Genomic DNA, 72,089 nt, shown 5'->3' with positions numbered 1-72,089 from the left:
GTCTAACTATTTCCACCATAACTCTCAAAATACTTGGAGTTTTCATCTCCGTTTCTTCCGTTTTCAGCTACACTTTCGACTCCTTCGTAATGGAACGAATTTCAATGAATTCCGAGTTGAATTGAGTGAGTTGTGGTCATTAAATCGGAGGTAGGTCAGTAAACTGCTAGGCGAAAGCGCGAGTCTAACTATTTCCATCGTAACTCTTAAAATACTTGGAGTTTTTCGTCTCCGTTTCTTTCGTTTTCAGCTACTCTTCGACATCTTCCAAATGGCATGAATTTGAATAAATTCCGAGTCGAATTGAGTGACTTATGGTGAATGAATCGGAAGCAGGTCTGTAAACTGCTAGACCAAAGCGCGAGTCTAACTATTTCCATCATAACTCTTAAGATACTTGGAATTTTTCATCTCTGTTTCTTTCGTTTTCAACTACACTTCCACACCTTCAAAATGGCATGAATTTGAATCAATTCCGAGTTAAATTGAGTAAGTTATGGTCAATCAATTGCAGGTTGGTCTGTAAACTGCTAGACCAAAGTGCGAGTCTAACTATTTCCACCATAACTCTCACAATACTTGGCTTTTTTCATCTCTGTTTCTTCCGTTTTAAACTACAGTTCGAGTCCTTCGAAATGGAACAAATTTCAATGAATTCCGAGTTGAATTGAGTGAGTTATGGTCATTGACTCGGAGGTATGTCTGTAAACTGCTAGGCGAAAGCGCGAGTCTAACTATGTCCATCATAACTCTTAAATTACTTGGAGTTTTTCATCTCCATTTCCAACTACACTTCGACATCTTCGCAATGCCATGAAGTTGATTCAATTCTGAGTTGAATTGAGTGAGTTATGGTCAATCAATCGGAGGTAGGTCTGTAAACTCGTAGACCAAAGTGCGAGTCTAACTATTTCCACCATAACTCTCAAAATACTTGGCTTTTTGCATTCCCGTTTCTTCCGTTATAAACTACACTTCGACTCCTTCGAAATGGAACAAATTTCAATGAAATCCGAGTTGAATTTAGTGACTTATGGTCATTCAATCGGAGGTAGGTCTGTAAAGTGCTAGGCGAAAACACGAGTCTAACTATTTCCACCATAACTCTCAAAATACTTGGAGTTTTCATCTCCGTTTCTTCCGTTTTCAGCTACACTTTCGACTCCTTCGTAATGGAACGAATTTCAATGAATTCCGAGTTGAATTGAGTGGGTTATGGTCATTCAATCGGAGGTAGGTCAGTAAACTGCTAGGCGAAAGCGCGAGTCTAACTATTTCCATCGTAACTCTTAAAATACTTGGAGTTTTTCATCTCCGTTTCTTATGTTTTCAACTACACTTCGACATCTTCGAAACGGCATGAATTTGACTAAATTCCGAGTTGAATTGACAGAGTTATGGTCAATCAATCGGAGGTAGGTCTGTAAACTGCTACACTAAAGTGCGAGTCTAACTATTTCCATCATAACTCCCGAAATACTCGGCTTTTTTAACCTCCGTTTCTTTCTTTTTAAACTACACTTCTACTCATTCGAAATGGAACAAATTTCAATTAATTCCGGGTTGAATTGAGTGAGTTATGGTCATTCAATCGGAGATAGGTCTGTAAACTGCTAGGCGAAAGGGCGAGTCTAACTATTTCCGTCATAACTCTTAAAATACTTGGAGTTTTTCATCTCCGTTTCTAATGTTTTCAACTACACTTCGACATCTTCGAAATGGCATGAATTTGACTCAATTCCAAGTTGAATTGACTGAGTTATGGTCAATCAACCGGACGTAGGTCTATAAACTGCTAGACCAAAGCGCGAGTCTAACTATTTCCGTCATAACTCTCAAAATACTAGGACTTTTTCATCTCTGTTTCTTCCGTTTTAGATTACACTTCGACTCCTTCGAAATGGAATAAATTTCAATGAATTCCGGGTTGAATTGAGTGAGTTATAGTCATTCAATCGGAGGTATGTCTGCAAACTGCTAGACCAAAGCGGGAATCTAACTATTTCCATCATAACTCTCAAAATACAAGTAGTTTTTCATCTCTCTTTCTTCCGTTTTAAACTACACTTCGACTACTTCGAAATGCAACAAATTTCATTGAATTACATGTTCAATTGAGTGAGTTGTGGTCATTAAATCGGAGGTAGGTCTGTAAACTGCTAGGCGAAAGCGCGAGTCTAACTATTTCTATCATAACTCTTAAAATACTTGGAGTTTTTCATCTCCGTTTCTTTCGTTTTCAGCTACTCTTCGACATCTTCCAAATGGCATGAATTTGAATAAATTCCGAGTCGAATTGAGTGACTTATGGTCAATGAATCGGAAGCAGGTCTGTAAACTGCTAGACCAAAGCGCGAGTCTAACTATTTCCATCATAACTCTTAAGATACTTGGAATTTTTCATCTCTGTTTCTTTCGTTTTCAACTACACCTCCACACCTTCAAAATGGCATGAATTTGAATCAATTCCGAGTTAAATTGAGTAAGTTATGGTCAATCAATTGCAGGTTGGTCTGTAAACTGCTAGACCAAAGTGCGAGTGTAACTATTTCCACCATAACTCTCAGAATACTTGCTTTTTTCATCTCCGTTTCTTCCGTTTTAAACTACAGTTCGAGTCCTTCGAAATGGAACAAATTTCAATGAATTCCGAGTTGAATTGAGTGAGTTATGGTCATTGACTCGGAGGTAGGTCTGTAAACTGCTAGGCGAAAGCGCGAGTCTAACTATGTCCATCATAACTCTTAAATTACTTGGAGTTTTTCATCTCCATTTCCAACTACACTTCGACATCTTCGCAATGCTATGAATTTGATTCAATTCTGAGTTGAATTGAGTGAGTTATAGTCAATCAATCGGAGGTAGGTCTGTAAACTACTAGACCAAAGTGCGAGTCTAACTATTTCCACCATAACTCTCAAAATACTTGGCTTTTTGCATCTCCGTTTCTTCCGTTATAAACTACACTTCGACTCCTTCGAAATGGAACAAATTTCAATGAAATCCGAGTTGAATTTAGTGAATTATGGTCATTCAATCGGAGGTAGGTCTGTAAACTGCTAGGCGAAAACACGAGTCTAACTATTTCCACCATAACTCTCAAAATACTTGGAGTTTTCATCTCCGTTTCTTATGTTTTCAGCTACACTTTCGACTCCTTCGTAATGGAACGAATTTCAATGAATTCCGAGTTGAATTGAGTGGGTTATGGTCATTCAATCGGAGGTAGGTCAGTAAACTGCTAGGCGAAAGCGCGAGTCTAACTATTTCCATCGTAACTCTTAAAATACTTGGAGTTTTTCATCTTCGTTTCTTATGTTTTCAACTACACTTCGACATCTTCGAAACGGCATGAATTTGACTAAATTCCGAGTTGAATTGACAGAGTTATGTCAATCAATCGGAGGTAGGTCTGTAAACTGCTACACTAAAGTGCGAGTCTAACTATTTCCATCATAACTCCCGAAATACTTGGCTTTTTTAACCTCCGTTTCTTTCTTTTTAAACTACACTTCTACTCATTCGAAATGGAACAAATTTCAATTAATTCCGGGTTGAATTGAGTGAGTTATGGTCATTCAATCGGAGATAGGTCTGTAAACTGCTAGGCGAAAGGGCGAGTCTAACTATTTCCGTCATAACTCTTAAAATACTTGGAGTTTTTCATCTCCGTTTCTAATGTTTTCAACTACACTTCGACATCTTCGAAATGGCATGAATTTGACTCAATTCCGAGTTGAATTGACTGAGTTATGGTCAATCAACCGGACGTAGGTCTATAAACTGCTAGACCAAAGCGCGAGTCTAACTATTTCCGTCATAACTCTCAAAATACTAGGACTTTTTCATCTCTGTTTCTTCCGTTTTAGACTACACTTCGACTCCTTAGAAATGGAATAAATTTCAATGAATTCCGGGTTGAATTGAGTGAGTTATGGTCATTCAATCGGAGGTATGTCTGCAAACTGCTAGACCAAAGCGCGAATCTAACTATTTCCATCATAACTCTCAAAATACAAGTAGTTTTTCATCTCCGTTTCTTCCGTTTTAAACTACACTTCGACTACTTCGAAATGCAACAAACTTCATTGAATTACATGTTCAATTGAGTGAGTTGTGGTCATTAAATCGGAGGTAGGTCTGTAAACTGCTAGGCGAAAGCGCGAGTCTAACTATTTCTATCATAACTCTTAAAATACTTGGAGTTTTTCGTCTCCGTTTCTTTCGTTTTCAGCTACTCTTCGACATCTTCCAAATGGCATGAATTTGAATAAATTCCGAGTCGAATTGAGTGACTTATGGTGAATGAATCGGAAGCAGGTCTGTAAACTGCTAGACCAAAGCGCGAGTCTAACTATTTCCATCATAACTCTTAAGATACTTGGAATTTTTCATCTCTGTTTCTTTCGTTTTCAACTACACCTCCACACCTTCAAAATGGCATGAATTTGAATCAATTCCGAGTTAAATTGAGTAAGTTATGGTCAATCAATTGCAGGTTGGTCTGTAAACTGCTAGACCAAAGTGCGAGTGTAACTATTTCCACCATAACTCTCAGAATACTTGCTTTTTTCATCTCCGTTTCTTCCGTTTTAAACTACAGTTCGAGTCCTTCGAAATGGAACAAATTTCAATGAATTCCGAGTTGAATTGAGTGAGTTATGGTCATTGACTCGGAGGTAGGTCTGTAAACTGCTAGGCGAAAGCGCGAGTCTAACTATGTCCATCATAACTCTTAAATTACTTGGAGTTTTTCATCTCCATTTCCAACTACACTTCGACATCTTCGAAACGGCATGAATTTGACTAAATTCCGAGTTGAATTGACTGAGTTATGGTCAATCAATCGGAGGTAGGTCTGTAAACTACTAGACCAAAGTGCGAGTCTAACTATTTCCACCATAACTCTCAAAATACTTGGCTTTTTGCATCTCCGTTTCTTCTGTTTTAAACTACACTTCGACTCCTTCGAAATGGAACAAAGTTCAATGAATTCCGAGTTGAATTTTAGTGACTTATGGTCATTCAATCGGAGGTAGGTCTGTAAACTGCTAGGCGAAAACGCGAGTCTAACTATTTCCACCAAAACTCTCAAAATACTTGGAGTTTTCATCTCCGTTTCTTCCGTTTTCAGCTACACTTTCGACTCCTTCGTAATGGAACGAATTTCAATGAATTCCGAGTTGAATTGAGTGAGTTGTGGTCATTAAATCGGAGGTAGGTCAGTAAACTGCTAGGCGAAAGCGCGAGTCTAACTATTTCCATCGTAACTCTTAAAATACTTGGAGTTTTTCGTCTCCGTTTCTTTCGTTTTCAGCTACTCTTCGACATCTTCCAAATGGCATGAATTTGAATAAATTCCGAGTCGAATTGAGTGACTTATGGTGAATGAATCGGAAGCAGGTCTGTAAACTGCTAGACCAAAGCGCGAGTCTAACTATTTCCATCATAACTCTTAAGATACTTGGAATTTTTCATCTCTGTTTCTTTCGTTTTCAACTACACTTCCACACCTTCAAAATGGCATGAATTTGAATCAATTCCGAGTTAAATTGAGTAAGTTATGGTCAATCAATTGCAGGTTGGTCTGTAAACTGCTAGACCAAAGTGCGAGTCTAACTATTTCCACCATAACTCTCACAATACTTGGCTTTTTTCATCTCTGTTTCTTCCGTTTTAAACTACAGTTCGAGTCCTTCGAAATGGAACAAATTTCAATGAATTCCGAGTTGAATTGAGTGAGTTATGGTCATTGACTCGGAGGTATGTCTGTAAACTGCTAGGCGAAAGCGCGAGTCTAACTATGTCCATCATAACTCTTAAATTACTTGGAGTTTTTCATCTCCATTTCCAACTACACTTCGACATCTTCGCAATGCCATGAAGTTGATTCAATTCTGAGTTGAATTGAGTGAGTTATGGTCAATCAATCGGAGGTAGGTCTGTAAACTCGTAGACCAAAGTGCGAGTCTAACTATTTCCACCATAACTCTCAAAATACTTGGCTTTTTGCATTCCCGTTTCTTCCGTTATAAACTACACTTCGACTCCTTCGAAATGGAACAAATTTTAATGAAATCCGAGTTGAATTTAGTGACTTATGGTCATTCAATCGGAGGTAGGTCTGTAAAGTGCTAGGCGAAAACACGAGTCTAACTATTTCCACCATAACTCTCAAAATACTTGGAGTTTTCATCTCCGTTTCTTCCGTTTTCAGCTACACTTTCGACTCCTTCGTAATGGAACGAATTTCAATGAATTCCGAGTTGAATTGAGTGGGTTATGGTCATTCAATCGGAGGTAGGTCAGTAAACTGCTAGGCGAAAGCGCGAGTCTAACTATTTCCATCGTAACTCTTAAAATACTTGGAGTTTTTCATCTCCGTTTCTTATGTTTTCAACTACACTTCGACATCTTCGAAACGGCATGAATTTGACTAAATTCCGAGTTGAATTGACAGAGTTATGGTCAATCAATCGGAGGTAGGTCTGTAAACTGCTACACTAAAGTGCGAGTCTAACTATTTCCATCATAACTCCCGAAATACTCGGCTTTTTTAACCTCCGTTTCTTTCTTTTTAAACTACACTTCTACTCATTCGAAATGGAACAAATTTCAATTAATTCCGGGTTGAATTGAGTGAGTTATGGTCATTCAATCGGAGATAGGTCTGTAAACTGCTAGGCGAAAGGGCGAGTCTAACTATTTCCGTCATAACTCTTAAAATACTTGGAGTTTTTCATCTCCGTTTCTAATGTTTTCAACTACACTTCGACATCTTCGAAATGGCATGAATTTGACTCAATTCCAAGTTGAATTGACTGAGTTATGGTCAATCAACCGGACGTAGGTCTATAAACTGCTAGACCAAAGCGCGAGTCTAACTATTTCCGTCATAACTCTCAAAATACTAGGACTTTTTCATCTCTGTTTCTTCCGTTTTAGATTACACTTCGACTCCTTCGAAATGGAATAAATTTCAATGAATTCCGGGTTGAATTGAGTGAGTTATAGTCATTCAATCGGAGGTATGTCTGCAAACTGCTAGACCAAAGCGCGAATCTAACTATTTCCATCATAACTCTCAAAATACAAGTAGTTTTTCATCTCTCTTTCTTCCGTTTTAAACTACACTTCGACTACTTCGAAATGCAACAAATTTCATTGAATTACATGTTCAATTGAGTGAGTTGTGGTCATTAAATCGGAGGTAGGTCTGTAAACTGCTAGGCGAAAGCGCGAGTCTAACTATTTCTATCATAACTCTTAAAATACTTGGAGTTTTTCATCTCCGTTTCTTTCGTTTTCAGCTACTCTTCGACATCTTCCAAATGGCATGAATTTGAATAAATTCCGAGTCGAATTGAGTGACTTATGGTCAATGAATCGGAAGCAGGTCTGTAAACTGCTAGACCAAAGCGCGAGTCTAACTATTTCCATCATAACTCTTAAGATACTTGGAATTTTTCATCTCTGTTTCTTTCGTTTTCAACTACACTTCCACACCTTCAAAATGGCATGAATTTGAATCAATTCCGAGTTAAATTGAGTAAGTTATGGTCAATCAATTGCAGGTTGGTCTGTAAACTGCTAGACCAAAGTGCGAGTGTAACTATTTCCACCATAACTCTCAGAATACTTGCTTTTTTCATCTCCGTTTCTTCCGTTTTAAACTACAGTTCGAGTCCTTCGAAATGGAACAAATTTCAATGAATTCCGAGTTGAATTGAGTGAGTTATGGTCATTGACTCGGAGGTAGGTCTGTAAACTGCTAGGCGAAAGCGCGAGTCTAACTATGTCCATCATAACTCTTAAATTACTTGGAGTTTTTCATCTCCATTTCCAACTACACTTCGACATCTTCGAAACGGCATGAATTTGACTAAATTCCGAGTTGAATTGACTGAGTTATGGTCAATCAATCGGAGGTAGGTCTGTAAACTACTAGACCAAAGTGCGAGTCTAACTATTTCCACCATAACTCTCAAAATACTTGGCTTTTTGCATCTCCGTTTCTTCTGTTTTAAACTACACTTCGACTCCTTCGAAATGGAACAAAGTTCAATGAATTCCGAGTTGAATTTTAGTGACTTATGGTCATTCAATCGGAGGTAGGTCTGTAAACTGCTAGGCGAAAACGCGAGTCTAACTATTTCCACCAAAACTCTCAAAATACTTGGAGTTTTCATCTCCGTTTCTTCCGTTTTCAGCTACACTTTCGACTCCTTCGTAATGGAACGAATTTCAATGAATTCCGAGTTGAATTGAGTGAGTTGTGGTCATTAAATCGGAGGTAGGTCAGTAAACTGCTAGGCGAAAGCGCGAGTCTAACTATTTCCATCGTAACTCTTAAAATACTTGGAGTTTTTCGTCTCCGTTTCTTTCGTTTTCAGCTACTCTTCGACATCTTCCAAATGGCATGAATTTGAATAAATTCCGAGTCGAATTGAGTGACTTATGGTGAATGAATCGGAAGCAGGTCTGTAAACTGCTAGACCAAAGCGCGAGTCTAACTATTTCCATCATAACTCTTAAGATACTTGGAATTTTTCATCTCTGTTTCTTTCGTTTTCAACTACAGTTCCTCACCTTCAAAATGGCATGAATTTGAATAAATTCCGAGTTAACTTGAGTAAGTTATGGTCAATCAATTGCAGGTTGGTCTGTAAACTGCTAGACCAAAGTGCGAGTCTAACTATTTCCACCATAACTCTCACAATACTTGGCTTTTTTCATCTCTGTTTCTTCCGTTTTAAACTACAGTTCGAGTCCTTCGAAATGGAACAAATTTCAATGAATTCCGAGTTGAATTGAGTGAGTTATGGTCATTGACTCGGAGGTATGTCTGTAAACTGCTAGGCGAAAGCGCGAGTCTAACTATGTCCATCATAACTCTTAAATTACTTGGAGTTTTTCATCTCCATTTCCAACTACACTTCGACATCTTCGCAATGCCATGAATTTGATTCAATTCTGAGTTGAATTGAGTGAGTTATGGTCAATCAATCGGAGGTAGGTCGGTAAACTCGTAGACCAAAGTGCGAGTCTAACTATTTCCACCATAACTCTCAAAATACTTGGCTTTTTGCATCCCCGTTTCTTCCGTTATAAACTACACTTCGACTCCTTCGAAATGGAACAAATTTCAATGAAATCCGAGTTGAATTTAGTGACTTATGGTCATTCAATCGGAGGTAGGTCTGTAAACTGCTAGGCGAAAACACGAGTCTAACTATTTCCACCATAACTCTCAAAATACTTGGAGTTTTCATCTCCGTTTCTTCCGTTTTCAGCTACACTTTCGACTCCTTCGTAATGGAACGAATTTCAATGAATTCCGAGTTGAATTGAGTGGGTTATGGTCATTCAATCGGAGGTAGGTCAGTAAACTGCTAGGCGAAAGCGCGAGTCTAACTATTTCCATCGTAACTCTTAAAATACTTGGAGTTTTTCGTCTCCGTTTCTTTCGTTTTCAGCTACTCTTCGACATCTTCCAAATGGCATGAATTTGAATAAATTCCGAGTCGAATTGAGTGACTTATGGTGAATGAATCGGAAGCAGGTCTGTAAACTGCTAGACCAAAGCGCGAGTCTAACTATTTCCATCATAACTCTTAAGATACTTGGAATTTTTCATCTCTGTTTCTTTCGTTTTCAACTACAGTTCCTCACCTTCAAAATGGCATGAATTTGAATAAATTCCGAGTTAAATTGAGTAAGTTATGGTCAATCAATTGCAGGTTGGTCTGTAAACTGCTAGACCAAAGTGCGAGTCTAACTATTTCCACCATAACTCTCACAATACTTGGCTTTTTTCATCTCTGTTTCTTCCGTTTTAAACTACAGTTCGAGTCCTTCGAAATGGAACAAATTTCAATGAATTCCGAGTTGAATTGAGTGAGTTATGGTCATTGACTCGGAGGTATGTCTGTAAACTGCTAGGCGAAAGCGCGAGTCTAACTATGTCCATCATAACTCTTAAATTACTTGGAGTTTTTCATCTCCATTCCCAACTACACTTCGACATCTTCGCAATGCCATGAATTTGATTCAATTCTGAGTCGAATTGAGTGAGTTATGGTCAATCAATCGGAGGTAGGTCGGTAAACTCGTAGACCAAAGTGCGAGTCTAACTATTTCCACCATAACTCTCAAAATACTTGGCTTTTTGCATCCCCGTTTCTTCCGTTATAAACTACACTTCGACTCCTTCGAAATGGAACAAATTTCAATGAAATCCGAGTTGAATTTAGTGACTTATGGTCATTCAATCGGAGGTAGGTCTGTAAAGTGCTAGGCGAAAACACGAGTCTAACTATTTCCACCATAACTCTCAAAATACTTGGAGTTTTCATCTCCGTTTCTTCCGTTTTCAGCTACACTTTCGACTCCTTCGTAATGGAACGAATTTCAATGAATTCCGAGTTGAATTGAGTGGGTTATGGTCATTCAATCGGAGGTAGGTCAGTAAACTGCTAGGCGAAAGCGCGAGTCTAACTATTTCCATCGTAACTCTTAAAATACTTGGAGTTTTTCATCTCCGTTTCTTATGTTTTCAACTACACTTCGACATCTTCGAAACGGCATGAATTTGACTAAATTCCGAGTTGAATTGACAGAGTTATGGTCAATCAATCGGAGGTAGGTCTGTAAACTGCTACACTAAAGTGCGAGTCTAACTATTTCCATCATAACTCCCGAAATACTCGGCTTTTTTAACCTCCGTTTCTTTCTTTTTAAACTACACTTCTACTCATTCGAAATGGAACAAATTTCAATTAATTCCAGGTTGAATTGAGTGAGTTATGGTCATTCAATCGGAGATAGGTCTGTAAACTGCTAGGCGAAAGGGCGAGTCTAACTATTTCCGTCATAACTCTTAAAATACTTGGAGTTTTTCATCTCCGTTTCTAATGTTTTCAACTACACTTCGACATCTTCGAAATGGCATGAATTTGACTCAATTCCAAGTTGAATTGACTGAGTTATGGTCAATCAACCGGACGTAGGTCTATAAACTGCTAGACCAAAGCGCGAGTCTAACTATTTCCGTCATAACTCTCAAAATACTAGGACTTTTTCATCTCTGTTTCTTCCGTTTTAGATTACACTTCGACTCCTTCGAAATGGAATAAATTTCAATGAATTCCGGGTTGAATTGAGTGAGTTATGGTCATTCAATCGGAGGTATGTCTGCAAACTGCTAGACCAAAGCGCGAATCTAACTATTTCCATCATAACTCTCAAAATACAAGTAGTTTTTCATCTCTCTTTCTTCCGTTTTAAACTATACTTCGACTACTTCGAAATGCAACAAATTTCATTGAATTACATGTTCAATTGAGTGAGTTGTGGTCATTAAATCGGAGGTAGGTCTGTAAACTGCTAGGCGAAAGCGCGAGTCTAACTATTTCTATCATAACTCTTAAAATACTTGGAGTTTTTCGTCTCCGTTTCTTTCGTTTTCAGCTACTCTTCGACATCTTCCAAATGGCATGAATTTGAATAAATTCCGAGTCGAATTGAGTGACTTATGGTCAATGAATCGGAAGCAGGTCTGTAAACTGCTAGACCAAAGCGCGAGTCTAACTATTTCCATCATAACTCTTAAGATACTTGGAATTTTTCATCTCTGTTTCTTTCGTTTTCAACTACAGTTCCTCACCTTCAAAATGGCATGAATTTGAATAAATTCCGAGTTAAATTGAGTAAGTTATGGTCAATCAATTGCAGGTTGGTCTGTAAACTGCTAGACCAAAGTGCGAGTCTAACTATTTCCACCATAACTCTCACAATACTTGGCTTTTTTCATCTCTGTTTCTTCCGTTTTAAACTACAGTTCGAGTCCTTCGAAATGGAACAAATTTCAATGAATTCCGAGTTGAATTGAGTGAGTTATGGTCATTGACTCGGAGGTATGTCTGTAAACTGCTAGGCGAAAGCGCGAGTCTAACTATGTCAATCATAACTCTTAAATTACTTGGAGTTTTTCATCTCCATTTCCAACTACACTTCGACATCTTCGAAACGGCATGAATTTGACTAAATTCCGAGTTGAATTGACTGAGTTATGGTCAATCAATCGGAGGTAGATCTGTAAACTACTAGACCAAAGTGCGAGTCTAACTATTTCCACCATAACTCTCAAAATACTTGGCTTTTTGCATCTCCGTTTCTTCCGTTATAAACTACACTTCGACTCCTTCGAAATGGAACAAATTTCAATGAAATCCGAGTTGAATTTAGTGACTTATGGTCATTCAATCGGAGGTAGGTCTGTAAACTGCTAGGCGAAAACGCGAGTCTAACTATTTCCACCATAACTCTCAAAATACTTGGAGTTTTCATCTCCGTTTCTTCCGTTTTCAGCTACACTTTCGACTCCTTCGTAATGGAACGAATTTCAATGAATTCCGAGTTGAATTGAGTGAGTTGTGGTCATTAAATCGGAGGTAGGTCAGTAAACTGCTAGGCGAAAGCGCGAGTCTAACTATTTCCATCGTAACTCTTAAAATACTTGGAGTTTTTCGTCTCCGTTTCTTTCGTTTTCAGCTACTCTTCGACATCTTCCAAATGGCATGAATTTGAATAAATTCCGAGTCGAATTGAGTGACTTATGGTGAATGAATCGGAAGCAGGTCTGTAAACTGCTAGACCAAAGCGCGAGTCTAACTATTTCCATCATAACTCTTAAGATACTTGGAATTTTTCATCTCTGTTTCTTTCGTTTTCAACTACAGTTCCTCACCTTCAAAATGGCATGAATTTGAATAAATTCCGAGTTAAATTGAGTAAGTTATGGTCAATCAATTGCAGGTTGGTCTGTAAACTGCTAGACCAAAGTGCGAGTCTAACTATTTCCACCATAACTCTCACAATACTTGGCTTTTTTCATCTCTGTTTCTTCCGTTTTAAACTACAGTTCGAGTCCTTCGAAATGGAACAAATTTCAATGAATTCCGAGTTGAATTGAGTGAGTTATGGTCATTGACTCGGAGGTATGTCTGTAAACTGCTAGGCGAAAGCGCGAGTCTAACTATGTCCATCATAACTCTTAAATTACTTGGAGTTTTTCATCTCCATTTCCAACTACACTTCGACATCTTCGCAATGCCATGAATTTGATTCAATTCTGAGTTGAATTGAGTGAGTTATGGTCAATCAATCGGAGGTAGGTCTGTAAACTCCTAGACCAAAGTGCGAGTCTAACTATTTCCACCATAACTCTCAAAATACTTGGCTTTTTGCATCTCCGTTTCTTCCGTTATAAACTACACTTCGACTCCTTCGAAATGGAACAAATTTCAATGAAATCCGAGTTGAATTTAGTGACTTATGGTCATTCAATCGGAGGTAGGTCTGTAAACTGCTAGGCAAAAACACGAGTCTAACTATTTCCACCATAACTCTCAAAATACTTGGAGTTTTCATCTCCGTTTCTTCCGTTATCAGCTACACTTTCGACTCCTTCGTAATGGAACGAATTTCAATGAATTCCGAGTTGAATTGAGTGGGTTATGGTCATTCAATCGGAGGTAGGTCAGTAAACTGCTAGGCAAAAGCGCGAGTCTAACTATTTCCATCGTAACTCTTAAAATACTTGGAGTTTTTCATCTCCGTTTCTTATGTTTTCAACTACACTTCGACATCTTCGAAACGGCATGAATTTGACTAAATTCCGAGTTGAATTGACAGAGTTATGGTCAATCAATCGGAGGTAGGTCAGTAAACTGCTACACTAAAGTGCGAGTCTAACTATTTCCATCATAACTCCCGAAATACTCGGCTTTTTTAACCTCCGTTTATTTCTTTTTAAACTACACTTCTACTCATTCGAAATGGAACAAATTTCAATTAATTCCGGGTTGAATTGAGTGAGTTATGGTCATTCAATCGGAGATAGGTCTGTAAACTGCTAGGCGAAAGGGCGAGTCTAACTATTTCCGTCATAACTCTTAAAATACTTGGAGTTTTTCATCTCCGTTTCTAATGTTTTCAACTACACTTCGACATCTTCGAAATGGCATGAATTTGACTCAATTCCGAGTTGAATTGACTGAGTTATGGTCAATCAACCGGACGTAGGTCTATAAACTGCTAGACCAAAGCGCGAGTCTAACTATTTCCGTCATAACTCTCAAAATACTAGGACTTTTTCATCTCTGTTTCTTCCGTTTTAAACTACACTTCGACTCCTTCGAATTGGAATAAATTTCAATGAATTCCGGGTTGAATTGAGTGAGTTATGGTCATTCAATCGGAGGTATGTCTGCAAACTGCTAGACCAAAGCGCGAATCTAACTATTTCCATCATAACTCTCAAAATACAAGTAGTTTTTCATCTCCGTTTCTTCCGTTTTAAACTACACTTCGACTACTTCGAAATGCAACAAATTTCATTGAATTACATGTTCAATTGAGTGAGTTGTGGTCATTAAATCGGAGGTAGGTCTGTAAACTGCTAGGCGAAAGCGCGAGTCTAACTATTTCTATCATAACTCTTAAAATACTTGGAGTTTTTCGTCTCCGTTTCTTTCGTTTTCAGCTACTCTTCGACATCTTCCAAATGGCATGAATTTGAATAAATTCCGAGTCGAATTGAGTGACTTATGGTGAATGAATCGGAAGCAGGTCTGTAAACTGCTAGACCAAAGCGCGAGTCTAACTATTTCCATCATAACTCTTAAGATACTTGGAATTTTTCATCTCTGTTTCTTTCGTTTTCAACTACACTTCCACACCTTCAAAATGGCATGAATTTGAATCAATTCCGAGTTAAATTTAGTAAGTTATGGTCAATCAATTGCAGGTTGGTCTGTAAACTGCTAGACCAAAGTGCGAGTCTAACTATTTCCACCATAACTCTCAAAATACTTGGCTTTTTTCATCTCCGTTTCTTCCGTTTTAAACTACAGTTCGAGTCCTTCGAAATGGAACAAATTTCAATGAATTCCGAGTTGAATTGAGTGAGTTCTGGTCATTGACTCGGAGGTATGTCTGTAAACTGCTAGGCGTAAGCGCGAGTCTAACTATGTCCATCATAACTCTTAAATTACTTGGAGTTTTTCATCTCCATTTCCAACTACACTTCGACATCTTCGCAATGCCATGAATTTGATTCAATTCTGAGTTGAATTGAGTGAGTTATGGTCAATCAATCGGAGGTAGGTCTGTAAACTCCTAGACCAAAGTGCGAGTCTACCTATTTCCACCATAACTCTCAAAATACTTGGCTTTTTGCATCTCCGTTTCTTCCGTTATAAACTATACTTCGACTCCTTCGAAATGGAACAAATTTCAATAAAATCCGAGTTGAATTTAGTGACTTATGGTCATTCAATCGGAGGTAGGTCTCTAAACTGCTAGGCAAAAACACGAGTCTAACTATTTCCACCATAAATCTCAAAATACTTGGAGTTTTCATCTCCGTTTCTTCCGTTTTCAGCTACACTTTCGACTCCTTCGTAATGGAACGAATTTCAATGAATTCCGAGTTGAATTGAGTGGGTTATGGTCATTCAATCGGAGGTAGGTCAGTAAACTGCTAGGCGAAAGCGCGAGTCTAACTATTTCCATCGTAACTCTTAAAATACTTGGAGTTTTTCATCTCCGTTTCTTATGTTTTCAACTACACTTCGACATCTTCGAAACGGCATGAATTTGACTAAATTCCGAGTTGAATTGACAGAGTTATGGTCAATCAATCGGAGGTAGGTCTGTAAACTGCTACACTAAAGTGCGAGTCTAACTATTTCCATCATAACTCCCGAAATACTCGGCTTTTTTAACCTCCGTTTATTTCTTTTTAAACTACACTTCTACTCATTCGAAATGGAACAAATTTCAATTAATTCCGGGTTGAATTGAGTGAGTTATGGTCATTCAATCGGAGATAGGTCTGTAAACTGCTAGGCGAAAGGGCGAGTCTAACTATTTCCGTCATAACTCTTAAAATACTTGGAGTTTTTCATCTCCGTTTCTAATGTTTTCAACTACACTTCGACATCTTCGAAATGGCATGAATTTGACTCAATTCCGAGTTGAATTGACTGAGTTATGGTCAATCAACCGGACGTAGGTCTATAAACTGCTAGACCAAAGCGCGAGTCTAACTATTTCCATCATAACTCTCAAAATACTAGGACTTTTTCATCTCTGTTTCTTCCGTTTTAGACTACACTTCGACTCCTTCGAATTGGAATAAATTTCAATGAATTCCGGGTTGAATTGAGTGAGTTATGGTCATTCAATCGGAGGTATGTCTGCAAACTGCTAGACCAAAGCGCGAATCTAACTATTTCCATCATAACTCTTAAAATACAAGTAGTTTTTCGTCTCCGTTTCTTCCGTTTTAAACTACACTTCGACTACTTCGAAATGCAACCAATTTCATTGAATTACATGTTCAATTGAGGGAGTTGTGGTCATTAAATCGGAGGTAGGTCTGTAAACTGCTAGGCGAAAGCGCGAGTCTAACTATTTCTATCATAACTCTTAAAATACTTGGAGTTTTTCGTCTCCGTTTCTTTCGTTTTCAGCTACTCTTCGACATCTTCCAAATGGCATGAATTTGAATAAATTCCGAGTCGAATTGAGTGACTTATGGTCAATGAATCGGAAGCAGGTCTGTAAACTGCTAGACCAAAGCGCGAGTCTAACTATTTCCATCATAACTCTTAAGATACTTGGAATTTTTCGTCTCTGTTTCTTTCGTTTTCAACTACACTTCCACACCTTCAAAATGGCATGAATTTGAATCAATTCCGAGTTAAATTGAGTAAGTTATGGTCAATCAATTCCAGGTTGGTCTGTAAACTGCTAGACCAAAGTGCGAGTGTAACTATTTCCACCATAACTCTCAGAATACTTGCTTTTTTCATCTCCGTTTCTTCCGTTTTAAACTACAGTTCGAGTCCTTCGAAATGGAACAAATTTCAATGAATTCCGAGTTGAATTGAGTGAGTTATGGTCATTGACTCGGAGGTAGGTCTGTAAACTGCTAGGCGAAAGCGCGAGTCTAACTATGTCCATCATAACTCTTAAATTACTTGGAGTTTTTCATCTCCATTTCCAACTACACTTCGACATCTTCGAAACGGCATGAATTTGACTAAATTCCGAGTTGAATTGACTGAGTTATGGTCAATCAATCGGAGGTAGGTCTGTAAACTACTAGACCAAAGTGCGAGTCTAACTATTTCCACCATAACTCTCAAAATACTTGGCTTTTTGCATCTCCGTTTCTTCCGTTTTAAACTACACTTCGACTCCTTCGAAATGGAACAAATTTCAATGAAATCCGGGTTGAATTGAGTGAGTTATGGTCATTCAATCGGAGGTAGGTCTGTAAACTGCTAGGCGAAAGCAAGAGTCCAACTATTTCCATCATAACTCTTAAAATACTTGGAGTGTTTCATCTCCGTTTCTTCCGTTTTCAACTTTACTTCGACATCTTCGAAATTGCATGAATTTGAATCAATTTCGAGTTGAATTGAGTGAGTTATAGTCAATCAATCGGAGGTATGTCTGTAAACTGCTAGACCAAAGTGCGAGTCTAACAATTTCCACCATAAATCTCAAAATACTTGGTTTTTTTTATCTCCGTTTCTTCTGTTTTAAACTACACTTCGACTCCTTCGAAATGGAACAAAGTTCAATGAATTCCGAGTTGAATTTTAGTGACTTATGGTCATTCAATCGGAGGTAGGTCTGTAAACTGCTAGGCGAAAACGCGAGTCTAACTATTTCCACCATAACTCTCAAAATACTTGGAGTTTTCATCTCCGTTTCTTCCGTTTTCAGCTACACTTTCGACTCCTTCGTAATGGAACGAATTTCAATGAATTACGAGTTGAATTGAGAGGGTTATGGTCATTTAATCGGAGGTAGGTCAGTAAACTGCTAGGCAAAAGCGCGAGTCTAACTATTTCCATCGTAACTCTTAAAATACTTGGAGTTTTTTATCTCCGTTTCTTATGTTTTCAACTACACTTTGACATCTTCGAAACGACATGAATTTGACTAAATTCCGAGTTGAATTGACTGTGTTATGGCCAATTAATCGGAGGTAGGTCTGTAAACTGCTACACTAAAGTGCGAGTCTAACTATTTCCATCATAACTCCCGAAATACTTGGCTTTTTTAACCTCCGTTTCTTTCGTTTTAAACTACACTTCTACTCATTCGAAATGGAACAAATTTCAATTAATTCCGGGTTGAATTGAGTGAGTTATGGTCATTCAATCGGAGGTAGGTCTGTAAACTGCTAGGCGAAAGGGCGAGTCTAACTATTTCCGTCATAACTCTTAAAATACTTGGAGTTTTTCATCTCCGTTTCTTATGTTTTCAACTACACTTCGACATCTTCGAAATGGCATGAATTTGACTCAATTCCGAGTTGAATTGACTGAGTTATGGTCAATCAACCGGACGTAGGTCTATAAACTGCTCGACCAAAGCGCGAGTCTAACTATTTCCATCATAACTCTCAAAATACTAGGACTTTTTCATCTCTGTTTCTTCCGTTTTAGACTACACTTCGACTCCTTCGAATTGGAATAAATTTCAATGAATTCCGGGTTGAATTGAGTGAGTTATGGTCATTCAATCGGAGGTATGTCTGCAAACTGCTAGACCAAAGCGCGAATCTAACTATTTCCATCATAACTCTCAAAATACAAGTAGTTTTTCATCTCCGTTTCTTCCGTTTTAAACTACACTTCGACTACTTCGAAATGCAACCAATTTCATTGAATTACATGTTCAATTGAGTGAGTTGTGGTCATTAAATCGGAGGTAGGTCTGTAAACTGCTAGGCGAAAGCGCGAGTCTAACTATTTCTATCATAACTCTTAAAATACTTGGAGTTTTTCGTCTCCGTTTCTTTCGTTTTCAGCTACTCTTCGACATCTTCCAAATGGCATGAATTTGAATAAATTCCGAGTCGAATTGAGTGACTTATGGTCAATGAATCGGAAGCAGGTCTGTAAACTGCTAGACTAAAGCGCGAGTCTAACTATTTCCATCATAACTCTTAAGATACTTGGAATTTTTCATCTCTGTTTCTTTCGTTTTCAACTACACTTCCACACCTTCAAAATGGCATGAATTTGAATCAATTCCGAGTTAAATTGAGTAAGTTATGGTCAATCAATTGCAGGTTGGTCTGTAAACTGCTAGACCAAAGTGCGAGTGTAACTATTTCCACCATAACTCTCAGAATACTTGCTTTTTTCATCTCCGTTTCTTCCGTTTTAAACTACAGTTCGAGTCCTTCGAAATGGAACAAATTTCAATGAATTCCGAGTTGAATTGAGTGAGTTATGGTCATTGACTCGGAGGTAGGTCTGTAAACTGCTAGGCGAAAGCGCGAGTCTAACTATGTCCATCATAACTCTTAAATTACTTGGAGTTTTTCATCTCCATTTCCAACTACACTTCGACATCTTCGAAACGGCATGAATTTGACTAAATTCCGAGTTGAATTGACTGAGTTATGGTCAATCAATCGGAGGTAGGTCTGTAAACTACTAGACCAAAGTGCGAGTCTAACTATTTCCACCATAACTCTCAAAATACTTGGAGTTTTCATCTCCGTTTCTTCCGTTATCAGCTACACTTTCGACTCCTTCGTAATGGAACGAATTTCAATGAATTCCGAGTTGAATTGAGTGGGTTATGGTCATTCAATCGGAGGTAGGTCAGTAAACTGCTAGGCGAAAGCGCGAGTCTAACTATTTCCAACGTAACTCTTAAAATACTTGGAGTTTTTCATCTCCGTTTCTTATGTTTTCAACTACACTTCGACATCTTCGAAACGGCATGAATTTGACTAAATTCCGAGTTGAATTGACAGAGTTATGTCAATCAATCGGAGGTAGGTTGTGGTACCTAGCCCGTGAGGGAGTGTGGGGCGCGAGCCGCCACGCGCTCTCTCTTAGTCTCTCGTATCCACGCGATTGGCGTGTGTTTTTAATTGTTGATTGTAATTCGTCTTTTATGTGAACTTGGGATCACTAAGGCAATCCGAATTCCACACGAAAGAGACTGACAGAGTCGCCACCTAGATGTGGGATCTAGGACCCGAAATTAACCAGAAATCTAGACTCGCTACCTGGTTACGAGAATGGAAGGTATGGGGAGTTATCCGCCACATGCACCATTCCTGCCCGATAATCGGCCTTCGATTCCAAAAGCTAACTTTTTTAAATTTATTTTAAATGGCTCATTCAACTCTATGTTAATGTGCGAACTAAGTGACATGCATCCTATGATCTAATTTCAATGTGAATCCTAGATGTGTATCTTGATTTATTAATTTGTCTGGATTCATTCTAAGTGAAAGTTCTCCTAGAATTCTAATTTCATGGAAAGCCCTAAATGATTTGATTAAGCATTTACAAGAAAATTAATATCCAAAACACCACAATTTGTTGTGGTGCCGACTCGCGGGTGGTATGCCGTCAGACATCCAAGCTGCCTACGTACCCAAGCCTCACTGGGATCAGAGTCGACGTAGTTCGGTGCACCTAAGCTAAGTTACATATGCCTAACTCAACTAAGACACCGACCTAGACGGGATTGACTGTTTCAACAGTTTTAGGAGAAGTTATTTAATTCAAGTTGAGGATTTTATTATCTTAGGATTTCATCTAAGATGCTATATGATTCTCATCTAAATGCAAATGGTCCCTTAGACTAATGCAGGTTTGCCTTACATCCTAGTTTACTAGGCTTGTCCTAGGGAAAGATTGGGTGACTAGTGTAACTAGACCTATGGCACGGTTGCTATACATAGCAAGCGTCCGTGATGAGGCTGGACTCCTAACTCTAGGACTCTCTAAAACTTAGGACACGACACGACACCGGTGTTCCTAAATTGGGCTCTAAGGGTCCTTACGACGGAAACCGTGATCCAACGGTTCCGAAAGACACAAGACAAATCGATTTAAATTCTCGAGGTTAGTGAAAAAAAAATGGAAGAGATGATGAAATAGTGTGAGGGAATGAGAAAGATAGAGAAAGGTGCGACTGAACTTGGGAGTGCCAAATTGCCTACGTACCCCGCGATGGGGATCAAGCCACACGTAGTTCCGCTGGGGAGGTTGCTTGGATTTTGGAAAACAGGATTGGTATTTGGATCAGGAATCGGGTTTGTATTTGAGCATTGGACTTGAGATTCAGAAACATTGATTTAGCAATGGGATTTTGGAATTGGGAATTTGCATCAAAGAATTGAGCATATAGGAATCATCAAGGGTTTGAATTTTGGGAATTCAAAATGGGCGGGCTTATGAGATTCGGTCAAATGGATTCAGACATGCGACTCAGATTGTGTTGGGATATGACTTGGTTAGGCAAAAGGGAGGAAGTTCTATTAGGTGTAAAAGGGCATTAGTAGAATAGGGGAATGACTCGGTTGTGACATGGAAGGCCGCAACTTGGTCGAATGCGACTCGGTTGCATTGGGATGGGTTGATTAAGGAATTGGATTGAGTCAACTAAGGGGAGAGTCCAATCGGTTAAAGAGGTTGAGCATACTCGACTAGAGAGTTGGGTCAACTCGACTAGGGAGGTTGGCTAGAGTTGACTCAGTTGAGCTGGGTTGGGATCCCACTTGGATGGATTGTATTGGGGCAATTTGACTTAAGCTGCAGGTGGCCTGGCTGGGTTAGATTTAATGTAACCAGATTTATGGATAAATGGTGTGCCTCAGTGAGTGGACAAAGGTATGGCTTGGGTTGATGTGACTCGGTTGAGTTGTGCTAGGGTCAGGTTAGGTGGGGTTAATGGTTGAGTTGGATTGGATTGGGTTAATGGTCAAGGTCAAGTGCGGGTTGACTTGGCTTAGACTGGATTGGAACTGGTTGAGCGTGGATTGGGGTGCGGCTTGAGGTTTGGGTGGTTGGAGTATCTTAGGAACCAATAGGGCAAAGTGGCTCTTAAGGGGAATGAATTAATTGGGCCGAATGGGCCCGATGGCCGGGTTAACTGGGTTGGCCGGGTCTATTGTAGGGGTGTATGAGGGTACTGTTGGGTGGATGAATGAAAGGCATGTGGTGTATGATGTGTGGCTATGGTTATAGGGTTTAAGGCTTATGGGTATGGGTTTAGGTGTGGTTAATGGTTAGGTTGGATTGGGTTAATGGTTAGGGTCAAGTGAGTCGGGTCTAAGTTAGAAGCAAACCCGAGACTAGCCATGGTCTAACTAGGAGGAAGCAGGGTACAAACCAGGGTGCGGACCAGGGTGCACCAGGGTGCGAACCAGCAGGGAACCAGGGTGCGAACCAGCAGGGGAACCAGGGTGCAACCAGCAGGGAACCTGGGTGCAACCAGCAGCGAACCTGGGTGCAACCAGGGTCTAACCAGAGTGCGAACCAGCAGGGAACCAGGGTGCGAACCAGCAGGGGAACCAGGGTGCAACCAGCAGGGAAACCAGGGTGCAACCAGCAGGGAACCTGGGTGCAACCCGCAGCGAACCTGGGTGTGAACCAGTATCGAACCTGGGTGCAACCAGCAACGAACCTGGGTGCAACCAGGGTCTAACCAGAGTGCGAACCAGCAGGGAACCAGGGTGCGAACCAGTATCGAACCTGGGTGCAACCAGCAACGAACCTGGGTGCAACCAGGGTCTAACCAGAGGCTAACCAGGGGGAACCAGGGTGTGAACCATTAGGGAAAAATAAAAATGAAGATAAGATGGGTTAAGAGAAGAGGGAAACATGTATAACTTCAAAGTCTACCATCAAGAAGAATGAGTAAAGATTGATCCTAGATGCTTCCTAACATGGTTTTTCTTTTAAAGTAAAAGATATGCATGAAAACAGACCCTACATAGAATTGAAATAAATGCCTACCTCTTTGAAAACCCACTTTGTGTTTGATTTTTCTTTGATGTTAATTCCTTGAAGATGATTCCTTGCTTGATAATGACTGCTTTTGATATATATCACCCAACGTATCACCCGATCCGGCAAGGATGGCCGAACCCTTGAAGAGATGAGGGAGAGGGATGAATTTTCTAAGAGAGGGATTCTTTTTCTTCTTCTCCCTTGGATGGTGGGATGAGAGGGTATTTATAGGAGAATGGGATAGGAGGTTAGGTGAGGTTAGGTGAGGTTAGGTAAGGTTAGGTGAGGTTAGGTGAGGTTAGGTGAGGTTTGGGTGGTTAGGATGAGAGGAGAGGTTAGGTGAGGTTAGGTGAGGTTTGGATGGTTAGGATGAGAGGAGAGGTTAGGTGGTTTTGGATGGTGAGACCCAGGTCAAGATTTGTCATTGATCTAACGATTAACGGAAATCGGGTCTCGGAATGGAATCAGGGTCCGGGCTATGAAGTGACCCTAGCTTATTTTGTCCCGATTGATGATCCGTAAAGTCAGATCAAGATATTAATGACCTAAAACATATAAATCAATGATAGAGGGGGTTCTCACATGGATTTAACACACTAAATTCACTAATCAGGGTATTTTTCAATTTTTCGGATCTACTCATCTCACCAGGTACATCTCTTTATCATTTTGTTTTTTTTTCAAAAAATTTGAGGATGGATCAATATATTAGGTTATTGTTGGTTAAAGTAAAGCAAAATGTGGGTGTCTACAGATGCCCCTCTTTGGTAGAGACGACGTAGTCATCGAATACCAAAGTCAAAATGACAGAACCATTTTGCGTAGCTTTAATCGACAAAGGACCCCCTAAACACAATGCAACCTAATATAATGCAAGACCTTAGATGAAATCCTAGAATTGGAATGCAATAAAACAAACCCGCTGCGGTGCCGCTGGCAACGAGAGAAATGGGATACCATTTTCAAATGGATTTTCGGAGGGAAAGGAATATCGCTTTTGAACAGCTTCAGAGGAAATGAGACGTCATTTTCAAATGGTCTCAGAGAATAATGGATGACTTTTGAAAGATTCTTAATGAAAATGCAGCATCATTTTTGAATGGGCTTGGGCAAGATGAAATACCGTATTTATACGGATTCCAAGGAAATGAGACATCATAGTTGTATGATGTTCAAAGGGTATAAGAGACCATAGTTGTATGGATTCGAAGAGAATGAAATACCGTATTTGTACGGATTCCAAGGAAATGAGACATCATAGTTGTATGATGTTCCAAGGGGATAAGAGACCATAGTTGTATGAACTCGAAGAGAATGAAATACCGTATTTGTACGGATTCCAAGGAAATGAGACATCATAGTTGTATGATGTTCAAAGGGGATAAGAGACCATAGTCGTATGGACTCGGAGAGTGAAATACCGTATTTGTACGGACTCCAAGGAAGCGAGATATCATATTTGTGTGATGTTCAGAGAGAAAATATCTTTTTCCAAATGGATTCAGAGAGATATGATGATTTGAGCTTTGAGAGAAATCGAAATTTCCAATTAACAACTTTAGAAGCAAAGGATTTAATAACACTATGCAGCAAAAGAACTTCAGGGCTTAAATATGGGATGCCACTTCATTAGCAATCTGCCTCAGTTTGAGGCATTCTAACCTTCTTCTATTCGTTGACCAGAGATTATTCTTTCAAAGATCTTCGTCATTCGTGACAGCGTCACCTTTTTCCAAGTTCCTCAGAACCTGTTAATGAACCTGCCTTCAGAGTGATTGCACCCTACAACAATTCTAAAAATAAATTTTTTTTTTTTAAATAGAACTACAGACACTTGTAATAAAAACACAAAATAAGAAAGATTACTCCAGTAATCTCGTGATGCTTCTGACTTATCAGTATTTTCTTTTGGGTTAGACTAGCCTCTTTTAAAGAACGTTTCTCCATTGATAAACATCTTCACTTATTTTTAATACAGTGATACCTCATATATCTTTCTATCAACTTTCAGATTGCTTCAAAATTAATGCCCCTAGTTTCGAGAATCATTGTGTATTAGCTTCGCCTGACCTACCGCGAGTTCAGAGACCGATGTAATTCTTTTGGCGTGAATCCAATCTTACCACGACCAAGTCTTCCTTTTTTGGATTTTCAACTTGCTGGACCGCTCGGCCTTAACTTTTGCCTGAATCGCCTTTTCAGGTTTTCGACTCAGCGGGCCACCCCCTTACCTTTTGCCTAAGCCGCCCTTTCAGGTTTTCAACTTAGCAGGGGAATGATCCTAAATTTTGCCTAGATCGCCTTTTCATGTTTTTCAATCTAGCGGATCTTCAAGCTCCATTTCTTTTCTTTTTTTTTTTTTTATCTTCTTTTCTTTTTACTTGAACACCAAAAGGACTTTATAGGTGAGGTAGGGCTTTTCAAAGAATGGCTTAAGGTTTTGCAAGGGTCTCGACCGAACCTATGAACAGGTTGCCTACGTATCCCAGTGTAGGAATCAGATCATGCGTAGTTCAGGGCGAATGCCCCTAGTATATTGGGATTTGAAGGAAAATTTTATTTAGGCTCAAAAGGGTTTGCAAAAGGTTATAAATTTTTTGATTTTTGGTTATGAATTTGGGATTTATTCGGCCAAAGGACGGCCTTCTGATGTTCAAGCATAGAACCTCTTGAGTTGATCAAGATTTGTTGGTTCTGGCAATATTTCTCCATTTAAATTACGGAGCTTGACGGCTTTTCCGGGTAAGATTTGGTCCACAATGTATGGTCCTGACCAATTTGGTTTGAACTTGCCCCTTGGGTCAAACATTGGTGCTCGATTCTCTTTTAGAACAAGATTGCCTTCTTCTAAATCTCTGACCTTAACCTTTTTATTAAAAGCACGGGCTATTCTGCGCTGATAACCTTGCACATGGTAAAGCGCCTTTAATCTCTTCTCGTCTAGCATGTTCAACTCTTTATACCTGGCATCTGCCCATTCATTTTCTGGTAACTTGACTTCAGTCAATACTCGGAGCGAAGGTACACGGATCTCAACAGGTAGCACTGCTTCCATCCCGTAAACAAGAGAGTAAGGGGTTGCCCCAGTTGAAGCCCTAATTGATGTTCTGTAAGCCCACAAGGCGTATGGTAACTTATTCGACCAATCTTTATAAGTTTCTGACATTTTGCTAATGATAGTCTTGACATTTTTGTTTGCAGCTTCTACCGCTCCATTTGTCTGCGGACGATAAGGCGAGGATTTATGATGCTTAATCTTGAACTCTTCGCAAAGAGAGATTACTTCCTTCTTGAAATGAGATCCATTATCTGAGATAAGTTCATGGGGAATTCCATATCTGCAAATTATGTTGGTGCGTATGAATTTAGCAACTGATGAGGATGTAAGCTTTGCATAAGAAGCGGCCTCAACCCACTTGGTGAAGTAATCAATAGCAACGAGTATGTACTCGTGACCATTAGACGACTTGGGAGAAATCTTGCCAATGATGTCAATTCCCCATACCGAAAACGGCCAAGGAGAGGTAAGAGAATGCAATTCGGTGGGTGGTACATGGATGAGATTCGCATGTATCTGACATTTATAGCATCTCTTCACAAATGTGTGACAATCTGCTTCTAATGTCGGCCAATAATACCCCAGACGTAGGATCTTCCTTGCCAACATCTTCCCATTCATATGAGGCCCACACACCCCTTCATGAATATCTGCGAGAATTTCTTCTGCCTGATCTTCAGTGACACATAAGAGTTGAATTCCATCGAAAGACCGTCGATACAACTCTCCTCCACAAATGACGAAATTAGCTGCCAATCTCTGCAAAGTCCTTATTTCTTTACTCGACGCCTCATTGGGATGCCCCTGGCCTGAGATGTAGTTCTTTATGTCTGTATACCATGGCTTTCCATCGGGACATCTTGCAGCTATTTCTATAGCATCAACATATGCAGGAGCCCATTGCTCTTGAACCGTGATGGGCCTCATCTTCATATTGTGAGGTATGTCAATCATGGAAGCTAACGTTGCTAAGGCATCGGCGAATCTATTCTTCAACCTTGGCAAATAACTGAAAGTGACGCGTTGAAATTGCTTAGCGAGAATATCCAAGTATTCATGATATGGCAATAGCTTTTCTTCTTTGGTTCTCCACTCTCCTTGAGTTTGGCAAATGATTAGCTTCGAATCTCCATATACGTCAAGATTCTCTATGCCTAAGGCCAATGCAGCCTCAAGCCCAACAATGCATGCTTCATATTCTGCCATATTGTTGGTGCAATTGAATTGTAACTTAACGGCAACGGGGACATGCTCATTTCGAGGCGACACAAGCAATGCCCCTACTCCTTGTCCTGTTTGGTTTGCTGCTCCATCAAAATAGAGGGTCCAACCAGTTTCTGGATACTCATCTTCAACCATCATGATCTCTTCATCTGGGAACATCGGCTTGAAATGCTGACTTTCTTCTCGGGGTGCTTCCGCCAATTGTTCAGCAATGGCTCGGCCCTTTACTGATTTTTGGGTTACATGAGTGATGTCAAATTCAGACAACAATAATAACCATCTGGCAGTCCTGCCTGTCAGGGCTGGTTTTTCAAAGAGATACTTCAGAGGATCCATCCTCGACAAAAGCAGGACCTTATGTGATAAAAGGTAATGCCTGAGTCGCTGAGTGGCCCAAACCAAGGCTAAGCAGGTTTTTTCTAGGACAGTATACTTTTGTTCATACTCCAACATCTTCTTGCTAAGATAATACACAGCCTTTTCATGCTTGGTTTCTGGATCTTGCTGTGCTAACATACAACCCATTGTGGTTTCTGTTACTGACAAGTAAAGCAGCAATGGATGCCCCGGTATCACTGGTGCTACTATCGGTGGCTCAGACAAACTTTGCTTTATCTTTTCAAAGGCCTGCTGACATTCCTCTGTCCATTCTTTGGAAGAGTTCTTCTTTAAGAGCTTAAAGATAGGTTCACAAGTTGATGTCAGATGAGCGATGAATCGCCTTAGGAACTGTATCCTTCCTAGGAATCCCCGAATTTCCTTCTCGGTTCTAGGCGGTGGCATCTCCTGGATAGCCTTAATCTTCTGAGGATCTACCTCTATACCCCTTTGACTCACCATAAATCCAAGCAACTTACCGGAGGTAACCCCGAACACACACTTGCTAGGATTCAGGCGAAGCTGGTATTTGAGAATTCTTTCAAAGAACTTCTTAAGGTTCGGGATATGATCTTTCCTTTCCTTGGCTTTTACAATCATATCATCGACATAAACTTCGACTTCTCTATGTATCATGTCATGGAGCAAGGCTGTAGCTGCTCTTTGGTATGTCGCACCGGCATTCTTAAGACCAAATGGCATTACCCGATAGCAATATGTCCCCCATTGTGTAATGAACGAGGTCTTAGCCATGTCCTCGGGTGCCATCTTAATTTGATTGTAGCCCGAGAAACCATCCATAAAAGATAGTAATTCATGCCCGGCCGTATTGTCCACCAAGATATCGATATGTGGTAGAGGGAAATCATCTTTTGGACTTGCCTTGTTCAAATCCCTGAAATCTACACACATTCTCACCTTTCCATCTTTCTTCGGTACAGGTACTATATTTGCGAGCCATTCTGGATATTCCACCACTTGCAGAAATCCAGCATTCAACTGCTTAGTAACCTCTTCTTCTACTTTCAGGACCCACTCAGGCTTCATTCTCCTTAGCTTCTGCTTTTTAGGTTTAATCCCAGGCAATAAAGGTAGCTTGTGCTGAACAATGTCTTCGCTCAACCCGGGCATATCTTTGTAGGACCAGGCAAAAACTTCTTTATATTCCTTAAGTAGGTTTATTAATTCATCGCGCTCTTCAGAGGATAGAGTATTTCCAATTCGTATTTCCTGTATTAAATCTTCTGTTCCGATGTTTATAATTTCGATTTCATCTTTAAGAGGCTGGGCTCGGCGCTCCTCCTCTTGTTTGAGCATATGCTGCAATTCAAGGGGAGTTTCGTCGATCCCCCCTTCCTCATCTGAGGAGGGAGTGTTATCATTATTATTAAAGTCAGAAGCAAACATAGAGACATACTGAGAATCAGATTTCATTGAATTGAAAGAAGTTACATCATTATCATTGGACTCATCCTGAACAGGTTCAGGATTCACATAGTAAATAAACTCAGAAAATGACTCGCCTGGACTAGGCACTGACACTGATTCACTCGACTTGACTAGACTTGACTTAGCAATAAAATAAGATGGAAAAACATCAGAACTCCAGTTTGAAAGATTTTCTGTTGCAGGTGCAATCTGACTCTGAGGTTCAGTAAAGGTATCATTACTCTGAATAACTGCCACTAGCATATCTTCACAATCTGTCTCTTCTTGTTCTTCAGAATAGTAATCAACATCAGGCACATTTTCTTCAAACAAAGATTCCAGCACATCTGGCTCAAGGTAGACTAACCAGTCCTCAACAGTTTTCTCAACATAATATATCGGCGGTTCTGTTTCTGGGAGAGCAAGGCCACTGAATATTTCAAAACCGGGTATCATGATCCTTGTCACTGAGTCATACCATGGTTCAGAAAACCCATAGTATGGAAACGTCTCACCTTCTTTGATAAAATGACCATTCATTGATAAGGGATATGGAGCCATTAGGAGTACCCTTCCGGTGCGGCGGATTTCTTCCTTCAATTTCAACAATTTTTCCATGGCTTCCTCCTCCTCTTCAGTAGGTACATATCCAAGACCGAAAATTCCATGGTTTGCTTTGATTGGGCGCCAGTGAGATGCCTTGCTTGGATCACGGCCCAAATTCATACCAGGGAAGTAGTTCATTTTTCTCATCATCTTGGCCACCACAGAACTGATGGCGAACGGCAAACACAACTCCTCCCGAGAGGCATCCTTGTAAGAGATAACAGCAACCTCGAATGCGAAACCATTCAAGTTGTAGTCATCTGCTTTTGCAACTGGAAGGATCAAAGTTTCTCCTGTTATTTGCCCTATTTCTGGCTCTTCATCACCTCTGACAGTGAACAACTTCCCATCTTTAATGAACTTCAATTTTTGGTGAAGGGTTGAAGCGACAGCACCTTCCTTATGCAACCAGGGACGTCCTAGAAGCATATTGAACGAGGCTTTGATATCAATAACTTGAAACTCAACCTCAAATTCTTGACCGCCCATAACGATCTTGGTGGTGAGGACTCCGACCACATTTCTTCGGGTATTGTCATATGCGAGGATACCAAGGGTTGATTCGGCAAAATCAGTGGGACCGAAACCCAAGGTAATGGCAGTTCTTAATGGACACACATTCAACGCGGATCCGTTATCTACCAACACAGATGGTACTTTCTTGCCTCCACAAACAATAGTGACATGAAGAGCTCTAGCATGATTCCGACCTTGAGGAGGCAGCTCTTGATCTGAGAAACTAATGGCCCTGGTGGCCTGGGTTAGAGCAACAACTTCAGCCAGTTGCTCCGGAGATATCTCTGAGGATACCTGTGTTGTATTCAATTCTTTTAACACAGCCTCTCTGTGTTTCTTTGATACTATCAATAATCCCCATACAGATATAACAGCCTGAGTTTTCTTTAACTGCTGCACAACTTCATCATCTGGATCTTTCACATATTGCGGCTCCTCTCCTCGAGCCAATGCCCCTGGATTTTCGACTCTCAATTCAACAGGTTTGAAAATTCTTCCGCCCCTTGTCACATGTCTGACTTCATCCAATTCAGGCTCATCATAAGTGATAATTTGAGGGACTTGTGGCTCATAGGTGATTACCAAGGGAGGTACAGACTCTCTTAGGTGTGATTCATCACAGAATATGATTTGGGGTTCAGTGATGGGTTCTAAGGCACATATGAGGGTAAGAGGGTCAAACTCAGGATCTCCTATGGTTATGGCATTAACGGCAGCAGGAGGATTTGCATGACCAGGTAATGGGTTTTGGGTGACATTGGGTCTTGGCTGGAATGCAATGACTTTCTCATCAATGAGTTTCTGGATTCTAAATTTCAAGGCAATGCAGTTGTCAGTAAGATGACCAGGACCTCTGTGGTACTCACAGTGTAGGTCAGCTCGCCAACTTGCAGGTAGAGGATTGGGGGGAGGCCGGATGGCAGGTAAGGTTATGCGACCTGAAGCAAGACACTGCTTAAGCACCTCTGAAGATGGAATGGGAAGAGGGGTAAATTCTACCCGGGTTTGTTGCCGAGGTGCGGTTGCGGTTTGAGCATAGTCCATTACTAAAGGTTCTTGGGACCTAGAGGATTGAGCATTGGAACGGGAAATACTATTGACTTGGGCTGGAGGGGACTTTTTGAAATCTCTGGGGTTTGGGTTGCTACGGTTGAATACACCTTGAGCCATAGCCTCCTCTATCTGGGTGCCAGCCACGATGAAGTGTTTGAAGTCTGGATAGTATTGCAAAGACATGTGATACTGGAGCTGGGGGGAAATATTTTTCATGATTATCTGGACTTGTTCTTCCTCAGACGGGCGCTCCATCATCTGAGCTGCTATTCTCCTCCATCTTTTCACAAAAATCAAAAAGGATTCCCTCAAGTCTTGCTTTGTTCTCTCTAAATCCTTTCTGGTGATTTCTGTCCCATCATCATATTTGAATTGCCTGATGAACTGCTCGCCGATATCCTTCCATGTCCTGTAACGAGTCTTGTCCAAGACCATGAACCATCTCCTCGCAACCTTGGTTAGGGAAACTGGGAACAATTGAGCCATTTGCTCAGAAGATAACCCTTGAGGCTGACACATGATGGTGAACATTTGCAAATGTGTGATTGGACAACCCACACCATCATATTTGTCGAAATCGGGCATTTGAAAATTGGCAGGAAGGCGAATTTCGGGAAATAAAGTAAGATCACTGGGATTGAAACCACCCTGGTCTTGAAACTGAATGTCTTGAACTTTCCTGGTAAGAGTCTCTAATTTCTCCATAACAGACTTATCAACCATGGACTGAGAAGGCCTACTGTGATTCTCGCTGTACTGCTCTTTTTCTAAGTCTTCTTCGACTTTATCAGGGATATTGATGAACACTGTTTGGGCAGGTGCTACTGGAGTAGCTGCTTGGCGCATAGGCCCTTTATCCTTGGACAACGACGGTCCCAACTTTTCAGAAAGCTGAGCCTTGATAACTCGGTTTTCTTCTTTGAGTTCTTGAAGCTGTTGGAGAATCAAGGTAAGAGTATCGGTAATAGCAGCGGGTGGAAGACCATCTTGGTTGTCTGCCATTGGTGAGGATGAGGACGGGAAAGAAGGAGATGCTGGGGTTCTTAGAGAAGGTGGCGGAGAAACAGATTTCCTCTCTAACCGCGAAGAGACCCGAACCCAAGGAGTATTAGGGTTAGCTATGATGTTTATTGCCCTGTAATATCCGAAAGACATATTTTAAAATCAGAGAGAAGAATAGACGATGATGCACACATAGACAAAGATAATGAAAGAGAAGGATGGACTTTATTGATCAATCATTAAAATTTGAGTACATGGTTCAATCTTTCAAAGATAAACATGGAACTAAGCATTCTTTTTAGACTTCTTCTTCGGACGACAATCTTCCTCAACTGACTCCTTTAAAGGTTTGATGATTCTTGCATCCCAAGCAGATGAAACAGCTTTGACAATCTTGGGCTTGAGACCCTCAGGCGGATAGAAATGATGAAGGGGAGGCACAATGGATTGCTCCCTTCCATACTGACGCTGAATCCTGGCAGGAACATAAAAGGAAGTCTTTTTGAGACCAAGAAGGCGAACGTAGTTAGCTTCTCCGGTGTTGAAGACAGCTTCTTGGATTCCGGGAATTTGCCAATAAATCTGATCTTCTTGGCGAGAATTTAACCATTCAACCCAATCGCTTTTATGACCGAAAGAAACATCATGACGCCATTCACTGAAGGTGTATAACGTATGATCAAAATGGACAGGAGCTGCAATTTTTAGCTTGTGGCATAACCACACTTGAAGTAATGCAGGACATCCTGAGAAAGACCCAACGAAAGAGCGAATATAAGAGCTTGGACCTGAACTGGCACGAAGGTGAGCCATATCATCCAATCCATTGAAAGTTTCTGCAAGCATAGTAGGAATTGGATTGGCGCCACGATCCATTTGATCAACGAGGTCCAGAAGAACAGCTGACGCAAAGCGAGAAGGCTGGACAGTGAGGAACCTAGCAAAGGAGCAGAATCTCAAAGCGCGCCGTCGAGCTCTTTGAATATCAACAGCACCAATGTATCCAACAGGAGGGTAAATGTCAATCAGTCGCTGCATGGACACTTCTTGGCCTTTCATGAAAGAGTTCATGGATTCATCTGGATTATCCATCAAGCAAAGGAACAAAGGACGATAATCTGGAACACAGGATGGCTTCACTAGAGGGCCATCCACAGGATATTCCAATAAGGCACACCATTCTTCAAAGGTGGGACACATTTCTTGGTTGCCAAAACGGAAGACATGATGATCGGGATCCCAACACTCTGATGCGGCATAGAGTAATCCCCAATCGAGCTTGATGGTTGCCACGTAGCCGAAGAGATTTTTCTCTTGTTCACTTATGGCGTAGATATGGGATTCTCTTAATGTACCACGGATCCAATCAAGAATTGTACGAGTAGACATAGTGCCCGTAAGCCAAGAGAAGGGATATAAGAATGATCAGGATTACATGAACACGAGATTAGGATAAGTTCCTGCCAGTACAAGGAAAGTATGAATACATGATCGAATCACACGATAGAAGAATGAAAGGCATACGATCGAAAGATTAGATGAGATAGCATAAGATTGCTTTCAACGGATAGATCAAGAATGACTAATCCTATGAGATCTTTGGAAATGATAGGATTTATATCCTAACCCCTAAAGGAAATTTTTTTTTTAATCTCGCACATTTTAACAGTGTGACCTGAAGGCATCAACCCTAATCCTAATCAAGCGGAGTGGAGAGAGGATCTCGACTCATGACTTTGTTCGTGTACCTAGGACCGATCGTAGCCATTGGAAGATGGTCTACGGCCTAATCTAGACACAAATAGGCAGGATATCCTAAACTAGGCTCACACACGTGATGCACATGTGTTCGTATACTACATGCATGTGTGGGTTAATCTAGGGGTAAGGCCAAGAGTTCCCTTAGCGCGAATCCCTGTTCGATATACTGTACCAGTGTCCGGCGTATCAGTACGTGAACAAGAGATCCGTTTACGTACCATAATGGTACTAGGCTAAGGGTGGAATGCTTCTCTAGCACAGAGGCACCAGGTGATGAAATCCCAGTCAACCATGCTAGATAACACTCCGGGTTCCTAAAATAGGACGTGTGTGCACGTGAGATGCAGAGTTTAGATGCAAGTGATGTAAGTGTGTGCAATATGTTTGCGCAATCTATGATGCCTTCAGGTTTTGTTAGATTAAGTTTGAGTAAAGTGTGATGAGAAAATAAAACAAGACAAACTAATCTAACAAGTATAGAATTTTTATGAGCCAATTAAATTAAATTCAAATGAATTATCTTTTGAAATTTTAATGAAGTTAGGTGGTCCCCAGCAGAGTCGCCAAACTGTGGTACCTAGCCCGTGAGGGAGTGTGGGGCGCGAGCCGCCACGCGCTCTCTCTTAGTCTCTCGTATCCACGCGATTGGCGTGTGTTTTTAATTGTTGATTGTAATTCGTCTTTTATGTGAACTTGGGATCACTAAGGCAATCCGAATTCCACACGAAAGAGACTGACAGAGTCGCCACCTAGATGTGGGATCTAGGACCCGAAATTAACCAGAAATCTAGACTCGCTACCTGGTTACGAGAATGGAAGGTATGGGGAGTTATCCGCCACATGCACCATTCCTGCCCGATAATCGGCCTTCGATTCCAAAAGCTAACTTTTTTAAATTTATTTTAAATGGCTCATTCAACTCTATGTTAATGTGCGAACTAAGTGACATGCATCCTATGATCTAATTTCAATGTGAATCCTAGATGTGTATCTTGATTTATTAATTTGTCTGGATTCATTCTAAGTGAAAGTTCTCCTAGAATTCTAATTTCATGGAAAGCCCTAAATGATTTGATTAAGCATTTACAAGAAAATTAATATCCAAAACACCACAATTTGTTGTGGTGCCGACTCGCGGGTGGTATGCCGTCAGACATCCAAGCTGCCTACGTACCCAAGCCTCACTGGGATCAGAGTCGACGTAGTTCGGTGCACCTAAGCTAAGTTACATATGCCTAACTCAACTAAGACACCGACCTAGACGGGATTGACTGTTTCAACAGTTTTAGGAGAAGTTATTTAATTCAAGTTGAGGATTTTATTATCTTAGGATTTCATCTAAGATGCTATATGATTCTCATCTAAATGCAAATGGTCCCTTAGACTAATGCAGGTTTGCCTTACATCCTAGTTTACTAGGCTTGTCCTAGGGAAAGATTGGGTGACTAGTGTAACTAGACCTATGGCACGGTTGCTATACATAGCAAGCGTCCGTGATGAGGCTGGACTCCTAACTCTAGGACTCTCTAAAACTTAGGACACGACACGACACCGGTGTTCCTAAATTGGGCTCTAAGGGTCCTTACGACGGAAACCGTGATCCAACGGTTCCGAAAGACACAAGACAAATCGATTTAAATTCTCGAGGTTAGTGAAAAAAAAATGGAAGAGATGATGAAATAGTGTGAGGGAATGAGAAAGATAGAGAAAGGTGCGACTGAACTTGGGAGTGCCAAATTGCCTACGTACCCCGCGATGGGGATCAAGCCACACGTAGTTCCGCTGGGGAGGTTGCTTGGATTTTGGAAAACAGGATTGGTATTTGGATCAGGAATCGGGTTTGTATTTGAGCATTGGACTTGAGATTCAGAAACATTGATTTAGCAATGGGATTTTGGAATTGGGAATTTGCATCAAAGAATTGAGCATATAGGAATCATCAAGGGTTTGAATTTTGGGAATTCAAAATGGGCGGGCTTATGAGATTCGGTCAAATGGATTCAGACATGCGACTCAGATTGTGTTGGGATATGACTTGGTTAGGCAAAAGGGAGGAAGTTCTATTAGGTGTAAAAGGGCATTAGTAGAATAGGGGAATGACTCGGTTGTGACATGGAAGGCCGCAACTTGGTCGAATGCGACTCGGTTGCATTGGGATGGGTTGATTAAGGAATTGGATTGAGTCAACTAAGGGGAGAGTCCAATCGGTTAAAGAGGTTGAGCATACTCGACTAGAGAGTTGGGTCAACTCGACTAGGGAGGTTGGCTAGAGTTGACTCAGTTGAGCTGGGTTGGGATCCCACTTGGATGGATTGTATTGGGGCAATTTGACTTAAGCTGCAGGTGGCCTGGCTGGGTTAGATTTAATGTAACCAGATTTATGGATAAATGGTGTGCCTCAGTGAGTGGACAAAGGTATGGCTTGGGTTGATGTGACTCGGTTGAGTTGTGCTAGGGTCAGGTTAGGTGGGGTTAATGGTTGAGTTGGATTGGATTGGGTTAATGGTCAAGGTCAAGTGCGGGTTGACTTGGCTTAGACTGGATTGGAACTGGTTGAGCGTGGATTGGGGTGCGGCTTGAGGTTTGGGTGGTTGGAGTATCTTAGGAACCAATAGGGCAAAGTGGCTCTTAAGGGGAATGAATTAATTGGGCCGAATGGGCCCGATGGCCGGGTTAACTGGGTTGGCCGGGTCTATTGTAGGGGTGTATGAGGGTACTGTTGGGTGGATGAATGAAAGGCATGTGGTGTATGATGTGTGGCTATGGTTATAGGGTTTAAGGCTTATGGGTATGGGTTTAGGTGTGGTTAATGGTTAGGTTGGATTGGGTTAATGGTTAGGGTCAAGTGAGTCGGGTCTAAGTTAGAAGCAAACCCGAGACTAGCCATGGTCTAACTAGGAGGAAGCAGGGTACAAACCAGGGTGCGGACCAGGGTGCACCAGGGTGCGAACCAGCAGGGAACCAGGGTGCGAACCAGCAGGGGAACCAGGGTGCAACCAGCAGGGAACCTGGGTGCAACCAGCAGCGAACCTGGGTGCAACCAGGGTCTAACCAGAGTGCGAACCAGCAGGGAACCAGGGTGCGAACCAGCAGGGGAACCAGGGTGCAACCAGCAGGGAAACCAGGGTGCAACCAGCAGGGAACCTGGGTGCAACCCGCAGCGAACCTGGGTGTGAACCAGTATCGAACCTGGGTGCAACCAGCAACGAACCTGGGTGCAACCAGGGTCTAACCAGAGTGCGAACCAGCAGGGAACCAGGGTGCGAACCAGTATCGAACCTGGGTGCAACCAGCAACGAACCTGGGTGCAACCAGGGTCTAACCAGAGGCTAACCAGGGGGAACCAGGGTGTGAACCATTAGGGAAAAATAAAAATGAAGATAAGATGGGTTAAGAGAAGAGGGAAACATGTATAACTTCAAAGTCTACCATCAAGAAGAATGAGTAAAGATTGATCCTAGATGCTTCCTAACATGGTTTTTCTTTTAAAGTAAAAGATATGCATGAAAACAGACCCTACATAGAATTGAAATAAATGCCTACCTCTTTGAAAACCCACTTTGTGTTTGATTTTTCTTTGATGTTAATTCCTTGAAGATGATTCCTTGCTTGATAATGACTGCTTTTGATATATATCACCCAACGTATCACCCGATCCGGCAAGGATGGCCGAACCCTTGAAGAGATGAGGGAGAGGGATGAATTTTCTAAGAGAGGGATTCTTTTTCTTCTTCTCCCTTGGATGGTGGGATGAGAGGGTATTTATAGGAGAATGGGATAGGAGGTTAGGTGAGGTTAGGTGAGGTTAGGTAAGGTTAGGTGAGGTTAGGTGAGGTTAGGTGAGGTTTGGGTGGTTAGGATGAGAGGAGAGGTTAGGTGAGGTTAGGTGAGGTTTGGATGGTTAGGATGAGAGGAGAGGTTAGGTGGTTTTGGATGGTGAGACCCAGGTCAAGATTTGTCATTGATCTAACGATTAACGGAAATCGGGTCTCGGAATGGAATCAGGGTCCGGGCTATGAAGTGACCCTAGCTTATTTTGTCCCGATTGATGATCCGTAAAGTCAGATCAAGATATTAATGACCTAAAACATATAAATCAATGATAGAGGGGGTTCTCACATGGATTTAACACACTAAATTCACTAATCAGGGTATTTTTCAATTTTTCGGATCTACTCATCTCACCAGGTACATCTCTTTATCATTTTGTTTTTTTTTCAAAAAATTTGAGGATGGATCAATATATTAGGTTATTGTTGGTTAAAGTAAAGCAAAATGTGGGTGTCTACATAGGTCTGTAAACTGCTACACTAAAGTGCGAGTCTAACTATTTCCATCATAACTCCCGAAATACTTGGCTTTTTTAACCTCCGTTTATTTCTTTTTAAACTACACTTCTACTCATTCGAAATGGAACAAATTTCAATTAATTCCGGGTTGAATTGAGTGAGTTATGGTCATTCAATCGGAGATAGGTCTGTAAACTGCTAGGCGAAAGGGCGAGTCTAACTATTTCCGTCATAACTCTTAAAATACTTGGAGTTTTTCATCTCCGTTTCTAATGTTTTCAACTACACTTCGACATCTTCGAAATGGCATGAATTTGACTCAATTCCGAGTTGAATTGACTGAGTTATGGTCAATCAACCGGACGTAGGTCTATAAACTGCTAGACCAAAGCGCGAGTCTAACTATTTCCGTCATAACTCTCAAAATACTAGGACGTTTTAATCTCTGTTTCTTCCGTTTTAGACTACACTTCGACTCCTTCGAAATGGAATAAATTTCAATGAATTCCGGGTTGAATTGAGTGAGTTATGGTCATTCAATCGGAGGTATGTCTGCAAACTGCTAGACCAAAGCGCGAATCTAACTATTTCCATCATAACTCTCAAAATACAAGTAGTTTTTCATCTCCGTTTCTTCCGTTTTAAATTACACTTCGACTCTTTCGAAATGCAACAAATTTCATGGAATTACATGTTCAATTGAGTGAGTTGTGGTCATTAAATCGGAGGTAGGTCTGTAAACTGCTAGGCGAAAGCGCGAGTATAACTATTTCTATCATAACTCTTAAAATACTTGGAGTTTTTCGTCTCCGTTTCTTTCGTTTTCAGCTACTCTTCGACATCTTCCAAATGGCATGAATTTGAATAAATTCCGAGTCGAATTGAGTGACTTATGGTGAATGAATCGGAAGCAGGTCTGTAAACTGCTAGACCAAAGCGCGAGTCTAACTATTTCCATCATAACTCTTAAGATACTTGGAATTTTTCATCTCTGTTTCTTTCGTTTTCAACTACACTTCCACACCTTCAAAATGGCATGAATTTGAATCAATTCCGAGTTAAATTTAGTAAGTTATGGTCAATCAATTGCAGGTTGGTCTGTAAACTGCTAGACCAAAGTGCGAGTCTAACTATTTCCACCATAACTCTCAAAATACTTGGCTTTTTTCATCTCCGTTTCTTCCGTTTTAAACTACAGTTCGAGTCCTTCGAAATGGAACAAATTTCAATGAATTCCGAGTTGAATTGAGTGAGTTCTGGTCATTGACTCGGAGGTATGTCTGTAAACTGCTAGGCGTAAGCGCGAGTCTAACTATGTCCATCATAACTCTTAAATTACTTGGAGTTTTTCATCTCCATTTCCAACTACACTTCGACATCTTCGCAATGCCATGAATTTGATTCAATTCTGAGTTGAATTGAGTGAGTTATGGTCAATCAATCGGAGGTTGGTCTGTAAACTCCTAGACCAAAGTGCGAGTCTACCTATTTCCACCATAACTCTCAAAATACTTGGCTTTTTGCATCTCCGTTTCTTCCGTTATAAACTATACTTCGACTCCTTCGAAATGGAACAAATTTCAATAAAATCCGAGTTGAATTTAGTGACTTATGGTCATTCAATCGGAGGTAGGTCTCTAAACTGCTAGGCAAAAACACGAGTCTAACTATTTCCACCATAACTCTCAAAATACTTGGAGTTTTCATCTCCGTTTCTTCCGTTTTCAGCTACACTTTCGACTCCTTCGTAATGGAACGAATTTCAATGAATTCCGAGTTGAATTGAGTGGGTTATGGTCATTCAATCGGAGGTAGGTCAGTAAACTGCTAGGCGAAAGCGCGAGTCTAACTATTTCCATCGTAACTCTTAAAATACTTGGAGTTTTTCATCTCCGTTTCTTATGTTTTCAACTACACTTCGACATCTTCGAAACGGCATGAATTTGACTAAATTCCGAGTTGAATTGACAGAGTTATGGTCAATCAATCGGAGGTAGGTCTGTAAACTGCTACACTAAAGTGCGAGTCTAACTATTTCCATCATAACTCCCGAAATACTCGGCTTTTTTAACCTCCGTTTATTTCTTTTTAAACTACACTTCTACTCATTCGAAATGGAACAAATTTCAATTAATTCCGGGTTGAATTGAGTGAGTTATGGTCATTCAATCGGAGATAGGTCTGTAAACTGCTAGGCGAAAGGGCGAGTCTAACTATTTCCGTCATAACTCTTAAAATACTTGGAGTTTTTCATCTCCGTTTCTAATGTTTTCAACTACACTTCGACATCTTCGAAATGGCATGAATTTGACTCAATTCCGAGTTGAATTGACTGAGTTATGGTCAATCAACCGGACGTAGGTCTATAAACTGCTAGACCAAAGCGCGAGTCTAACTATTTCCGTCATAACTCTCAAAATACTAGGACTTTTTCATCTCTGTTTCTTCCGTTTTAGACTACACTTCGACTCCTTTGAATTGGAATAAATTTCAATGAATTCCGGGTTGAATTGAGTGAGTTATGGTCATTCAATCGGAGGTAGGTCTGTAAACTGCTAGACCAAAGTGAGAGTCTAACTATTTCCACCATAACTCTCAAAATACTTGGCTTTTTGCATCTCCGTTTCTTCCGTTTTAAACTACACTTCGACTCCTTCGAAATGGAACAAATTTCAATGAAATCCGGGTTGAATTGAGTGAGTTATGGTCATTCAATCGGAGGTAGGTCTGGAAACTGCTAGGCGAAAGCAAGAGTCCAACTATTTCCACCATAACTCTTAAAATACTTGGAGTGTTTCATCTCCGTTTCTTCCGTTTTCAACTTTACTTCGACATCTTCGAAATTGCATGAATTTGAATCAATTTCGAGTTGAATTGAGTGAGTTATAGTCAATCAATCGGAGGTATGTCTGTAAACTGCTAGACCAAAGTGCGAGTCTAACAATTTCCACCATAAATCTCAAAATACTTGGTTTTTTTTATCTCCGTTTCTTCTGTTTTAAACTACACTTCGACTCCTTCGAAATGGAACAAAGTTCAATGAATTCCGAGTTGAATTTTAGTGACTTATGGTCATTCAATCGGAGGTAGGTCTGTAAACTGCTAGGCGAAAACGCGAGTCTAACTATTTCCACCATAACTCTCAAAATACTTGGAGTTTTCATCTCCGTTTCTTCCGTTTTCAGCTACACTTTCGACTCCTTCGTAATGGAACGAATTTCAATGAATTACGAGTTGAATTGAGAGGGTTATGGTCATTTAATCGGAGGTAGGTCAGTAAACTGCTAGGCAAAAGCGCGAGTCTAACTATTTCCATCGTAACTCTTAAAATACTTGGAGTTTTTTATCTCCGTTTCTTATGTTTTCAACTACACTTCGACATCTTCGAAACGACATGAATTTGACTAAATTCCGAGTTGAATTGACTGTGTTATGGCCAATTAATCGGAGGTAGGTCTGTAAACTGCTACACTAAAGTGCGAGTCTAACTATTTCCATCATAACTCCCGAAATACTTGGCTTTTTTAACCTCCGTTTCTTTCGTTTTAAACTACACTTCTACTCATTCGAAATGGAACAAATTTCAATTAATTCCGGGTTGAATTGAGTGAGTTATGGTCATTCAATCGGAGGTAGGTCTGTAAACTGCTAGGCGAAAGGGCGAGTCTAACTATTTCCGTCATAACTCTTAAAATACTTGGAGTTTTTCATCTCCGTTTCTTATGTTTTCAACTACACTTCGACATCTTCGAAATGGCATGAATTTGACTCAATTCCGAGTTGAATTGACTGAGTTATGGTCAATCAACCGGACGTAGGTCTATAAACTGCTAGACCAAAGCGCGAGTCTAACTATTTCCATCATAACTCTCAAAATACTAGGACTTTTTCATCTCTGTTTCTTCCGTTTTAGACTACACTTCGACTCCTTCGAATTGGAATAAATTTCAATGAATTCCGGGTTGAATTGAGTGAGTTATGGTCATTCAATCGGAGGTATGTCTGCAAACTGCTAGACCAAAGCGCGAATCTAACTATTTCCATCATAACTCTCAAAATACAAGTAGTTTTTCATCTTCGTTTCTTCCGTTTTAAACTACACTTCGACTACTTCGAAATGCAACAAATTTCATTGAATTACATGTTCAATTGAGTGAGTTGTGGTCATTAAATCGGAGGTAGGTCTGTAAACTGCTAGGCGAAAGCGCGAGTCTAACTATTTCTATCATAACTCTTAAAATACTTGGAGTTTTTCGTCTCCGTTTCTTTCATTTTCAGCTACTCTTCGACATCTTCCAAATGGCATGAATTTGAATAAATTCCGAGTCGAATTGAGTGACTTATGGTCAATGAATCGGAAGCAGGTCTGTAAACTGCTAGACCAAAGCGCGAGTCTAACTATTTCCATCATAACTCTTAAGATACTTGGAATTTTTCATCTCTGTTTCTTTCGTTTTCAACTACACTTCCACACCTTCAAAATGGCATGAATTTGAATCAATTCCGAGTTAAATTGAGTAAGTTATGGTCAATCAATTGCAGGTTGGTCTGTAAACTGCTAGACCAAAGTGCGAGTGTAACTATTTCCACCATAACTCTCAGAATACTTGCTTTTTTCATCTCCGTTTCTTCCGTTTTAAACTACAGTTCGAGTCCTTCGAAATGGAACAAATTTCAATGAATTCCGAGTTGAATTGAGTGAGTTATGGTCATTGACTCGGAGGTAGGTCTGTAAACTGCTAGGCGAAAGCGCGAGTCTAACTATGTCCATCATAACTCTTAAATTACTTGGAGTTTTTCATCTCCATTTCCAACTACACTTCGACATCTTCGAAACGGCATGAATTTGACTAAATTCCGAGTTGAATTGACTGAGTTATTGTCAATCAATCGGAGGTAGATCTGTAAACTACTAGACCAAAGTGCGAGTCTAACTATTTCCACCATAACTCTCAAAATACTTGGCTTTTTGCATCTCCGTTTCTTCCGTTTTAAACTACACTTCGACTCCTTCGAAATGGAACAAATTTCAATGAAATCCGGGTTGAATTGAGTGAGTTATGGTCATTCAATCGGAGGTAGGTCTGGAAACTGCTAGGCGAAAGCAAGAGTCCAACTATTTCCATCATAACTCTTAAAATACTTGGAGTGTTTCATCTCCGTTTCTTCCGTTTTCAACTTCACTTCGACATCTTCGAAATTGCATGAATTTGAATCAATTTCGAGTTGAATTGAGTGAGTTATAGTCAATCAATCGGAGGTATGTCTGTAAACTGCTAGACCAAAGTGCGAGTCTAACAATTTCCACCATAAATCTCAAAATACTTGGTTTTTTTTATCTCCGTTTCTTCTGTTTTAAACTACACTTCGACTCCTTCGAAATGGAACAAAGTTCAATGAATTCCGAGTTGAATTTTAGTGACTTATGGTCATTCAATCGGAGGTAGGTCTGTAAACTGCTAGGCGAAAACGCGAGTCTAACTATTTCCACCATAACTCTCAAAATACTTGGAGTTTTCATCTCCGTTTCTTCCGTTTTCAGCTACACTTTCGACTCCTTCGTAATGGAACGAATTTCAATGAATTCCGAGTTGAATTGAGTGAGTTGTGGTCATTAAATCGGAGGTAGGTCAGTAAACTGCTAGGCGAAAGCGCGAGTCTAACTATTTCCATCGTAACTCTTAAAATACTTGGAGTTTTTCGTCTCCGTTTCTTTCGTTTTCAGCTACTCTTCGACATCTTCCAAATGGCATGAATTTGAATAAATTCCGAGTCGAATTGAGTGACTTATGGTGAATGAATCGGAAGCAGGTCTGTAAACTGCTAGACCAAAGCGCGAGTCTAACTATTTCCATCATAACTCTTAAGATACTTGGAATTTTTTATCTCTGTTTCTTTCGTTTTCAACTACACTTCCACACCTTCAAAATGGCATGAATTTGAATAAATTCCGAGTTAAATTGAGTAAGTTATGGTCAATCAATTGCAGGTTGGTCTGTAAACTGCTAGACCAAAGTGCGAGTCTAACTATTTCCACCATAACTCTCACAATACTTGGCTTTTTTCATCTCTGTTTCTTCCGTTTTAAACTACAGTTCGAGTCCTTCGAAATGGAACAAATTTCAATAAATTCCGAGTTGAATTGAGTGAGTTATGGTCATTGACTCGGAGGTATGTCTGTAAACTGCTAGGCGAAAGCGCGAGTCTAACTATGTCCATCATAAGTCTTAAATTACTTGGAGTTTTTCATCTCCATTTCCAACTACACTTCGACATCTTCGCAATGCCATGAATTTGATTCAATTCTGAGTTGAATTGAGTGAGTTATGGTCAATCAATCGGAGGTAGGTCTGTAAACTCCTAGACCAAAGTGCGAGTCTAACTATTTCCACCATAACTCTCAAAATACTTGGCTTTTTGCATCTCCGTTTCTTCCGTTATAAACTACACTTCGACTCCTTCGAAATGGAACAAATTTCAATGAAATCCGAGTTGAATTTAGTGACTTATGGTCATTCAATCGGAGGTAGGTCTGTAAACTGCTAGGCGAAAACACGAGTCTAACTATTTCCACCATAACTCTCAAAATACTTGGAGTTTTCATCTCCGTTTCTTCCGTTATCAGCTACACTTTCGACTCCTTCGTAATGGAACGAATTTCAATGAATTCCGAGTTGAATTGAGTGGGTTATGGTCATTCAATCGGAGGTAGGTCAGTAAACTGCTAGGCGAAAGCGCGAGTCTAACTATTTCCATCGTAACTCTTAAAATACTTGGAGTTTTTCATCTCCGTTTCTTATGTTTTCAACTACACTTCGACATCTTCGAAACGGCATGAATTTGACTAAATTCCGAGTTGAATTGACAGAGTTATGTCAATCAATCGGAGGTAGGTCTGTAAACTGCTACACTAAAGTGCGAGTCTAACTATTTCCATCATAACTCCCGAAATACTTGGCTTTTTTAACCTCCGTTTATTTCTTTTTAAACTACACTTCTACTCATTCGAAATGGAACAAATTTCAATTAATTCCGGGTTGAATTGAGTGAGTTATGGTCATTCAATCGGAGATAGGTCTGTAAACTGCTAGGCGAAAGGGCGAGTCTAACTATTTCCGTCATAACTCTTAAAATACTTGGAGTTTTTCATCTCCGTTTCTAATGTTTTCAACTACACTTCGACATCTTCGAAATGGCATGAATTTGACTCAATTCCGAGTTGAATTGACTGAGTTATGGTCAATCAACCGGACGTAGGTCTATAAACTGCTAGACCAAAGCGCGAGTCTAACTATTTCCGTCATAACTCTCAAAATACTAGGACGTTTTAATCTCTGTTTCTTCCGTTTTAGACTACACTTCGACTCCTTCGAAATGGAATAAATTTCAATGAATTCCGGGTGGAATTGAGTGAGTTATGGTCATTCAATCGGAGGTATGTCTGCAAACTGCTAGACCAAAGCGCGAATCTAACTATTTCCATCATAACTCTCAAAATACAAGTAGTTTTTCATCTCCGTTTCTTCCGTTTTAAATTACACTTCGACTCTTTCGAAATGCAACAAATTTCATGGAATTACATGTTCAATTGAGTGAGTTGTGGTCATTAAATCGGAGGTAGGTCTGTAAACTGCTAGGCGAAAGCGCGAGTATAACTATTTCTATCATAACTCTTAAAATACTTGGAGTTTTTCGTCTCCGTTTCTTTCGTTTTCAGCTACTCTTCGACATCTTCCAAATGGCATGAATTTGAATAAATTCCGAGTCGAATTGAGTGACTTATGGTGAATGAATCGGAAGCAGGTCTGTAAACTGCTAGACCAAAGCGCGAGTCTAACTATTTCCATCATAACTCTTAAGATACTTGGAATTTTTCATCTCTGTTTCTTTCGTTTTCAACTACACTTCCACACCTTCAAAATGGCATGAATTTGAATCAATTCCGAGTTAAATTTAGTAAGTTATGGTCAATCAATTGCAGGTTGGTCTGTAAACTGCTAGACCAAAGTGCGAGTCTAACTATTTCCACCATAACTCTCAAAATACTTGGCTTTTTTCATCTCCGTTTCTTCCGTTTTAAACTACAGTTCGAGTCCTTCGAAATGGAACAAATTTCAATGAATTCCGAGTTGAATTGAGTGAGTTCTGGTCATTGACTCGGAGGTATGTCTGTAAACTGCTAGGCGTAAGCGCGAGTCTAACTATGTCCATCATAACTCTTAAATTACTTGGAGTTTTTCATCTCCATTTCCAACTACACTTCGACATCTTCGCAATGCCATGAATTTGATTCAATTCTGAGTTGAATTGAGTGAGTTATGGTCAATCAATCGGAGGTAGGTCTGTAAACTCCTAGACCAAAGTGCGAGTCTACCTATTTCCACCATAACTCTCAAAATACTTGGCTTTTTGCATCTCCGTTTCTTCCGTTATAAACTATACTTCGACTCCTTCGAAATGGAACAAATTTCAATAAAATCCGAGTTGAATTTAGTGACTTATGGTCATTCAATCGGAGGTAGGTCTCTAAACTGCTAGGCAAAAACACGAGTCTAACTATTTCCACCATAACTCTCAAAATACTTGGAGTTTTCATCTCCGTTTCTTCCGTTTTCAGCTACACTTTCGACTCCTTCGTAATGGAACGAATTTCAATGAATTCCGAGTTGAATTGAGTGGGTTATGGTCATTCAATCGGAGGTAGGTCAGTAAACTGCTAGGCGAAAGCGCGAGTCTAACTATTTCCATCGTAACTCTTAAAATACTTGGAGTTTTTCATCTCCGTTTCTTATGTTTTCAACTACACTTCGACATCTTCGAAACGGCATGAATTTGACTAAATTCCGAGTTGAATTGACAGAGTTATGGTCAATCAATCGGAGGTAGGTCTGTAAACTGCTACACTAAAGTGCGAGTCTAACTATTTCCATCATAACTCCCGAAATACTCGGCTTTTTTAACCTCCGTTTATTTCTTTTTAAACTACACTTCTACTCATTCGAAATGGAACAAATTTCAATTAATTCCGGGTTGAATTGAGTGAGTTATGGTCATTCAATCGGAGATAGGTCTGTAAACTGCTAGGCGAAAGGGCGAGTCTAACTATTTCCGTCATAACTCTTAAAATACTTGGAGTTTTTCATCTCCGTTTCTAATGTTTTCAACTACACTTCGACATCTTCGAAATGGCATGAATTTGACTCAATTCCGAGTTGAATTGACTGAGTTATGGTCAATCAACCGGACGTAGGTCTATAAACTGCTAGACCAAAGCGCGAGTTTAACTATTTCCGTCATAACTCTCAAAATACTAGGACTTTTTCATCTCTGTTTCTTCCGTTTTAGACTACACTTCGACTCCTTTGAATTGGAATAAATTTCAATGAATTCCGGGTTGAATTGAGTGAGTTATGGTCATTCAATCGGAGGTATGTCTGCAAACTGCTAGACCAAAGCGCGAATCTAACTATTTCCATTATAACTCTCAAAATACAAGTAGTTTTTCATCTCCGTTTCTTCCGTTTTAAACTACACTTCGACTACTTCGAAATGCAACAAATTTCATTGAATTACATGTTCAATTGAGTGAGTTGTGGTCATTAAATCGGAGGTAGGTCTGTAAACTGCTAGGCGAAAGCGCGAGTCTAACTATTTCTATCATAACTCTTAAAATACTTGGAGTTTTTCGTCTCCGTTTCTTTCGTTTTCAGCTACTCTTCGACATCTTCCAAATGGCATGAATTTGAATAAATTCCGAGTCGAATTGAGTGACTTATGGTCAATGAATCGGAAGCAGGTCTGTAAACTGCTAGACCAAAGCGCGAGTCTAACTATTTCCATCATAACTCTTAAGATACTTGGAATTTTTCATCTCTGTTTCTTTCGTTTTCAACTACACTTCCACACCTTCAAAATGGCATGAATTTGAATCAATTCCGAGTTAAATTGAGTAAGTTATGGTCAATCAATTCCAGGTTGGTCTGTAAACTGCTAGACCAAAGTGCGAGTGTAATTATTTCCACCATAACTCTCAGAATACTTGCTTTTTTCATCTCCGTTTCTTCCGTTTTAAACTACAGTTCGAGTCCTTCGAAATGGAACAAATTTCAATGAATTCCGAGTTGAATTGAGTGAGTTATGGTCATTGACTCGGAGGTAGGTCTGTAAACTGCTAGGCGAAAGCGCGAGTCTAACTATGTCCATCATAACTCTTAAATTACTTGGAGTTTTTCATCTCCATTTCCAACTACACTTCGACATCTTCGAAACGGCATGAATTTGACTAAATTCCGAGTTGAATTGACTGAGTTATGGTCAATCAATCGGAGGTAGGTCTGTAAACTACTAGACCAAAGTGCGAGTCTAACTATTTCCACCATAACTCTCAAAATACTTGGCTTTTTGCATCTCCGTTTCTTCCGTTTTAAACTACACTTCGACTCCTTCGAAATGGAACAAATTTCAATGAAATCCGGGTTGAATTGAGTGAGTTATGGTCATTCAATCGGAGGTAGGTCTGGAAACTGCTAGGCGAAAGCAAGAGTCCAACTATTTCCATCATAACTCTTAAAATACTTGGAGTGTTTCATCTCCGTTTCTTCCGTTTTCAACTTTACTTCGACATCTTCGAAATTGCATGAATTTGAATCAATTTCGAGTTGAATTGAGTGAGTTATAGTCAATCAATCGGAGGTATGTCTGTAAACTGCTAGACCAAAGTGCGAGTCTAACAATTTCCACCATAAATCTCAAAATACTTGGTTTTTTTTATCTCCGTTTCTTCTGTTTTAAACTACACTTCGACTCCTTCGAAATGGAACAAAGTTCAATGAATTCCGAGTTGAATTTTAGTGACTTATGGTTATTCAATCGGAGGTAGGTCTGTAAACTGCTAGGCGAAAACGCGAGTCTAACTATTTCCACCATAACTCTCAAAATACTTGGAGTTTTCATCTCCGTTTCTTCCGTTTTCAGCTACACTTTCGACTCCTTCGTAATGGAACGAATTTCAATGAATTACGAGTTGAATTGAGAGGGTTATGGTCATTTAATCGGAGGTAGGTCAGTAAACTGCTAGGCAAAAGCGCGAGTCTAACTATTTCCATCGTAACTCTTAAAATACTTGGAGTTTTTTATCTCCGTTTCTTATGTTTTCAACTACACTTCGACATCTTCGAAACGACATGAATTTGACTAAATTCCGAGTTGAATTGACTGTGTTATGGCCAATTAATCGGAGGTAGGTCTGTAAACTGCTACACTAAAGTGCGAGTCTAACTATTTCCATCATAACTCCCGAAATACTTGGCTTTTTTAACCTCCGTTTCTTTCGTTTTAAACTACACTTCTACTCATTCGAAATGGAACAAATTTCAATTAATTCCGGGTTGAATTGAGTGAGTTATGGTCATTCAATCGGAGGTAGGTCTGTAAACTGCTAGGCGAAAGGGCGAGTCCAACTATTTCCGTCATAACTCTTAAAATACTTGGAGTTTTTCATCTCCGTTTCTTATGTTTTCAACTACACTTCGACATCTTCGAAATGGCATGAATTTGACTCAATTCCGAGTTGAATTGACTGAGTTATGGTCAATCAACCGGACGTAGGTCTATAAACTGCTAGACCAAAGCGCGAGTCTAACTATTTCCATCATAACTCTCAAAATACTAGGACTTTTTCATCTCTGTTTCTTCCGTTTTAGACTACACTTCGACTCCTTCGAATTGGAATAAATTTCAATGAATTCCGGGTTGAATTGAGTGAGTTATGGTCATTCAATCGGAGGTATGTCTGCAAACTGCTAGACCAAAGCGCGAATCTAACTATTTCCATCATAACTCTCAAAATACAAGTAGTTTTTCATCTCCGTTTCTTCCGTTTTAAACTACACTTCGACTACTTCGAAATGCAACCAATTTCATTGAATTACATGTTCAATTGAGTGAGTTGTGGTCATTAAATCGGAGGTAGGTCTGTAAACTGCTAGGCGAAAGCGCGAGTCTAACTATTTCTATCATAACTCTTAAAATACTTGGAGTTTTTCGTCTCCGTTTCTTTCGTTTTCAGCTACTCTTCGACATCTTCCAAATGGCATTAATTTGAATAAATTCCGAGTCGAATTGAGTGACTTATGGTCAATGAATCGGAAGCAGGTCTGTAAACTGCTAGACCAAAGCACGAGTCTAACTATTTCCATCATAACTCTTAAGATACTTGGAATTTTTCATCTCTGTTTCTTTCGTTTTCAACTACACTTCCACACCTTCAAAATGGCATGAATTTGAATCAATTCCGAGTTAAATTTAGTAAGTTATGGTCAATCAATTGCAGGTTGGTCTGTAAACTGCTAGACCAAAGTGCGAGTCTAACTATTTCCACCATAACTCTCAAAATACTTGGCTTTTTTCATCTCCGTTTCTTCCGTTTTAAACTACAGTTCGAGTCCTTCGAAATGGAACAAATTTCAATGAATTCCGAGTTGAATTGAGTGAGTTCTGGTCATTGACTCGGAGGTATGTCTGTAAACTGCTAGGCGTAAGCGCGAGTCTAACTATGTCCATCATAACTCTTAAATTACTTGGAGTTTTTCATCTCCATTTCCAACTACACTTCGACATCTTCGCAATGCCATGAATTTGATTCAATTCTGAGTTGAATTGAGTGAGTTATGGTCAATCAATCGGAGGTAGGTCTGTAAACTCCTAGACCAAAGTGCGAGTCTACCTATTTCCACCATAACTCTCAAAATACTTGGCTTTTTGCATCTCCGTTTCTTCCGTTATAAACTATACTTCGACTCCTTCGAAATGGAACAAATTTCAATAAAATCCGAGTTGAATTTAGTGACTTATGGTCATTCAATCGGAGGTAGGTCTCTAAACTGCTAGGCAAAAACACGAGTCTAACTATTTCCACCATAACTCTCAAAATACTTGGAGTTTTCATCTCCGTTTCTTCCGTTTTCAGCTACACTTTCGACTCCTTCGTAATGGAACGAATTTCAATGAATTCCGAGTTGAATTGAGTGGGTTATGGTCATTCAATCGGAGGTAGGTCAGTAAACTGCTAGGCGAAAGCGCGAGTCTAACTATTTCCATCGTAACTCTTAAAATACTTGGAGTTTTTCATCTCCGTTTCTTATGTTTTCAACTACACTTCGACATCTTCGAAACGGCATGAATTTGACTAAATTCCGAGTTGAATTGACAGAGTTATGGTCAATCAATCGGAGGTAGGTCTGTAAACTGCTACACTAAAGTGCGAGTCTAACTATTTCCATCATAACTCCCGAAATACTCGGCTTTTTTAACCTCCGTTTATTTCTTTTTAAACTACACTTCTACTCATTCGAAATGGAACAAATTTCAATTAATTCCGGGTTGAATTGAGTGAGTTATGGTCATTCAATCGGAGATAGGTCTGTAAACTGCTAGGCGAAAGGGCGAGTCTAACTATTTCCGTCATAACTCTTAAAATACTTGGAGTTTTTCATCTCCGTTTCTAATGTTTTCAACTACACTTCGACATCTTCGAAATGGCATGAATTTGACTCAATTCCGAGTTGAATTGACTGAGTTATGGTCAATCAACCGGACGTAGGTCTATAAACTGCTAGACCAAAGCGCGAGTCTAACTATTTCCGTCATAACTCTCAAAATACTAGGACTTTTTCATCTCTGTTTCTTCCGTTTTAGACTACACTTCGACTCCTTTGAATTGGAATAAATTTGAATGAATTCCGGGTTGAATTGAGTGAGTTATGGTCATTCAATCGGAGGTATGTCTGCAAACTGCTAGACCAAAGCGCGAATCTAACTATTTCCATTATAACTCTCAAAATACAAGTAGTTTTTCATCTCCGTTTCTTCCGTTTTAAACTACACTTCGACTACTTCGAAATGTAACAAATTTCATTGAATTACATGTTCAATTGAGTGAGTTGTGGTCATTAAATCGGAGGTAGGTCTGTAAACTGCTAGGCGAAAGCGCGAGTCTAACTATTTCTATCATAACTCTTAAAATACTTGGAGTTTTTCGTCTCCGTTTCTTTCGTTTTCAGCTACTCTTCGACATCTTCCAAATGGCATGAATTTGAATAAATTCCGAGTCGAATTGAGTGACTTATGGTCAATGAATCGGAAGCAGGTCTGTAAACTGCTAGACCAAAGCGCGAGTCTAACTATTTCCATCATAACTCTTAAGATACTTGGAATTTTTCATCTCTGTTTCTTTCGTTTTCAACTACACTTCCACACCTTCAAAATGGCATGAATTTGAATCAATTCCGAGTTAAATTGAGTAAGTTATGGTCAATCAATTGCAGGTTGGTCTGTAAACTGCTAGACCAAAGTGCGAGTGTAACTATTTCCACCATAACTCTCAGAATACTTGCTTTTTTCATCTCCGTTTCTTCCGTTTTAAACTACAGTTCGAGTCCTTCGAAATGGAACAAATTTCAATGAATTCCGAGTTGAATTGAGTGAGTTATGGTCATTGACTCGGAGGTAGGTCTGTAAACTGCTAGGCGAAAGCGCGAGTCTAACTATGTCCATCATAACTCTTAAATTACTTGGAGTTTTTCATCTCCATTTCCAACTACACTTCGACATCTTCGAAACGGCATGAATTTGACTAAATTCCGAGTTGAATTGACTGAGTTATGGTCAATCAATCGGAGGTAGGTCTGTAAACTACTAGACCAAAGTGCGAGTCTAACTATTTCCACCATAACTCTCAAAATACTTGGCTTTTTGCATCTCCGTTTCTTCCGTTTTAAACTACACTTCGACTCCTTCGAAATGGAACAAATTTCAATGAAATCCGGGTTGAATTGAGTGAGTTATGGTCATTCAATCGGAGGTAGGTCTGTAAACTGCTAGGCGAAAGCAAGAGTCCAACTATTTCCATCATAACTCTTAAAATACTTGGAGTGTTTCATCTCCGTTTCTTCCGTTTTCAACTTTACTTCGACATCTTCGAAATTGCATGAATTTGAATCAATTTCGAGTTGAATTGAGTGAGTTATAGTCAATCAATCGGAGGTATGTCTGTAAACTGCTAGACCAAAGTGCGAGTCTAACAATTTCCACCATAAATCTCAAAATACTTGGTTTTTTTTATCTCCGTTTCTTCTGTTTTAAACTACACTTCGACTCCTTCGAAATGGAACAAAGTTCAATGAATTCCGAGTTGAATTTTAGTGACTTATGGTCATTCAATCGGAGGTAGGTCTGTAAACTGCTAGGCGAAAACGCGAGTCTAACTATTTCCACCATAACTCTCAAAATACTTGGAGTTTTCATCTCCGTTTCTTCCGTTTTCAGCTACACTTTCGACTCCTTCGTAATGGAACGAATTTCAATGAATTACGAGTTGAATTGAGAGGGTTATGGTCATTTAATCGGAGGTAGGTCAGTAAACTGCTAGGCAAAAGCGCGAGTCTAACTATTTCCATCGTAACTCTTAAAATACTTGGAGTTTTTTATCTCCGTTTCTTATGTTTTCAACTACACTTCGACATCTTCAAAACGACATGAATTTGACTAAATTCCGAGTTGAATTGACTGTGTTATGGCCAATTAATCGGAGGTAGGTCTGTAAACTGCTACACTAAAGTGCGAGTCTAACTATTTCCATCATAACTCCCGAAATACTTGGCTTTTTTAACCTCCGTTTCTTTCGTTTTAAACTACACTTCTACTCATTCGAAATGGAACAAATTTCAATTAATTCCGGGTTGAATTGAGTGAGTTATGGTCATTCAATCGGAGGTAGGTCTGTAAACTGCTAGGCGAAAGGGCGAGTCTAACTATTTCCGTCATAACTCTTAAAATACTTGGAGTTTTTCATCTCCGTTTCTTATGTTTTCAACTACACTTCGACATCTTCGAAATGGCATGAATTTGACTCAATTCCGAGTTGAATTGACTGAGTTATGGTCAATCAACCGGACGTAGGTTTATAAACTGCTAGACCAAAGCGCGAGTCTAACTATTTCCATCATAACTCTCAAAATACTAGGACTTTTTCATCTCTGTTTCTTCCGTTTTAGACTACACTTCGACTCCTTCGAATTGGAATAAATTTCAATGAATTCCGGGTTGAATTGAGTGAGTTATGGTCATTCAATCGGAGGTATGTCTGCAAACTGCTAGACCAAAGCGCGAATCTAACTATTTCCATCATAACTCTCAAAATACAAGTAGTTTTTCATCTCCGTTTCTTCCGTTTTAAACTACACTTCGACTACTTCGAAATGCAACCAATTTCATTGAATTACATGTTCAATTGAGTGAGTTGTGGTCATTAAATCGGAGGTAGGTCTGTAAACTGCTAGGCGAAAGCGCGAGTCTAACTATTTCTATCATAACTCTTAAAATACTTGGAGTTTTTCGTCTCCGTTTCTTTCGTTTTCAGCTACTCTTCGACATCTTCCAAATGGCATGAATTTGAATAAATTCCGAGTCGAATTGAGTGACTTATGGTCAATGAATCGGAAGCAGGTCTGTAAACTGCTAGACCAAAGCACGAGTCTAACTATTTCCATCATAACTCTTAAGATACTTGGAATTTTTCATCTCTGTTTCTTTCGTTTTCAACTACACTTCCACACCTTCAAAATGGCATGTATTTGAATCAATTCCGAGTTAAATTTAGTAAGTTATGGTCAATCAATTGCAGGTTGGTCTGTAAACTGCTAGACCAAAGTGCGAGTCTAACTATTTCCACCATAACTCTCAAAATACTTGGCTTTTTTCATCTCCGTTTCTTCCGTTTTAAACTACAGTTCGAGTCCTTCGAAATGGAACAAATTTCAATGAATTCCGAGTTGAATTGAGTGAGTTATGGTCATTGACTCGGAGGTAGGTCTGTAAACTGCTAGGCGAAAGCGCGAGTCTAACTATGTCCATCATAACTCTTAAATTACTTGGAGTTTTTCATCTCCATTTCCAACTACACTTCGACATCTTCGAAACGGCATGAATTTGACTAAATTCCGAGTTGAATTGACTGAGTTATGGTCAATCAATCGGAGGTAGGTCTGTAAACTACTAGACCAAAGTGCGAGTCTAACTATTTCCACCATAACTCTCAAAATACTTGGCTTTTTGCATCTCCGTTTCTTCCGTTTTAAACTACACTTCGACTCCTTCGAAATGGAACAAATTTCAATGAAATCCGGGTTGAATTGAGTGAGTTATGGTCATTCAATCGGAGGTAGGTCTGGAAACTGCTAGGCGAAAGCAAGAGTCCAACTATTTCCATCATAACTCTTAAAATACTTGGAGTGTTTCATCTCCGTTTCTTCCGTTTTCAACTTTACTTCGACATCTTCGAAATTGCATGAATTTGAATCAATTTCGAGTTGAATTGAGTGAGTTATAGTCAATCAATCGGAGGTATGTCTGTAAACTGCTAGACCAAAGTGCGAGTCTAACAATTTCCACCATAAATCTCAAAATACTTGGTTTTTTTTATCTCCGTTTCTTCTGTTTTAAACTACACTTCGACTCCTTCGAAATGGAACAAAGTTCAATGAATTCCGAGTTGAATTTTAGTGACTTATGGTCATTCAATCGGAGGTAGGTCTGTAAACTGCTAGGCGAAAACGCGAGTCTAACTATTTCCACCATAACTCTCAAAATACTTGGAGTTTTCATCTCCGTTTCTTCCGTTTTCAGCTACACTTTCGACTCCTTCGTAATGGAACGAATTTCAATGAATTACGAGTTGAATTGAGAGGGTTATGGTCATTTAATCGGAGGTAGGTCAGTAAACTGCTAGGCAAAAGCGCGAGTCTAACTATTTCCATCGTAACTCTTAAAATACTTGAAGTTTTTAATCTCCGTTTCTTATGTTTTCAACTACACTTCGAAATCTTTGAAACGACATGAATTTGACTAAATTCCGAGTTGAATTGACTGTGTTATGGCCAATTAATCGGAGGTAGGTCTGTAAACTGCTACACTAAAGTGCGAGTCTAACTATTTCCATCATAACTCCCGAAATACTTGGCTTTTTTAACCTCCGTTTCTTTCGTTTTAAACTACTCATTCGAAATGGAACAAATTTCAATTAATTCCGGGTTGAATTGAGTGAGTTATGGTCATTCAATCGGAGGTAGGTCTGTAAACTGCTAGGCGAAAGGGCGAGTCTAACTATTTCCGTCATAACTCTTAAAATACTTGGAGTTTTTCATCTCCGTTTCTTATGTTTTCAACTACACTTCGGCATCTTCGAAATGGCATGAATTTGACTCAATTCCGAGTTGAATTGACTGAGTTATGGTCAATCAACCGGACGTAGGTCTATAAACTGCTAGACCAAAGCGCGAGTCTAACTATTTCCATCATAACTCTCAAAATACTAGGACTTTTTCATCTCTGTTTCTTCCGTTTTAGACTACACTTCGACTCCTTCGAATTGGAATAAATTTCAATGAATTCCGGGTTGAATTGAGTGAGTTATGGTCATTCAATCGGAGGTATGTCTGCAAACTGCTAGACCAAAGCGCGAATCTAACTATTTCCATCATAACTCTCAAAATACAAGTAGTTTTTCATCTTCGTTTCTTCCGTTTTAAACTACACTTCGACTACTTCGAAATGCAACAAATTTCATTGAATTACATGTTCAATTGAGTGAGTTGTGGTCATTAAATCGGAGGTAGGTCTGTAAACTGCTAGGCGAAAGCGCGAGTCTAACTATTTCTATCATAACTCTTAAAATACTTGGAGTTTTTCGTCTCCGTTTCTTTCGTTTTCAGCTACTCTTCGACATCTTCCAAATGGCATGAATTTGAATAAATTCCGAGTCGAATTGAGTGACTTATGGTCAATGAATCGGAAGCAGGTCTGTAAACTGCTAGACCAAAGCGCGAGTCTAACTATTTCCATCATAACTCTTAAGATACTTGGAATTTTTCATCTCTGTTTCTTTCGTTTTCAACTACACTTCCACACCTTCAAAATGGCATGAATTTGAATCAATTCCGAGTTAAATTGAGTAAGTTATGGTCAATCAATTGCAGGTTGGTTTGTAAACTGCTAGACCAAAGTGCGAGTGTAACTATTTCCACCATAACTCTCAGAATACTTGCTTTTTTCATCTCCGTTTCTTCCGTTTTAAACTACAGTTCGAGTCCTTCGAAATGGAACAAATTTCAATGAATTCCGAGTTGAATTGAGTGAGTTATGGTCATTGACTCGGAGGTAGGTCTGTAAACTGCTAGGCGAAAGCGCGAGTCTAACTATGTCCATCATAACTCTTAAATTACTTGGAGTTTTTCATCTCCATTTCCAACTACACTTCGACATCTTCGAAACGGCATGAATTTGACTAAATTCCGAGTTGAATTGACTGAGTTATGGTCAATCAATCGGAGGTAGGTCTGTAAACTACTAGACCAAAGTGCGAGTCTAACTATTTCCACCATAACTCTCAAAATACTTGGCTTTTTGCATCTCCGTTTCTTCCGTTTTAAACTACACTTCGACTCCTTCGAAATGGAACAAATTTCAATGAAATCCGGGTTGAATTGAGTGAGTTATGGTCATTCAATCGGAGGTAGGTCTGGAAACTGCTAGGCGAAAGCAAGAGTCCAACTATTTCCATCATAACTCTTAAAATACTTGGAGTGTTTCATCTCCGTTTCTTCCGTTTTCAACTTTACTTCGACATCTTCGAAATTGCATGAATTTGAATCAATTTCGAGTTGAATTGAGTGAGTTATAGTCAATCAATCGGAGGTATGTCTGTAAACTGCTAGACCAAAGTGCGAGTCTAACAATTTCCACCATAAATCTCAAAATACTTGGTTTTTTTTATCTCCGTTTCTTCTGTTTTAAACTACACTTCGACTCCTTCGAAATGGAATAAAGTTCAATGAATTCCGAGTTGAATTTTAGTGACTTATGGTCATTCAATCGGAGGTAGGTCTGTAAACTGCTAGGCGAAAACGCGAGTCTAACTATTTCCACCATAACTCTCAAAATACTTGGAGTTTTCATCTCCGTTTCTTCCGTTTTCAGCTACACTTTCGACTCCTTCGTAATGGAACGAATTTCAATGAATTACGAGTTGAATTGAGAGGGTTATGGTCATTTAATCGGAGGTAGGTCAGTAAACTGCTAGGCAAAAGCGCGAGTCTAACTATTTCCATCGTAACTCTTAAAATACTTGGAGTTTTTTATCTCCGTTTCTTATGTTTTCAACTACACTTCGACATCTTCGAAACGACATGAATTTGACTAAATTCCGAGTTGAATTGACTGTGTTATGGCCAATTAATCGGAGGTAGGTCTGTAAACTGCTACACTAAAGTGCGAGTCTAACTATTTCCATCATAACTCCCGAAATACTTGGCTTTTTTAACCTCCGTTTCTTTCGTTTTAAACTACACTTCTACTCATTCGAAATGGAACAAATTTCAATTAATTCCGGGTTGAATTGAGTGAGTTATGGTCATTCAATCGGAGGTAGGTCTGTAAACTGCTAGGCGAAAGGGCGAGTCTAACTATTTCCGTCATAACTCTTAAAATACTTGGAGTTTTTCATCTCCGTTTCTTATGTTTTCAACTACACTTCGACATCTTCGAAATGCCATGAATTTGACTCAATTCCGAGTTGAATTGACTGAGTTATGGTCAATCAACCGGACGTAGGTCTATAAACTGCTAGACCAAAGCGCGAGTCTAACTATTTCCATCATAACTCTCAAAATACTAGGACTTTTTCATCTCTGTTTCTTCCGTTTTAGACTACACTTCGACTCCTTCGAATTGGAATAAATTTCAATGAATTCCGGGTTGAATTGAGTGAGTTATGGTCATTCAATCGGAGGTATGTCTGCAAACTGCTAGACCAAAGCGCGAATCTAACTATTTCCATCATAACTCTCAAAATACAAGTAGTTTTTCATCTTCGTTTCTTCCGTTTTAAACTACACTTCGACTACTTCGAAATGCAACAAATTTCATTGAATTACATGTTCAATTGAGTGAGTTGTGGTCATTAAATCGGAGGTAGGTCTGTAAACTGCTAGGCGAAAGCGCGAGTCTAACTATTTCTATCATAACTCTTAAAATACTTGGAGTTTTTTGTCTCCGTTTCTTTCGTTTTCAGCTACTCTTCGACATCTTCCAAATGGCATGAATTTGAATAAATTCCGAGTCGAATTGAGTGACTTATGGTCAATGAATCGGAAGCAGGTCTGTAAACTGCTAGACCAAAGCGCGAGTCTAACTATTTCCATCATAACTCTTAAGATACTTGGAATTTTTCATCTCTGTTTCTTTCGTTTTCAACTACACTTCCACACCTTCAAAATGGCATGAATTTGAATCAATTCCGAGTTAAATTGAGTAAGTTATGGTCAATCAATTGCAGGTTGGTTTGTAAACTGCTAGACCAAAGTGCGAGTGTAACTATTTCCACCATAACTCTCAGAATACTTGCTTTTTTCATCTCCGTTTCTTCCGTTTTAAACTACAGTTCGAGTCCTTCGAAATGGAACAAATTTCAATGAATTCCGAGTTGAATTGAGTGAGTTATGGTCATTGACTCGGAGGTAGGTCTGTAAACTGCTAGGCGAAAGCGCGAGTCTAACTATGTCCATCATAACTCTTAAATTACTTGGAGTTTTTCATCTCCATTTCCAACTACACTTCGACATCTTCGAAACGGCATGAATTTGACTAAATTCCGAGTTGAATTGACTGAGTTATGGTCAATCAATCGGAGGTAGGTCTGTAAACTACTAGACCAAAGTGCGAGTCTAACTATTTCCACCATAACTCTCAAAATACTTGGCTTTTTGCATCTCCGTTTCTTCCGTTTTAAACTACACTTCGACTCCTTCGAAATGGAACAAATTTCAATGAAATCCGGGTTGAATTGAGTGAGTTATGGTCATTCAATCGGAGGTAGGTCTGGAAACTGCTAGGCGAAAGCAAGAGTCCAACTATTTCCATCATAACTCTTAAAATACTTGGAGTGTTTCATCTCCGTTTCTTCCGTTTTCAACTTTACTTCGACATCTTCGAAATTGCATGAATTTGAATCAATTTCGAGTTGAATTGAGTGAGTTATAGTCAATCAATCGGAGGTATGTCTGTAAACTGCTAGACCAAAGTGCGAGTCTAACAATTTCCACCATAAATCTCAAAATACTTGGTTTTTTTTATCTCCGTTTCTTCTGTTTTAAACTACACTTCGACTCCTTCGAAATGGAACAAAGTTCAATGAATTCCGAGTTGAATTTTAGTGACTTATGGTCATTCAATCGGAGGTAGGTCTGTAAACTGCTAGGCGAAAACGCGAGTCTAACTATTTCCACCATAACTCTCAAAATACTTGGAGTTTTCATCTCCGTTTCTTCCGTTTTCAGCTACACTTTCGACTCCTTCGTAATGGAACGAATTTCAATGAATTACGAGTTGAATTGAGAGGGTTATGGTCATTTAATCGGAGGTAGGTCAGTAAACTGCTAGGCAAAAGCGCGAGTCTAACTATTTCCATCGTAACTCTTAAAATACTTGAAGTTTTTAATCTCCGTTTCTTATGTTTTCAACTACACTTCGAAATCTTTGAAACGACATGAATTTGACTAAATTCCGAGTTGAATTGACTGTGTTATGGCCAATTAATCGGAGGTAGGTCTGTAAACTGCTACACTAAAGTGCGAGTCTAACTATTTCCATCATAACTCCCGAAATACTTGGCTTTTTTAACCTCCGTTTCTTTCGTTTTAAACTACACTTCTACTCATTCGAAATGGAACAAATTTCAATTAATTCCGGGTTGAATTGAGTGAGTTATGGTCATTCAATCGGAGGTAGGTCTGTAAACTGCTAGGCGAAAGGGCGAGTCTAACTATTTCCGTCATAACTCTTAAAATACTTGGAGTTTTTCATCTCCGTTTCTTATGTTTTCAACTACACTTCGACATCTTCGAAATGGCATGAATTTGACTCAATTCCGAGTTGAATTGACTGAGTTATGGTCAATCAACCGGACGTAGGTCTATAAACTGCTAGACCAAAGCGCGAGTCTAACTATTTCCATCATAACTCTCAAAATACTAGGACTTTTTCATCTCTGTTTCTTCCGTTTTAGACTACACTTCGACTCCTTCGAATTGGAATAAATTTCAATGAATTCCGGGTTGAATTGAGTGAGTTATGGTCATTCAATCGGAGGTATGTCTGCAAACTGCTAGACCAAAGCGCGAATCTAACTATTTCCATCATAACTCTCAAAATACAAGTAGTTTTTCATCTTCGTTTCTTCCGTTTTAAACTACACTTCGACTACTTCGAAATGCAACAAATTTCATTGAATTACATGTTCAATTGAGTGAGTTGTGGTCATTAAATCGGAGGTAGGTCTGTAAACTGCTAGGCGAAAGCGCGAGTCTAACTATTTCTATCATAACTCTTAAAATACTTGGAGTTTTTCGTCTCCGTTTCTTTCGTTTTCAGCTACTCTTCGACATCTTCCAAATGGCATGAATTTGAATAAATTCCGAGTCGAATTGAGTGACTTATGGTCAATGAATCGGAAGCAGGTCTGTAAACTGCTAGACCAAAGCGCGAGTCTAACTATTTCCATCATAACTCTTAAGATACTTGGAATTTTTCATCTCTGTTTCTTTCGTTTTCAACTACACTTCCACACCTTCAAAATGGCATGAATTTGAATCAATTCCGAGTTAAATTGAGTAAGTTATGGTCAATCAATTGCAGGTTGGTTTGTAAACTGCTAGACCAAAGTGCGAGTGTAACTATTTCCACCATAACTCTCAGAATACTTGCTTTTTTCATCTCCGTTTCTTCCGTTTTAAACTACAGTTCGAGTCCTTCGAAATGGAACAAATTTCAATGAATTCCAAGTTGAATTGAGTGAGTTATGGTCATTGACTCGGAGGTAGGTCTGTAAACTGCTAGGCGAAAGCGCGAGTCTAACTATGTCCATCATAACTCTTAAATTACTTGGAGTTTTTCATCTCCATTTCCAACTACACTTCGACATCTTCGAAACGGCATGAATTTGACTAAATTCCGAGTTGAATTGACTGAGTTATGGTCAATCAATCGGAGGTAGGTCTGTAAACTACTAGACCAAAGTGCGAGTCTAACTATTTCCACCATAACTCTCAAAATACTTGGCTTTTTGCATCTCCGTTTCTTCCGTTTTAAACTACACTTCGACTCCTTCGAAATGGAACAAATTTCAATGAAATCCGGGTTGAATTGAGTGAGTTATGGTCATTCAATCGGAGGTAGGTCTGGAAACTGCTAGGCGAAAGCAAGAGTCCAACTATTTCCATCATAACTCTTAAAATACTTGGAGTGTTTCATCTCCGTTTCTTCCGTTTTCAACTTTACTTCGACATCTTCGAAATTGCATGAATTTGAATCAATTTCGAGTTGAATTGAGTGAGTTATAGTCAATCAATCGGAGGTATGTCTGTAAACTGCTAGACCAAAGTGCGAGTCTAACAATTTCCACCATAAATCTCAAAATACTTGGTTTTTTTTATCTCCGTTTCTTCTGTTTTAAACTACACTTCGACTCCTTCGAAATGGAACAAAGTTCAATGAATTCCGAGTTGAATTTTAGTGACTTATGGTCATTCAATCGGAGGTAGGTCTGTAAACTGCTAGGCGAAAACGCGAGTCTAACTATTTCCACCATAACTCTCAAAATACTTGGAGTTTTCATCTCCGTTTCTTCCGTTTTCAGCTACACTTTCGACTCCTTCGTAATGGAACGAATTTCAATGAATTACGAGTTGAATTGAGAGGGTTATGGTCATTTAATCGGAGGTAGGTCAGTAAACTGCTAGGCAAAAGCGCGAGTCTAACTATTTCCATCGTAACTCTTAAAATACTTGGAGTTTTTTATCTCCGTTTCTTATGTTTTCAACTACACTTCGACATCTTCGAAACGACATGAATTTGACTAAATTCCGAGTTGAATTGACTGTGTTATGGCCAATTAATCGGAGGTAGGTCTGTAAACTGCTACACTAAAGTGCGAGTCTAACTATTTCCATCATAACTCCCGAAATACTTGGCTTTTTTAACCTCCGTTTCTTTCGTTTTAAACTACACTTCTACTCATTCGAAATGGAACAAATTTCAATTAATTCCGGGTTGAATTGAGTGAGTTATGGTCATTCAATCGGAGGTAGGTCTGTAAACTGCTAGGCGAAAGGGCGAGTCTAACTATTTCCGTCATAACTCTTAAAATACTTGGAGTTTTTCATCTCCGTTTCTTATGTTTTCAACTACACTTCGACATCTTCGAAATGGCATGAATTTGACTCAATTCCGAGTTGAATTGACTGAGTTATGGTCAATCAACCGGACGTAGGTCTATAAACTGCTAGACCAAAGCGCGAGTCTAACTATTTCCATCATAACTCTCAAAATACTAGGACTTTTTCATCTCTGTTTCTTCCGTTTTAGACTACACTTCGACTCCTTCGAATTGGAATAAATTTCAATGAATTCCGGGTTGAATTGAGTGAGTTATGGTCATTCAATCGGAGGTATGTCTGCAAACTGCTAGACCAAAGCGCGAATCTAACTATTTCCACCATAACTCTCAAAATACTTGGCTTTTTGCATCTCCGTTTCTTCCGTTATAAACTATACTTCGACTCCTTCGAAATGGAACAAATTTTAATAAAATCCGAGTTGAATTTAGTGACTTATGGTCATTCAATCGGAGGTAGGTCTCTAAACTGCTAGGCAAAAACACGAGTCTAACTATTTCCACCATAACTCTCAAAATACTTGGAGTTTTCATCTCCGTTTCTTCCGTTTTCAGCTACACTTTCGACTCCTTCGTAATGTAACGAATTTCAATGAATTCCGAGTTGAATTGAGTGGGTTATGGTCATTCAATCGGAGGTAGGTCAGTAAACTGCTAGGCGAAAGCGCGAGTCTAACTATTTCCATCGTAACTCTTAAAATACTTGGAGTTTTTCATCTCCGTTTCTTATGTTTTCAACTACACTTCGACATCTTCGAAACGGCATGAATTTGACTAAATTCCGAGTTGAATTGACAGAGTTATGGTCAATCAATCGGAGGTAGGTCTGTAAACTGCTACACTAAAGTGCGAGTCTAACTATTTCCATCATAACTCCCGAAATACTCGGCTTTTTTAACCTCCGTTTATTTCTTTTTAAACTACACTTCTACTCATTCGAAATGGAACAAATTTCAATTAATTCCGGGTTGAATTGAGTGAGTTATGGTCATTCAATCGGAGATAGGTCTGTAAACTGCTAGGCGAAAGGGCGAGTCTAACTATTTCCGTCATAACTCTTAAAATACTTGGAGTTTTTCATCTCCGTTTCTAATGTTTTCAACTACACTTCGACATCTTCGAAATGGCATGAATTTGACTCAATTCCGAGTTGAATTGACTGAGTTATGGTCAATCAACCGGACGTAGGTCTATAAACTGCTAGACCAAAGCGCGAGTCTAACTATTTCCGTCATAACTCTCAAAATACTAGGACTTTTTCATCTCTGTTTCTTCCGTTTTAGACTACACTTCGACTCCTTTGAATTGGAATAAATTTGAATGAATTCCGGGTTGAATTGAGTGAGTTATGGTCATTCAATCGGAGGTATGTCTGCAAACTGCTAGACCAAAGCGCGAATCTAACTATTTCCATTATAACTCTCAAAATACAAGTAGTTTTTCATCTCCGTTTCTTCCGTTTTAAACTACACTTCGACTACTTCGAAATGCAACAAATTTCATTGAATTACATGTTCAATTGAGTGAGTTGTGGTCATTAAATCGGAGGTAGGTCTGTAAACTTCTAGGCGAAAGCGCGAGTCTAACTATTTCTATCATAACTCTTAAAATACTTGGAGTTTTTCGTCTCCGTTTCTTTCGTTTTCAGCTACTCTTCGACATCTTCCAAATGGCATGAATTTGAATAAATTCCGAGTCGAATTGAGTGACTTATGGTCAATGAATCGGAAGCAGGTCTGTAAACTGCTAGACCAAAGCGCGAGTCTAACTATTTCCATCATAACTCTTAAGATACTTGGAATTTTTCATCTCTGTTTCTTTCGTTTTCAACTACACTTCCACACCTTCAAAATGGCATGAATTTGAATCAATTCCGAGTTAAATTGAGTAAGTTATGGTCAATCAATTGCAGGTTGGTCTGTAAACTGCTAGACCAAAGTGCGAGTCTAACTATTTCCACCATAACTCTCAAAATACTTGGCTTTTTTCATCTCCGTTTCTTCCGTTTTAAACTACAGTTCGAGTCCTTCGAAATGGAACAAATTTCAATGAATTCCGAGTTGAATTGAGTGAGTTATGGTCATTGACTCGGAGGTAGGTCTGTAAACTGCTAGGCGAAAGCGCGAGTCTAACTATGTCCATCATAACTCTTAAATTACTTGGAGTTTTTCATCTCCATTTCCAACTACACTTCGACATCTTCGAAACGGCATGAATTTGACTAAATTCCGAGTTGAATTGACTGAGTTATGGTCAATCAATCGGAGGTAGGTCTGTAAACTACTAGACCAAAGTGCGAGTCTAACTATTTCCACCATAACTCTCAAAATACTTGGCTTTTTGCATCTCCGTTTCTTCCGTTTTAAACTACACTTCGACTCCTTCGAAATGGAACAAATTTCAATGAAATCCGGGTTGAATTGAGTGAGTTATGGTCATTCAATCGGAGGTAGGTCTGGAAACTGCTAGGCGAAAGCAAGAGTCCAACTATTTCCATCATAACTCTTAAAATACTTGGAGTGTTTCATCTCCGTTTCTTCCGTTTTCAACTTTACTTCGACATCTTCGAAATTGCATGAATTTGAATCAATTTCGAGTTGAATTGAGTGAGTTATAGTCAATCAATCGGAGGTATGTCTGTAAACTGCTAGACCAAAGTGCGAGTCTAACAATTTCCACCATAAATCTCAAAATACTTGGTTTTTTTTATCTCCGTTTCTTCTGTTTTAAACTACACTTCGACTCCTTCGAAATGGAACAAAGTTCAATGAATTCCGAGTTGAATTTTAGTGACTTATGGTCATTCAATCGGAGGTAGGTCTGTAAACTGCTAGGCGAAAACGCGAGTCTAACTATTTCCACCATAACTCTCAAAATACTTGGAGTTTTCATCTCCGTTTCTTCCGTTTTCAGCTACACTTTCGACTCCTTCGTAATGGAACGAATTTCAATGAATTACGAGTTGAATTGAGAGGGTTATGGTCATTTAATCGGAGGTAGGTCAGTAAACTGCTAGGCAAAAGCGCGAGTCTAACTATTTCCATCGTAACTCTTAAAATACTTGAAGTTTTTAATCTCCGTTTCTTATGTTTTCAACTACACTTCGAAATCTTTGAAATGACATGAATTTGACTAAATTCCGAGTTGAATTGACTGTGTTATGGCCAATTAATCGGAGGTAGGTCTGTAAACTGCTACACTAAAGTGCGAGTCTAACTATTTCCATCATAACTCCCGAAATACTTGGCTTTTTTAACCTCCGTTTCTTTCGTTTTAAACTACACTTCTACTCATTCGAAATGGAACAAATTTCAATTAATTCCGGGTTGAATTGAGTGAGTTATGGTCATTCAATCGGAGGTAGGTCTGTAAACTGCTAGGCGAAAGGGCGAGTCTAACTATTTCCGTCATAACTCTTAAAATACTTGGAGTTTTTCATCTCCATTTCTTATGTTTTCAACTACACTTCGACATCTTCGAAATGGCATGAATTTGACTCAATTCCGAGTTGAATTGACTGAGTTATGGTCAATCAACCGGACGTAGGTCTATAAACTGCTAGACCAAAGCGCGAGTCTAACTATTTCCATCATAACTCTCAAAATACTAGGACTTTTTCATCTCTGTTTCTTCCGTTTTAGACTACACTTCGACTCCTTCGAATTGGAATAAATTTCAATGAATTCCGGGTTGAATTGAGTGAGTTATGGTCATTCAATCGGAGGTATGTCTGCAAACTGCTAGACCAAAGCGCGAATCTAACTATTTCCATCCTAACTCTCAAAATACAAGTAGTTTTTCATCTTCGTTTCTTCCGTTTTAAACTACACTTCGACTACTTCGAAATGCAACAAATTTCATTGAATTACATGTTCAATTGAGTGAGTTGTGGTCATTAAATCGGAGGTAGGTCTGTAAACTGCTAGGCGAAAGCGCGAGTCTAACTATTTCTATCATAACTCTTAAAATACTTGGAGTTTTTCGTCTCCGTTTCTTTCGTTTTCAGCTACTCTTCGACATCTTCCAAATGGCATGAATTTGAATAAATTCCGAGTCGAATTGAGTGACTTATGGTCAATGAATCGGAAGCAGGTCTGTAAACTGCTAGACCAAAGCGCGAGTCTAACTATTTCCATCATAACTCTTAAGATACTTGGAATTTTTCATCTCTGTTTCTTTCGTTTTCAACTACACTTCCACACCTTCAAAATGGCATGAATTTGAATCAATTCCGAGTTAAATTGAGTAAGTTATGGTCAATCAATTGCAGGTTGGTTTGTAAACTGCTAGACCAAAGTGCGAGTGTAACTATTTCCACCATAACTCTCAGAATACTTGCTTTTTTCATCTCCGTTTCTTCCGTTTTAAACTACAGTTCGAGTCCTTCGAAATGGAACAAATTTCAATGAATTCCGAGTTGAATTGAGTGAGTTATGGTCATTGACTCGGAGGTAGGTCTGTAAACTGATAGGCAAAAGCGCGAGTCTAACTATGTCCATCATAACTCTTAAATTACTTGGAGTTTTTCATCTCCATTTTCAACTACACTTCGACATCTTCGCAATGCCATGAATTTGATTCAATTCTGAGTTGAATTGAGTGAGTTATGGTCAATCAATCGGAGGTAGGTCTGTAAACTCCTAGACCAAAGTGCGAGTCTAACTATTTCCACCATAACTCTCAAAATACTTGGCTTTTTGCATCTCCGTTTCTTCCGTTATAAACTACACTTCGACTCCTTCGAAATGGAACAAATTTCAATGAAATCCGAGTTGAATTTAGTGACTTATGGTCATTCAATCGGAGGTAGGTCTGTAAACTGCTAGGCGAAAACACGAGTCTAACTATTTCCACCATAACTCTCAAAATACTTGGAGTTTTCATCTCCGTTTCTTATGTTTTCAGCTACACTTTCGACTCCTTCGTAATGGAACGAATTTCAATGAATTCCGAGTTGAATTGAGTGGGTTATGGTCATTCAATCGGAGGTAGGTCAGTAAACTCCTAGGCGAAAGCGCGAGTCTAACTATTTCCATCGTAACTCTTAAAATACTTGGAGTTTTTCATCTCCGTTTCTTATGTTTTCAACTACACTTCGACATCTTCGAAACGGCATGAATTTGACTAAATTCCGAGTTGAATTGACAGAGTTATGTCAATTAATCGGAGGTAGGTCTGTAAACTGCTACACTAAAGTGCGAGTCTAACTATTTCCATCATAACTCCCGAAATACTTGGCTTTTTTAACCTCCGTTTATTTCTTTTTAAACTACACTTCTACTCATTCGAAATGGAACAAATTTCAATTAATTCCGGGTTGAATTGAGTGACTTATGGTCATTCAATCGGAGATAGGTCTGTAAACTGCTAGGCGAAAGGGCGAGTCTAACTATTTCCGTCATAACTCTTAAAATACTTGGAGTTTTTCATCTCCGTTTCTAATGTTTTCAACTACACTTCGACATCTTCGAAATGGCATGAATTTGACTCAATTCCGAGTTGAATTGACTGAGTTATGGTCAATCAACCGGACGTCGGTCTATAAACTGCTAGACCAAAGCGCGAGTCTAACTATTTCCGTCATAACTCTCAAAATACTAGGACGTTTTAATCTCTGTTTCTTCCGTTTTAGACTACACTTCGACTCCTTCGAAATGGAATAAATTTCAATGAATTCCGGGTTGAATTGAGTGAGTTATGGTCATTCAATCGGAGGTATATCTGCAAACTGCTAGACCAAAGCGCGAATCTAACTATTTCCATCATAACTCTCAAAATACAAGTAGTTTTTCATCTCCGTTTCTTCCGTTTTAAATTACACTTCGACTCTTTCGAAATGCAACAAATTTCATGGAATTACATGTTCAATTGAGTGAGTTGTGGTCATTAAATCGGAGGTAGGTCTGTAAACTGCTAGGCGAAAGCGCGAGTATAACTATTTCTATCATAACTCTTAAAATACTTGGAGTTTTTCGTCTCCGTTTCTTTCGTTTTCAGCTACTCTTCGACATCTTCCAAATGGCATGAATTTGAATAAATTCCGAGTCGAATTGAGTGACTTATGGTGAATGAATCGGAAGCAGGTCTGTAAACTGCTAGACCAAAGCGCGAGTCTAACTATTTCCATCATAACTCTTAAGATACTTGGAATTTTTCATCTCTGTTTCTTTCGTTTTCAACTACACTTCCACACCTTCAAAATGGCATGAATTTGAATCAATTCCGAGTTAAATTTAGTAAGTTATGGTCAATCAATTGCAGGTTGGTCTGTAAACTGCTAGACCAAAGTGCGAGTCTAACTATTTCCACCATAACTCTCAAAATACTTGGCTTTTTTCATCTCCGTTTCTTCCGTTTTAAACTACAGTTCGAGTCCTTCGAAATGGAACAAATTTCAATGAATTCCGAGTTGAATTGAGTGAGTTCTGGTCATTGACTCGGAGGTATGTCTGTAAACTGCTAGGCGTAAGCGCGAGTCTAACTATGTCCATCATAACTCTTAAATTACTTGGAGTTTTTGATCTCCATTTCCAACTACACTTCGACATCTTCGCAATGCCATGAATTTGATTCAATTCTGAGTTGAATTGAGTGAGTTATGGTCAATCAATCGGAGGTAGGTCTGTAAACTCCTAGACCAAAGTGCGAGTCTACCTATTTCCACCATAACTCTCAAAATACTTGGCTTTTTGCATCTCCGTTTCTTCCGTTATAAACTATACTTCGACTCCTTCGAAATGGAACAAATTTCAATGAAATCCGAGTTGAATTTAGTGACTTATGGTCATTCAATCGGAGGTAGGTCTCTAAACTGCTAGGCAAAAACACGAGTCTAACTATTTCCACCATAACTCTCAAAATACTTGGAGTTTTCATCTCCGTTTCTTCCGTTTTCAGCTACACTTTCGACTCCTTCGTAATGGAACGAATTTCAATGAATTCCGAGTTGAATTGAGTGGGTTATGGTCATTTAATCGGAGGTAGGTCAGTAAACTGCTAGGCAAAAGCGCGAGTCTAACTATTTCCATCGTAACTCTTAAAATACTTGGAGTTTTTAATCTCCGTTTCTTATGTTTTCAACTACACTTCGACATCTTCGAAACGACATGAATTTGACTAAATTCCGAGTTGAATTGACTGTGTTATGGCCAATTAATCGGAGGTAGGTCTGTAAACTGCTACACTAAAGTGCGAGTCTAACTATTTCCATCATAACTCCCGAAATACTTGGCTTTTTTAACCTCCGTTTCTTTCGTTTTAAACTACACTTCTACTCATTCGAAATGGAACAAATTTCAATTAATTCCGGGTTGAATTGAGTGAGTTATGGTCATTCAATCGGAGGTAGGTCTGTAAACTGCTAGGCGAAAGGGCGAGTCTAACTATTTCCGTCATAACTCTTAAAATACTTGGAGTTTTTCATCTCCGTTTCTTATGTTTTCAACTACACTTCGACATCTTCGAAATGGCATGAATTTGACTCAATTCCGAGTTGAATTGACTGAGTTATGGTCAATCAACCGGACGTAGGTCTATAAACTGCTAGACCAAAGCGCGAGTCTAACTATTTCCATCATAACTCTTAAGATACTTGGAATTTTTCATCTCTGTTTCTTTCGTTTTCAACTACACTTCCACACCTTCAAAATGGCATGAATTTGAATCAATTCCGAGTTAAATTGAGTAAGTTATGGTCAATCAATTGCAGGTTGGTCTGTAAACTGCTAGACCAAAGTGCGAGTGTAACTATTTCCACCATAACTCTCAGAATACTTACTTTTTTCATCTCCGTTTCTTCCGTTTTAAACTACAGTTCGAGTCCTTCGAAATGGAACAAATTTCAATGAATTCCGAGTTGAATTGAGTGAGTTATGGTCATTGACTCGGAGGTAGGTCTGTAAACTGCTAGGCGAAAGCGCGAGTCTAACTATGTCCATCATAACTCTTAAATTACTTGGAGTTTTTCATCTCCATTTCCAACTACACTTCGACATCTTCGAAACGGCATGAATTTAACTAAATTCCGAGTTGAATTGACTGAGTTATGGTCAATCAATCGGAGGTAGGTCTGTAAACTACTAGACCAAAGTGCGAGTCTAACTATTTCCACCATAACTCTCAAAATACTTGGCTTTTTGCATCTCCGTTTCTTCCGTTTTAAACTACACTTCGACTCCTTCGAAATTGAACAAATTTCAATGAAATCCGGGTTGAATTGAGTGAGTTATGGTCATTCAATCGGAGGTAGGTCTGTAAACTGCTAGGCGAAAGCAAGAGTTCAACTATTTCCATCATAACTCTTAAAATACTTGGAGTGTTTCATCTCCGTTTCTTCGCAATGCCATGAATTTGATTCAATTCTGAGTTGAATTGAGTGAGTTATGGTCAATCAATCGGAGGTAGGTCTGTAAACTACTAGACCAAAGTGCGAGTCTAACTATTTCCACCATAACTCTCAAAATACTTGGCTTTTTGCATCTCCGTTTCTTCCGTTTTAAACTACACTTCGACTCGTTCGAAATGGAACAAATTTCAATGAAATCCGGGTTGAATTGAATGAGTTATGGTCATTCAATCGGAGGTAGGTCTGTAAACTGCTAGGCGAAAGCGCGAGTCTAACTATGTCCATCATAACTCTTAAA

At 39.4% G+C, this 72,089-nt stretch overlaps 1 protein-coding gene across 1 annotated transcript; it reads right to left on the bottom strand.

Moving 5' to 3' along the window:
• Positions 1 to 32,400: 32,400 nt before the first annotated feature.
• Positions 32,401 to 37,640, bottom strand: LOC143850326 (uncharacterized). The gene is made up of 2 exons (XM_077359584.1): positions 37,420 to 37,640; positions 32,401 to 33,575 (listed from the first exon to the last, which is right to left on the bottom strand). The coding sequence occupies exon 2, from the start codon at positions 33,502 to 33,504 to the stop codon at positions 32,401 to 32,403; it is 1,104 nt and encodes a 367-aa protein (XP_077215699.1). The 5' UTR covers positions 33,505 to 33,575; positions 37,420 to 37,640.
• Positions 37,641 to 72,089: the final 34,449 nt, after the last annotated feature.

Source organism: Tasmannia lanceolata, unplaced genomic scaffold (assembly GCF_043159265.1).
Source record: "Tasmannia lanceolata isolate RefF3 unplaced genomic scaffold, GAP_Taslan_0.1 ptg000018l, whole genome shotgun sequence".
Taxonomy (NCBI): Eukaryota; Viridiplantae; Streptophyta; class Magnoliopsida; order Canellales; family Winteraceae; genus Tasmannia; species Tasmannia lanceolata.
Note: the sequence above shows the minus strand (reverse complement) of the source record. Positions and strands in the feature narration are given on the sequence as shown.

Bases quoted from the DNA above. Each gene is read 5' to 3' on its own strand.
- LOC143850326 (XM_077359584.1), bottom strand. From the start codon at position 33,504: ATGTCTACTCGTACAATTCTTGATTGGATCCGTGGTACATTAAGAGAA.